At 38.9% G+C, this 72,089-nt stretch overlaps 1 protein-coding gene and 1 pseudogene across 1 annotated transcript; one reads left to right on the top strand and one right to left on the bottom strand.

Annotated features, from left to right (window-relative positions):
* Positions 1-21,070: 21,070 nt before the first annotated feature.
* LOC103606124 lies at positions 21,071-40,162 on the bottom strand (annotated as a pseudogene).
* Positions 40,163-40,275: 113 nt separating this feature from the next.
* LOC103606123 (histone-lysine N-methyltransferase SETMAR) lies at positions 40,276-52,395 on the top strand. The gene is given in 4 exon segments (XM_008590714.1): positions 40,276-40,469; positions 50,575-51,361; positions 51,399-51,437; positions 51,440-52,395. Coding segments are annotated over 4 exon segments (1,041 nt in total). The 5' UTR covers positions 40,276-40,352; the 3' UTR covers positions 51,538-52,395.
* Positions 52,396-72,089: the final 19,694 nt, after the last annotated feature.

The raw sequence follows: 72,089 nt of genomic DNA, 5'->3' as shown, positions 1-72,089 counted from the left end.
GATATGAGGGTACTTCAAAAAGTTCATGGAAGGATTTGTATTATCTTTCAATCTATTTTTCCACAAACTTTTTTTAAGTACCCCTCATATTTTATCAGTGTCAATAAAGCAAATAAAAAACATTAAGAAAGACCCATCAAACACTATCATAACACTTTGTGCATATTCATAAAGTACTACCGACTGTAGATAAAAATTATTAGGCATTTTTAGACATGAAATATTTACAAAGAACTTTTAAAAAAGAACATTGCTATGGGTATATCACTGAGATCTAGATTTAGATTTTTGTTTATTATAAAACATATCCATTGCAATGTTTTCAAAGTGTGGCCCCAGGACACCTGGGATTCCCGAAATCATTACAGGGGTCTGCAAGGACAAAATTTTCATGATATTACTCAGACATCATTAGCCTCTTGTAACTCATTCTCTCCCAAGTGTGTGTGTTTTCCAGAGGCTACATGATGCGTGATGTGACATCATCTCTATGACAGCTAATGGAATATGTGCTTGTGTATTCCAGAGTAAATGTTCTTGGTTTTAATTCCTAATATGTAAGATATTGGTAGATATAACCATACAACCAAAAGCTTTTTGGTGTCCTCAATAACTATTAAGAATACATAGAGATCCTAAAACCAAAAAGTTGAGAACCACTGTTCTAACAAAATGAGATAATAACCTTTTAGAAACCAAGGCAGTAAAACATCATTAGTAACAAAGCTTCAAATGTTCCAAATTACATTGCAATATAAAATATAAAACTTTTGAAGACTATTTAGTGGTTTTTGTTGATTTTGTGGAGCTGTGAGAAATAATATCTGAAAGAACGTATCAAAATTATTTAGTAAGTTCTTGAGAAAATAGTTTCAATGAATACTATTAATATAAAAATCTTACTGGATTTTTACAGACAGTGTAATGCTAGGGAAAAAGTCTAGAGATGTAGCCAAGATTCTAGAAAATTTTCAAGAAATTTTAATTTGATTACTAAATCACAGTTTTCAGTTATCTCTAGATGATCCAATAAAAGGTATTAATCAGTTCTCACAATAATTTTCCTTATATGCTTTCAATTTTTTACCATACTTCAATATGCATCATGCACAAAATTAAATAATATACCTCAAGACTGATGGGCCAGTTAGATCAGTTGGTTAAAGCACCACCTTGTAACACCAAGTTCATGGCTTTGGATCCCCACGCCAGCCAGCTGCCAAAAAAAAAAAAAAAACCCTCAAGAGCTCAGAATTACTTTGGCAATAATAAATGTGACTTGTAAAACTGAAAAAGAAAGCTGAAAAGAGAAGAAATAGAAATGAAAAAAATGTTACACCATTTGAAATAAAGTATCAACTTCAAGTGAAAAACTGTTAGATGTAAGAATGCATTTGTTTTTGATGATAAAAGTGAAAAACATTTTTCAATTTACTGAATGCTAAAACTTGGTTGAATGATATTTCTAAGCTTCATAGACTAAAAGTGGTTAAAAATAAAATTAAGCCAACTAATTAAATATGATAATCTAATAATTGATTTTCATGATTTACTTGAAACACAAATATTAAATATATGGAAATCTCAGATGGTATTTTAAGGATAAAAAAATGTAAATTCTGTTAGCTCAGCAGAAGATGGGAAAAGATTTAGAACCATGAACTAGATTATTGACATAAATAAAACCTTTTATTTATTTAGACTATAAATTGGTTCACCTCTTTCAAAACAACCTGGTGACAAGCTGCCATCTAGCCTCTCTCTGCCTCCCCAACACCTGTCTCCTGCTCTTACCTCTTTCAAAACAACCTGGTGACAAGCTGCCATCTAGCCTCTCTCTGCCTCCCCAACACCTATCTCCTCTCTTCCAGGTGAAGATAAGAGCAGGAGAAATGTAAAATGTACAACATCTTTTGGTTTACCAGTTCTACTTCTAGGATTCTGACCAACCAAATACTCTCATTTACACATAAAGATACATGTTATAAACATAAGGATATTCATTAAGATATTATTTGTAGTATGAAAAGCTACAACCAACCTAAATTATATAATTAGGTTCTACTTCTAGGATTCTGACCAACCAAATACTCTCATTTACACATAAAGATACATGTTATACACATAAGGATATTCATTAAGATATTATTTGTAGTATGAAAAGCTACAACCAACCTAAATTCTATAATTAGAGAAATGAGTTAAATAAATGACAGTAGACACATTGAATGGAATTCTATGCAACCACTAAAAAGAATGAGAGTTTACAGGTCTTATTGGCATGAAATGATTCCATTTGGGGTAGAAAATAAAGTATATTTGTGTATATAGATATTTAAACATGCAATGAAAAGCTCTTGAAATTAGCTTTGAGACATGGGATGGAAGTGAGAGGATTTTAGGTATTTTGTATTAACTGAATTTGTACAAGTTTGTATCACTTTTTATTTCATGAAAATAAAAATATATGTACATGTGCATCTACAGGTTGTCATGTTTTTGGTTCTCGGTGACCTTTAGTGTCTAGCTACTTTTTTCATGACATCCCTAAGGCAAGCAAAATACCTATGAGATCTATTAGGTCCAAGGAACTTAACCATTTATGTTCCAACCACTTAATAGCCATTTGGAAGGATAATTTACATAAACTGTAAAAAAAAGTATTTCACTCTTTTATACCACATTTACTTACTAATGGAATGTGTGTTCCTATTGGTCACTGCACAACTTCTCTAACCTAGGAATCAGGATGAATGCTGTCACCCTCATTTTCAGTTCCACATGGATTTTCACTGGTATTTGCTTTGTACCCAAGCAATCACCAAAAACCCAGTTTCTCAAAGAAATGACCTCACCAAGAGCAATGCAACACAATCTAATATTGAAACTGTGAACTGCCCAGAGCTACTAATTCACACAGATGTTGAGTATTGCTGTGTTTCCACTGAATATTTAAAATATCTTGCATATTTCACTCAATATATGTTGAATGAAATAAGCAGAACACAGAGGGAAAAATACCACATCCTCACTCATAAGTGGGAGCTAAGAGAGAAAGGAAAGAAAGAAAAACCACAATGGTGCTTTGGACTTGCAGAGGGAGAGACCATACCTAGGGTTGCATAGTGGGATGGGGAAAAGGGGGAGGGGGAGGGAGGTTGGGGATTAACTGAGTGGGGGACACACAGTACAATCACAATTTGTGGTAATGGGCATGCTGCCAGTATTGATCTAGCCATCATATCTTGGGCACAAGTGGTGACGGTCAGCTTTGTACCCCATGAACATTCATAACCAATATAAAAATGAAATAAAAGAAAACAAAACAAAATATCTTGCAATACCCCTGAGTTCCCTTCGGAGCTCCAAGGTGCCTCAGTGCAGTTTAGAACAATAGATTTCAAACAGAGTGCTTTTCCTTGTCACCTAGTTAGCGGCATGAAAAATTTAAAGATGATTCCAAGTAAAAGCAAAATAATGACTCCTGAGAGTTCAGGCACCTGCTATCTTCAATCCAGGTCTATGACCATTTAGACCTACCTCACCAGAACACACCCAGGGAAGGTGAGGAATAATATAAACCAAGTTCTTAATTGCTTCATCATTGATGCATAAATGAGTTCAGAGCAGTAAGCAAATGGTACCGACAAGTGGAAAAACTATGCATGGACAGAATTTCTCTCTTGGCGTAAAGAATTAAGAACCAGAAATTATTATTTTCGGTGTCTCTCCATTTTAAAAATAACTATTCTAAAGTTTGTGGGTAGACATAAAAGCATTCTAAAAGAATTACTGTGACTGGCCTCTGTGTCAAATATAGCCACTCCCATAAGGTTAGCATCTGATCAGTCCCTCAAATCTACCCTAGTATTGCAATATGATCACCCCACTCAAAAACTAGAAGTTATGGAGCCCTTTATTTCTAAATAAAATTTAATTTCCTCCTTCCAAGGAAGATAGTTTTGAAATTTTGCACAGTTCCCTTTACTCCCTTATTGTTTACTCTTTATCTGTGGGAATCAAGAACGACCTCAGGTCCACAGCCTTATAGTTCTTTCTACGAGCTCTATCTCATTACTCATAATTATGCAGCTTTTTCTGCTACAGTACGTAGCATAATTGGCTCGTGGTGGGCTAGAATGCCATCACGTTCAGAGTGAGGGGTATTTGAAAACTTACCCCAGCCAAACCAGAACTGAATTAGATTATTAACAACAGGGGGTTGAGGTGGAGACTGGGAGGAGGATAGTGACAGAAAAGAAGCTTGTGAAACTCAACGTGGAGGTGAAAGGGCAGCTGGAGGCCAGGACCCTCTCACATGGGGAGGGAGCAGGAATCCAAACATCTCCTCCCTCTCTTAGCACTTAAAAAGCTGTTTATAGTTCCCAAAATGCATCCTACATTTCCTGTCTAATTAAATCTTCAGTCCTATCCTATGAGACTGGCATTATTATCAACTCCATTTTTTTTAAAGTTGAGAAGAATATGTTAGGAGTATCAACCGCATTTTATGGGTGAGGGAACAGACTCTGTGAGAGCAAGGACACCCAGGGCCACTGTGGTGTAAACTGCTCACTCATAGACAGTCTGCTGAGGGCGGTTCTCACATTACTGCACCAACATTTAGAAACTTGAAGTGAGATTGGAAGGAAACTAAAGAGTCAGGGCTCACGTCCTTGACTTCAAGCAAGTATATGTCTTAATCACACCACTTCTGTTCTTGAAGATTCCTGGAAGGTATCCCCTTCACACTCACCCACCCTCCATCATCCATTCCAGAACTTTCTCCTCTATTATCTGGATTTACCATCGCTCAATTTAAACCCATTTTCTTTGTTGCTATCATCCATACGAGGCAAAATGTCCAGCTGTAAACTTTCTACCTAGAGCACTCTGTTAACTAAATGACCATTTAAAATAGCACCAGCACCATGGCCAACACACAGCAGGTGCTTAATAAACAAGTGGTGAATAATTCAATGAGCAAATGCTGAAAATAAGCCTTTCTTATTATAAATGTCTCTAGCATCAAATAAATTATCAGTAAAAAAAAAGTTTAAAAATCTACCATAATTTGTTAAGTTAAATCTTTCTAACTATTGGCAGATCTAGATATAATGAGCTCCAGTTATAAGGCACAGTAGGAAAATCACGCATGGCACAATGACTGGCACACTGCAAGTCATTCAAATCTGGTGAATGAATTTAAGTTATGTTGGGTGTGGTTTTTGAATCATAGTGAGACTTAAAGACATACCTGATTCTTAGCTTTCAGACAAATAAAACACATTCCCAAGATTAGTATCTCCAGATGGTATTTTATATCTTTTTCAAACGTATTCACTCAGTCATCTTAGAGTTTCATACCTACTCAAGTTACATCTTGAACATAAATTTCTCTTACATTGTACAAATGTGGGTGTAAACATATCACAGCAAAAGAAGCATTTCTCTGAAATTCCTCATTGCAATTGACACAAGCATTTTTTCCTCTTTCCTCATTTTCAACAGAGAAAAAACTTCTTGTGCAGCTGATGTAAAGTGTGTATTTCATTATTTGTATTTAAATAGAGAAAAGAATAGGGTTATCCCACCACCTTGTGGACTCCTTGGGTATTGCTGCTTCAGAGCCAATGCATTTTATAATAACATTGAACATTTGCTGCTTATGCTTCCCCCCCCCTCCAGCTCTTCTGCTCCCAGTTCCACATTTTCAAATCTTACCCATTGCTCAAAACACAGTTAAAATGTCCCCATCGTAGAGCCATCTTAACTGCAAATGAAAATTACAAGGAAACAGCTAAAATGAAACTCTCTCTCTGCTCTTAACTTCCATGCCACCTTCTCTGGTTCCTCTTATTTTCTAGTTCATATTATATAGTGTTATCTCCCCTGTTAGATTGTAAGTATTTTGAGGACATGTGGGCAATCACCTTCAGAGATGTGCCGAAGCCTGCTAATACCTGCTCTCACCAATAGTTTAATATTCAGAAATTTTGCAAGCCAGTTGTTAAACTGTTGGTAGCTTGAAACTGGCATAGTAAGTCCATTTACACAATGGAAATCAGAAAACACTACAAATAAGGACACTTTAAAAATCTGTTTATCAGCTGTAACTTCTCCACCTGTCATTTTCTCTACACATAATATGTAATAGGAAGAGGTACTGATACTATCTATTTCTCAGGACTGAATAAAATAACCACATAAAAGGATATGTCTAGTGTATAGCATATAGTTTGTACCCACCAAATATTATAATAATTATTTTCCATAAACCTGTTACAGTGCCTTGCAAGTAGTAGATTTTCAATAAATACTCAATTGTTAAATACAAATAAAATCAAGAATATCGATGGGAAATTTTAAAATATTTTAACTGATGGTAATCCCATGTTAACAATAGACCAAACCACTATAGGGGACATAGCTCTTATAAGTAATCCAGACATTTTCCTTTCCCCATCCTCCCATCTCATTCCTGCTCTAAATCAATCTATCTATATACGTGCTATCTCCACCTCTGTATCTGTCTCTTTCTGCATTTCTCTCCAATTCAATTCTCTCCTAAATGCCTTCCTTTCTCCTTCCTATTTTCACCACTTTACTTCATAATGCAAAATAAATAATTTATGCCTCACTTTGTCCCAGAAATGGTTTGCAGTAAATAATAGATAACTTCATTTGATGTTTAGTGAATAAGCATTTTATATTTCCACAAGGGAAGAGAATGAAGCAGCTTTTTACTACTTCTTTTGTTGATCCCATGATCCTGTTTGATTGGCCTTTGGCAGAAAATGCATTCTTTATACAGACCTTTGGGGAAAGACAAAATCAAATTTCCAAGTGCAAAGCTGAAAACTGAATTACCATGAATTCCAGACACTTTCAAAAACAGAAGCAAGAAAAGTCTTTGTCTTTTAAAATTTATGTAGGCCACATTTTCAAATGTATACTTTCTCCTTGCTTCTCTGATCTGGACTAGAATAATTTATTTCTTAAATAAACTTCTACCAAAGGTCTTTTGTACACTCTCCTCTATGGGCTTCTCTCCTATGGTCCCTCTGGCCTCTCTTCACCTACCTTTCCCCAGTCCCAACATGGTGTCTCTTTAGATACAGGGTTTCTTCCAATAGCATATCCTGTTTAAGGATCTGCCAGTAGCTTCATTTGCTTGTTAAAAAACAAAACCAAAAATTGAAACAACTAATTAGTTGCAAAAACAGGCTTGGAATATGATTTATTCCAGAAGCTTTGGAATAAAATTCCAATTGTTCAAATGTAAATGTATTCATCTAAAATAAAATTTTCCTTACTGACCTATAATTAATTAGCACAAAAATTTTTTAATGCAGGAAAAAGAATTTAAGTAATGGCTTTTCTATAAGATGAACTTTTTGCTCTTGCTATGGTTTCAATGTTTGTCCACTCCTAAACTCGTGTTGAAACTTAATCCCCAATGTGGCAGTATTGAGAGGTGAGACTTTTAGTCAATGACTAAGTTAATAGAGATGGGACTAATGGTTTTATAAGAAGAAGAGGAGAGCCCTGAGCAAGCACACTCAGCCCCCTTGCCATGTGATGCCCTGTTACTACCTTACGACTCTACAAAGAGTCCCCGTCATCAAAAAGGCCTTCACCAGATGTAGGTCCTCAACCTTGGGCTTTCCAGCCTCCAGAACTGTAAGAAATAAACTTCATTTCTTTATAAAATATCCAGTTTCAACCATTCTATTGTAAGCAACAGAAAACGGGCTAAGACAGCCCTAGAATATATAAATACTGTCCATGATCATTTCTAGTTTGAAAATCTCATAGGCTGAAACAATGGCACATCATGAGACATTGGATAAATGCAAAGCATTTTTTTAGTGGGATATCTACTTCAGTGCCCTAATCCAAGAACACATGGATAATGCAGAACATTGACAGGAAGGGGCTTCATCCCAGAAGTGGAAATGATGCGGGTGAGTCAGGAATTAAAATCCCAACTAACCTACAGGGATCTGTGATGAGGCAATATATTGTATTTGATTCACATCCTGGTCTGTTCAAAAGGACACTGTCAAACATGATGATTCTTTTTCCCACCAGCTGTCACCACCAAGCTGGCTATACTTTGTACTTTCCCTTTGTGTTGAAAGCCAAACCTAGAGCAGATGGCTGGAAATCTCATAGGCTGAAACAATGGCACATCATGAGACATTGGATAAATGCAAAGCATTTTTTTTAGTGGGATATCTACTTCAGTGCCCTAATCCAAGAACACATGGATAATGCAGAACATTCACAGGAAGGGGCTTCATCCCAGAAGTGGAAATGATGCGGGTGAGTCAGGAATTAAAATCCCAACTAACCTACAGGGATCTGGGATGAGGCAATATATTGTATTTGATTCACATCCTGGTCTGTTCAAAAGGACACTGTCAAACTTGATGATTCTTTTTCCCACCAGCTGTCACCACCAAGCTGGCTATACTTTGTACTTTCCCTTTGTGTTGAAAGCCAAACCTAGAGCAGATGGCTGGTCTCAGTCCCAGAGCAAAGGTAAAATTGGCTGTCTCATCTGATCAGGTGCTGCCAGATTCTACTAAGGCAAAAGCCCCAGCAACAAATACCCACAAAATCTAGGTTCTGGAATGTACAATCCAAACTAATTTAATATACCATGTAAAAACAAAACCTCTTCTAGTTTCCTAAGAGATGAAGAAAGACTCACATATTTCACCTTCAGTGAGAAGTAGTATCCTGTGTCATCAACCCTTTAATTTCCAGGCTCTGTAAAAAGCAAATTATATTCAATGTTCCTCTAAGCTGAGCTCATGGGTGAATTCCAGAACACAAAGTTTAATCTTTCAGAGCTGAAACTTTACTAAAACAAATATGTTTGATTGAAAGTATTTTACAAAAACAAAACAAAACAAAACTGCAAATTAAAATTACAAGAGAACACCTATATTAAAAGCGAGGAAAAAAAAAAAAAAGGGCTGGCCCAGTGGCGCACTGGAGAGTGCGCCGCTTAGGAGCGCAGCGGCGCTCCCGCCGAGGGTTCGGATCCCATGTGGAGACCGGTTCCCGCTCATTGGCTGAGCACGGTGCGGGCACAACACCGAGGGTTGCAATCCCGTTACCAGTCAGTAAAAAAAGACAAAAAGGAAAAAAAATAATAATAATAAATAAATAAATAAAAGCGAGACTTTCCAACAGTGGGGATTAAGCTAGAGGCAGGATTAGAGGAGAAGAGAATTCAGAGCTGCATGATATCATCAGTCATTCACTAAACACATAACACAATTATAATATATAGCTGGAAGTGGAAGACAAGATTAGAATGACACTGAAAAATCCCTACTACTATTACAAGAAAAGTTCAGTTTCCCATAAAATAACCTCTGGTCTTCCATTCTGAAGATGAAAGTTTCTGGAGTTCAAAGAGCCACCTACTGTGCCTCTCCTGAGTGGCACAGCATAGAGCAGTTTGTTGCCTCCATTTACTTATTCTTTAAACGGCCAAAAAGATAAAGAGAATAGAAGTAGAAATCACTTCTATGGCCATTTATAAATTGATGATTTTCTCAGCATTTTTATTACTACCAAGAGAGACATAATCATATATGCAATAGATTTCTATTATTCAGTCCCCTCTCTCAGGTAACTCGCAATTTGTAAAATTATAGTTATAACAATCAAATGTCACAGGCAGAACCCTCAATAGCCTAATAGACTGTTCTCAGTAGTCAGGCTTCAAGACTAAGATATTCAGCAGTAAGATCAAGGTTTGCTTTGAGGCAGGCTAATTAACCTGATTATACATTCATATAATTAGTCATAAATGACATCCCCTCATTACATCATGTGTACAAGCTGGGTGTTACCATAGTGAGAGGATGAAGCAAGGGACAGTTTGATCAGCCGAGGGGAGTCACACGAGACTGACCACAGAAAAAGCACCGTGAGAATCATGCACCATGTATCGTTTATCCTCAAAATTAATAAATAAAACTTTGCTTGGTTTGGAGACAAAGCAATAAAAACTAGTCCTTGTCCTCCAGTTGATGTTATATTAGAGAGGAAAGACAATACTAGACAATAAAATTAAATGGAAAACAGTATATCGGGAATTGTTAAGTTTTATACAGAAGCGTAAACAGGGAGGGGTAGGATGCGAGAAGGATGGGGGATGGGGCAATGTTGGCAGGAGTGGTCAGAGAAGGCTTCTCTGAGAAGGGGACACCTAAGCAGTGAAGACACCTGGAGAAAAGCTTTGCAGGATGAGAGGACAGAGCTGATGATAGCCCAGAAGTGAGCATGAACAGGGTGGGTGTAAGGACCAGCCAGAGGCCACAGAGGCAAGAACACAGTGAATGGTAGCTGGGTGAGGTAGGGAGGAGACCACCAGGGGTCAGATAGTTTAGAAAGCTGTCTCCATTATAAAGAGTTTAACTTCAATTGTAAAGGTCAGAAGCTGCCATGTGGGAAAAAGGGTAAATCAGAGAGACCAGATGAGAGATTGTGACAGTGACTTGAGGCTGAGGATGGTGACAGATGGACCATGGGGAGCAGTGGAGGTGGAGATGGAGACATGGGGTCAGGTCCAGACCTGCTCTGCAGGAAGAGACTGAGATTCGCTGACACCTGTGGGCGTGAGAGAACAGGGGAGTCAGGATGAGGACAGGGACTCCTCTGTGAACATCTGCTTGAGAAGTGGTGTTCTTCACTGGAACAAAGATAAATGGCAGAAAAGTGCATTTGATGGAAAATTGTCAGGAGTTTGTTGGAGGACTTAGGCTTCAGGGGCCCCTTAGACACTGGCATAGAAACACAAAGTGCTCCAGAGGATTTGAAGGTCTGGGGCTCACAGGAGTGATCTCAGCTGCAGCTGTAAATGTGAAGAGTCATGAGGGGTGGGGGTGAAATTACTACAGTAGGCAAGATGTCTATGGTCTGAGCAGATTCCACAGGATAAATTCAGAGCATACAATAGTGGCCAGAGCCTTCATTAGGTTTTGCAGTATCACCAATATCACAAAAACCTCAGTGGTTACCTACCCGAGTCTATTCCCACGTGTTGGGGCTTCAGTTGTGCAGAATCCCCATTCCTGGTTCTTTTCCCCAATATGGACAAAAACACCTTAGGTAGCCAGAGAGTCGGGAAGAGAGCTGAGGAACTTGGTCCGAACCATGGTACAGGAAGGAATTGCTACTTTTGCATTTGACCCAAAGACTCTGCCTGTGACTGGGTTTTTAACTTTGGGATCTGCCTCTATGTCTCTGTGTCCCTCACTACTGGGTTACCTTGGGATAGTTAGACATTCCAACAAGTCCTCATGCTCCTGAGGGTCATTCCCAGCCCTGACATTCTATGGGCCAATGAAGCCATTATCTCCCACTGCCCAAGGCTGGGATTCAGCATTCCTCAGCTAGAACTTCAGAGACCATGCAAACAGCTGGAATCCTCCAAATATGCCTGGAAATTAGTCAGAATCTGCTTTACTCAGATATGAGAAGATACTCAAAACAAGATATATAATATTATTCGAGCCTCATAGAAACCAATACAAGGCAGTATCTGCAGTGACCCCCTGTTAAAGATGTGGAAACCAAGATTCAGAAAAGTTAAGTGACTCATTCCGGATTCACCAGTCTTCAGTACAAGGATCAATATTCACAGAGCTCTTTGATGAAGACACTGGGTATGACTTTGAACTTGGTGTGTTCTGAGCCAGTAGACCAGAGAAACTTTGTCAGCTCTTCCAAAGGTAAAGTTGACCACCAAACGACTTGTGCTGGTGAGGGGTTGGGGATAACTGAAGATGGTATCTATAATGGGAATGGGTTCATGGTGACTTTTGTAGAGAGTGGAAACCAGCTGGTCTGTTTAAATTCCTCCAAGGTAGGTGCAGTGGCTTCCTCTTCCGTCCCCCTACGTAGAGCCTGGCAGGCTGCTTGAGGACTGTGCTGTATACAGAACAATGTATCGTATACTTATGTGTGCGTGCTAGTGCAACACAGTCTCCCTATGTACATGTGTATATCTATACATACACACACACATATATGCATATTACATACACACGTACACTTATGCATACTTATATGCTGTGTGCGTGCTAGTGCAACACAGTCTCCCTATGTACATGTGTATATCTATACATACACACATATATGCATATTACATACACACGTACACTTATGCATACTTATATGTGCACACATGTTATGCTTGTGTGTATGTGTGTGTATACATACATAAGCATACACACACACATATATATAAAATAGTTCTCTATGGATACATGTTCTCTAACCACTTTTTTAACTTCTCAATATACATTGTAGTTGATTTTCGTGACCCGTTACCTGTTCCTCTTCCCCCTTCCCTCTCTCCCCTCCACTAACCACTTTGAGGAAATTAATTGATGTTCATTTGATGTTTTCCTATGATCTCTTTTTTTTTTTCAGTTCCTTTGGTCCCTCACTTCAGTGTGTGTGTTTTCTTCTATGTCCCCCTGCTAGAGAATGTCCTCCAGTATCAAGTGGTCCAGCTGCCCACTCATGCTCCTGTGCTGGGTGGAATCAGCTGCATGGAGTTCCATGTGCCTGGGCAGGGCCTGTGTCCACAGTGCTTCTCTCTGGTTAATCAGGTGCGGACATGCATGGACCCAGAGGGTTTTGACTTGGGTAGCTCCAGATCCCCACTAAAGCATCCTGCAGTCTCCTGCCTGGCAGGAATGAGCCTGGCTGCCAGGGTCTTGGAAGCTGAGCAGGAAAAGGAAGAGGTGAGGCTCAGTGGACAAGCTTTATTAAGGCTCCTGTTTTCAGCAGGGTGGCTCATCCCCCTAACTCACCTATGCCCTCTGCACAGTCTTTATGATACAACCATTTTATTGTGTTTATAGTGTCTCATTTTAACCTGAGTGTTCCAATTTAATCCATTAAATGACTATGTGTTCACCCATTCTCCTATTTATGACTATTTAAGTTTTCTCCATGTTTTTGTTAATAAAAATGAAGCTGTTATAAATATTGGTTACACATCTTTTCATGGACCTATTTTTTCCCTTTGGTAAATAAATAGGAGCATAAATCGTATGGTTAAGTTTTTTTTTTTTAATTGAAGTTGCATGGTTAAATTGCCAAGATTTTCCCAAAGTGTTTGTAGCATCATAACCTCATATCAATCAATGTATAAGAGTTCTAATTGATCCCTATCATTGCCAACACTTGGGTTTTGGTTTTTGGGGGGTTTTTTTAGCCATTTTCATGGATCTTATTGTTATTCAGTATAAAACTCTGGACATGATAGGATTTCAATAAATATTTCTCAATTTTGTGTGGGTTTCATGAGTGTGTGAATAAAGTGATTTAGATTGATGATACTCTCCTACATTTATCTCAATGATTCTTAAATATTTGTGAATTAAATCTCTTTAAGGATCACAGATATTATGGATCCTTTCTCTAGTTACACACATATTACATGATAACAAGAGGCATCTTCAAAAAGTTCATGGAAGTTTCATATTATCTTTTAATTCCATTTTACCATGAACTTTTTGGACCTCCATGTTCTAATCAATGCTCTGGACAATAAGGACTAATAATGGAACTGATGATGAGCCAGCATTCACCATGCAGCTCCTGTCCTCTCCCCAGCCACTCTCCCTCATCAGGTTTATCTTACAAGGTGGACATTCTTCCAGACAGCTCCGTTTTTCTCCCAGTTCCTTCCTATTTGAGATATTTCATTAGAGCCAAAAGTGGAAATTGAAGCAAAGAGCTATAAAATGCAACTCCAAGAGAAAAGTCTTAGTGCTTTCACACACACCCTGCTTTCCGAAGGTGCCTGAAAATGGGACCTTCCCCACATCTGCAGTGTTTTTCTATGTCCTCTCTTTCTGTCATCTCTCTGTTCTCGGGAACAAAAAAAAAAAAGAAATCCTCTTGGAAAAAAAAAAATCTAATGTAGAGAATGGCACATTGAGAGTCTTAGTATTCTTTGAAATTTTACTGCCTAGCCACAATCCACCAGGATTGACACGCTTGTTTCTTTTAAGATTAAATTAAATTTTATTTTTCTTTTAAATTTCAATAGCAATATTAAGTGACATTTCCAAATGAGAATTTACTCACATATTAAGTGTTTATTTACCAAAGTTTTCTCTCATCCTTTTCATGTACATAGTATTTTAATGGTTAAATGGTAAAGTCATTATTTTTTGTCCCACGATTTTCAGTTTTATTCAATGTTGTTTTATCTTTGACCCAGCAGTACCCTGTCCACACTGAGTTCAGCTTGTACAGGTTGGAACCCAAACCCTCATTGGACAGATGGGAAACTGGGGCCAGGAGACAGTTAGGGACTGGCCCAAAACACACAGGTTGGCAGAGTCCAAAGGAGGAGAAAGGGTTCCAGTCTCCTGAGCCAGGGGACAACCCTCCCATAGGATGTGGTTTGGGAATGAGGTCCTGAGGGACTCCTGCCCACTCCCTCTCATGAGGGGACATTTTCTTTGGTCATTGTCACTAGTGCACAGGCACACACACACAGAGACACACTGAATTCATAAACAGAGAGGTCAGAGGAGAAGCAGAAACTGGGGAGATGACAAGGAAAAAAGAAGAAATAGGTTGGAGGCAGCTCTTCCATGGTGCAGAAGCAGCCAGTCTCCCAGCAGCACACACAAGGCCCATAGTATGCAGAGGGGGGAATGTGCCAGGCTAATGGTTGGAGGTGTTCCCCAAGATTCTTAGGAGTCTCCCTGGGCTGGAAACATAACCCAGGATGCCTCAAAAGGAAGGGCCTATGGGCCTGTGTTAACCCCTCTGGGCACCTGGAACTAGGATGTGGTCCTCCCACTCCACTTTCTCCCACTTTCTCGCCTCAGATTCTTCCTCTATAATTTGGGGTGCTTGGGCTGAGATACTGCACAGTCACACAGGCTCAGGGAAGTGTCTATTGCACTTGGTTCTCCATCAATGACCCAATGTTCTCCCTGGCCCTTGGAAAATGCTTTCTACTCCCTGGGCATCCTTTGGAGCAAAGAGTAGCCTAGGAGATTGAGGGATTGAGGCTCTGGAGTAGGGCTGAATGTGGCAGGGTATGGACCAGAAGTCCAAAATCCAGGGACAAGACCATCTTTGTTGGAGCCTCGGGTCCTCCTTTGAAAGTGGAATCTGAGTCATCACACTGGCTATGGTGAAAAGACAAGAGTGAACTGAACACTGTAAGACATTGGAATCAAACAGGAAGAGAAGGAAGGCTTTCGAGGTCCCCCACATCATCCTTAAGCCTGCAGGTCTCACTCCTTTGTCCCCTGACTCATGAGAGCCACTACTTTAAGGACGCCAAAATGAAGGTGCATGTTTTTGTTCTGATTTTCCTGCTTGGGGCTGCAGTGACAAGCCAGGAGACAGACTGTGACCACTGTGCTCTGCTGGAGGAACTGGAGCCAGGGAAGAGCCACCCAGAGGTCATTCTGGCTGCTCCCCTGCCTCTGACCCAACCTGCATCTCCTATTGCTATCATCCATCTCCACGTACGTGCTGCTCAAGAGAGTTTGTTTCCTTGGAGCAAGGAATGAGAGAAAGACAGAGAGAGGTATATGTTGGGGGGCTTGGGGGGAGGCGTGATAAAGAACATAAGAGAGAGGATGCTAGACAGAAGTCAGAGACTTTTAATAACTCAATCTTGGAAGTGACATCACACCACTTTTGCCAGATGCCATTGATTAGAAGCCAGTCACTGAGTCCAATCCACACTTGGAGGGTATGACACCAGGACATGTGTACCAGTAAGCAAGGATCACTGGGAACCATTGTGGGCTGTCCACCATATAAGTCAAGATGAGGTACCTGGGTGTTATTCTAAATAAAATGGGGAGCCACTGGAAGGTTCTGTGCCAGAGGATGATGATATCTGAATTTCATTGCATTTAAACGTTTTGATTGTGCAGACTAGGAAATGAGGCCAAGAGTTAAAGTGACTTTGTCTAGACCATGAACTAGAACCCAGGCCTCTTTTAAGTTGCATTTCATGCTATGTCCCACCCTTTTTTGTAATTCCTCTATTTCTAACTTTGTGCATTAGCTACATGTGATATCAGACAATGAGGTATTTATAGATATGTACACCTGATGACATTCTTAGGGAGTGGATGCTAGAATGATCCCATTGAGTAGACGGGGATTCTGGACAGGCCCTGAGAGGCACAAGTACTTGTCTAGGGTCACAGAACTGGTAAGAAGGAAGAGCCAGATATGAACTCAGTGCTGTCTTTCCTAGTCTGGGCCCTGGCAGCATCCAGCCCTTCCCTGGGGACTATAGGGTGGGCTTTGTGGTGTAACTGCATATAGTTATGGACATGGCATGGAGGTGGAGGGTGAGAAGTCTGTAGCCCAGAGGGACCTTTAAAGAAGGTCTTGTCTGAGAAGCAAGCCCAGGAAAGAGCATCCCAGGAACTGATCTCACTTCCTTGACCATAAACTCCAACAGAACGTGGAACCCTGGTAGCCAGGCACCCATATTCTACAGACAACCCCCTACCCAACTCACTTGGCCAGTGACACTCAAGGGAACTAGATGTTCTCCTTCTGTACCCTGATGTCCTGTGGCTCTGACCTCAGGAAAACCTGGAATGAGAACCTTTTCCAGTACTACAGATACTGGGTCAGCCCTCACCCTAACAATTCTGGCCATTTGCCTGGAGGGACCCAAAGGTAACAAAGCAGTTTAGAGCAGGCAAGTCCAGGCCAGGCCACCACTCTGATCCCATCTGGGTAGCCCCACATCCCCTCCCTATGTGAGTGTGTGAGGGGGGCGGGGAGGGAGCACTTCTAAGTAGAAACTCCACACCACTCACAAGGGCCAGGGCTGGCTTGGAGTGAGTGTGGGAGCACAGGGGTCTCCACATCCAGGGCCCAAAGATGGACAGGAAAGGCCTCCTGCCCAGATACTGTCCAGGTAACTCCTAGAACTCTATCACAGAGTTTTCCCTCTTATGTGACTCAGTTTCAAATTTCTTTAAGAAATTTCTTTTCAGGTCTTTTGCCTATTTTTAAATTGGATTATTTTTCTTGCTGTTGAGTGGTTTGAGTTCCTCATGTATTCTTGATATTGGTCCCTTGTCAGATGCATAGTTTGCAAATACTTGTGCACCCATTCTGTAGGTTGTCTCTTCACTTTGTTGATCATTTTCTTTGCTTTGCAGAAGCTTTTTAGTTTCATGTAATCCATTTTTTCTATGTTTGCTTTTGTTTCCTGTTCCTCTGAATCTTGTTCAAGAAAGCCTTGCTCAGCCCAATTTAATGAAGTGTTCTCCCTATATTTTCTTCTAGTAGTTTCATAGTTTTGGATCTTAAATTTAAGTCTTTAATCCATTTTGAGTTGATTTCTGTGTATGGTGAGAGATAGGGTCTAGTTACAATCTTCTGTATGTGGATATCCAATTTTCCTAGTAGCATTTATTGAAGACGATGTTCTTTCCTCAATGTATATTCCTGGTGCCATTATCAAAAATCAGTTGGCTGTAAATGCAAAAATTTATTTCTGAGCTCTCTGTTCTGTTCTATTGTTCTATATGCCTGTTTTAATGCCAGTATCATTCTGCTGTGGTTATTATAGGTTTCTAGAATATGCTTAAGTCAGGAAGTGTGATGCCTTCAGCTTTGTTCTTTTTGTTCAAGATTACTTTGTCTATTCAGGTTCTTTTGTGGTTCCGTACAAATTTTAAGATTTTTAAAAAATTTCTGTGAAGAATGTTATTTGTATTTTGATTCAGATTGCATTGAATCTGTTTGTTGCTTTGGGTAGTACAAACATTTTGATGATATTAATTCTTCCAACCCATTAACACAAAATATCTTCCCATTTATTTGCATCTTCTTTTTTTTTATCAATGTTTTATAGTTTTCATGGTAGATATTTTTTACTTCCTTGGCTAAATTTATTTATTCATTTATTTAGTTAGTTAGTTGGTTGCTGGCTGGTATGGGGATCCAAAACCTTGACCTTGGTTTTATAACATTGCAGGGTAACCAACTTAGCTAACCAGCCAACCCTCCTTGGCTAAATTTACTCCTAGGTATTTTTTGGGGGGTTAGCTTTTATAAGTGAGATTACTTTTTTGATTACTTTTTTTAGTTTATTATTGGCACACAGAAGTGCTATTGAATTTTGTATGTTGATTTTGTGTCCTGTGACTTATCTAAACTTAAGTTCTAGCAGTTTTTTGTAGTCTTTAGTGTTTTCTATTTATACAATCATGTCATCTGCAAAAAAAGAAACAACAATTTGACTTTCTCCTTTCCAGTTTGCATTTCCTTTACTTCTTTCTCATTCTTTGTTACTCATGTACTCAGAAGAATGGCAGGTTTATAAAATGTCTGACAGAGAATTCAGAATAATCCTCTTGAAGAAGTTCAGGAAGTTACAAGAAAACATAGACAGAAAATTAAATAATATTTGGGGAACTACCCAGGAATAGAATGAGAAACTAGACAATGAAATAGAACCAATTATTTTAAAAAGCAAATAGAAATTCTACAAATAAAAAACATGTTATCTGAATTGAAAAACTTGATAGAAAGCTTCAGCAGCAAACTTGACCAAACAGAGAAAAGAATCAGTGAGCTTGAAGGCACAGCATACAAAATTACTGAACCAAAGTGGCGAAAGAAGAAAAAAATAAGAAAAATGAAGTAGGCCTGCAGGAATTATGGGACACCATCAAGCAAAATAACCTGTGTGTAATAGTAGAGTCCCAAAGGAGAAAAGGAAAAAAGGGACCTAGAAAACACATTTTTAAAAATAATGGCTGAAAATTTTCTGAAATCTGGTGAAAGACTACAGCATCCATGTACATGGATATCACCAATCAAATTCAGTTCGAAGAGGGCTAGCCAGTTAGCTCAGTTGGTTAGAGCTAGGTGCTGATAATACCAATGTCCTGGGTTCAATCCTGTACTGGTTAGCTGCAAAAAACATTAACAGAGTTCCAATTCAGCTTTCAGCAGATTTCTTAGCAGAAACTAAAAAGGCCAGCAGGGAGTGAAATGATATCTTCAAACTGCTGAAGAAAAAAAGACTGTCAACTAGCAATACTGTATCTAGCAAAACTAACTTTCAAATGAAGAGGAAAAAGATTTTTCTAGACAAACGAAACCCAAGGGAATTCATCAACACTAGACCTGTCTTACAAAAAAATTCTAAAGGGAGTTCTTCAGTCTGAAAGAAGAAGATGATAAAATGCAATAAGAAAACATGTGAAGACATAAAACTCACAAGTGAAGTGAGCACACAGACAAATTCAGAATACTCTAATGCTGTAAGTGTGGTGAGTAAACCACTTTTATCTTTAGTATGAAGACTAAAAGACAAATCTATTAAAATAACAAATACAACAACAGTATATGAGGTAGGCAATATAAAAAGTTATAACCTGAAACAAGAAATAGTCAAAAGGTGAGGGGAAGTGACATTAAAGCATAGAGTCTGCTTTGGTGTCTTCTCTTTTTTTAGCAATTAAATTGTTGTTAGTTTAAAATAATCTGTTATAACTATAACATGTTTTTGTAAGCCTCATGGTAACCATAAAGCAAAAATCTGTAACAGAGATACTAAAAATAAATAGTGTGAAATCAAAGTATACTACTCGAGAAAATCACTTAATCACAAAGACAGTAAGAGAGGAAAAACAGAAAAAAAGAATCTAAAAAACTACCAAAAGACCCATCACATTTATAGTTGCAGCTTTGAGAGCTCCTCTGAGCCCCAAACCCTTACTTAATCTTCCTGAGCACTTGGTATTTCGACTATGATGTCTAAGGGCCCCCTGAAACCTAAGTTCTCCATAAAAACTCATAACAATTTCTCATCTAAATGCAGTCCTCTGTCATCCCTCCCTGTTTCAATGAAAAATGCCCACCCTGCCCCCACAACAGACTCACACAGGACTGCTTGTCCTCATCCTGCCTCCCCTCCTCTCTCGCACTCACAGGTGTCAGCGAGTCTCACAGCCTCTGCCTGCAGAGCAGGTCCTGAACCCAACCCCATCTCTCCATCTCCACCTCCACTGCTACCCCTGGTTCTGCCATCACTACCCTCAGCCTCGAATAACTGTCATTCTCCTACCAGGTCTTCCTGCTTTGACCAGTTCTCTACATGGCAACTTCTGACCTTCAAAATTGAAATTAAACTCTTTATCATGGTGATGGCTTTCTTCATCTCATCTGACCCCTGGTTGCCCATTTTCCACTCTCTCTGTCCTTCTTCGACTGAGTTCCAGCCACACTGGCCTTTGGCTGGTCTTCACAGCCACCATGCTTATACCCACTGGAGGGATATCATCAGCTCTGTCCCCTCATCCTGTAAAGATTTTTCCCAGGTATTCTCATTGTTCAGGTGTCCCCTCCTCAAGAGAGCCCTTCCCTGACTACTACTATCAAGATTGCCCCTCATTTCCCATGAATCACTCCCCACACTTTTCTGTTTATAATTCTCCATAAAACCTTTCACCTCCTGATGTGCTATGTCTTTTATTTTATTTTGTTTAGTATCTGCTTTTCCTTACTAAGATGTCAGCAAGATGAGAATAGGGACTTTCTGCCTTTTTTGCTCTGTCTCTAACTCAAGCACATTTTGTTATTTATCACTTTAGAGGAGAAGCTATTTACCTTCTTATGATGCTCTCTCTCTCATTGAGATCATGTGGCCACCCCAGTAACTCAAAGTGTGACTTTCTGGGTTTTTTCAACTATTGTAACAAAAAGTTGGTGCACATTGCCTAACGAAGGGAAATTATTTGTGACTGAAGATACTGATTGTGGAGACCCCAGCTTAATTACATGAGAGGAAAACTCCTTGAGACTTTTCTCAGCTTTTCACTGAGGAGTGTCATTATTTTGGTAACGTTGGTAGTAATGCCCCCATTTTATTTGTGGTTATAATTTTTTGTGTTTATTTCCTTTTTCTTTTCTTTTTTTTTTTTTTCCTTTTAGTAAATCTAGCTAGGTCTTTGTCAAATTTGTTGATCTGTTATTTTTTCTATTTTATGTTTTTTGCCTCTGTTCAAATATTATTTTTTTTTTCATTTATAAATTTGCTTTAAGTGAGCAAAGATCTTTGTCATTGGACAAATAATCCATTTCTTCATTAGAATAGCTCTACAAACTCACGTTTGCAACAAAACAAACCATTATCCATCAAGACACCAGAAAAAAAGAATGCAGAGACTTAAGAATACTTGCTTATCTTGAGCTCTAGTAGCAGAAGCAGGACTGTTCTTGTAATGCTCCTAACAATAATCATGCTGTTTTAAGCAATAGGATGCTGAGGAGTGTGGGAATCTGATGAACGGGATTTCAAAAACTCCTCAAGTTGTTTCATCTTCTCAGCTTGGGCACAATGTTCTCCGTGCCATGATGCCAGGCTCAGGAGCATGCTCTTCACCTGATTCTGTACCCGGGGCTGGCTGAAGACGGTGACTTCCACGAGGTTCCTGGAGCTCGTTATGTCCACCATCAGCAGGGCCTGACTCATCCATTCCATTTCTGGAATTAGGGCTCGGTCTGGGCAAAGATCGCATCTGCCAGCCACACCTCCAGGTAGAACACCAAAGGGTCGCTCAGTTCCTGCACCACGGCCGGATGCGAATCCGAGGTGGCGGGAGCGGTCACCTAAGCAGCCTCTCCAGTGAGTAGACCTGAGTCCCTTTGTCCTGCTCGGCCTCAGCAGCACCAGCGTCGTCGACCATACTGGGACCTGCACCCCGAAGAGGAAGAAAGCACTCTCAGTCGCTATGGCGAGAGTTCATCCGGTTATTATTTTCTTCTGTTAGCTCTGGGTTTAGGTAGCTCCTCTACTTAAATTTTCTAGGTATTTAAAGTGTAATATTATGTTATTGATTTGAGTTATTTCTTTTTTAATGTAGCCACTTAACCTATTAATTTCCGTCTGAGCACTTTTTGCCGTACTCCATAGGTTTAGCAAACATATTATGCTTTTGTTTTTACTTGTTTTCAAGTATTTGCCAACTTCCGTTGTGATTTATAATTATTTTATGCACTTGTGTTTTAAATTCTGTAGAAAACAAAAAGAGGTGTTGCTGAACAAAATTACAAGTATACTGGGTTTTAAGTATTGACCTATATAGTTATGCTTTCTGGAGATTTTTATTTTATCATATGGCTTTGAGTCATTGTCTAATGTTTTAACATTTTGGCATAAAGCATTCCCTTTAACATTTCTTAAAGGGAAAGTAAACTAGTGATAAACTTCAACTTTTGTTTATGTGCAAATGTCTTTATTTCTTACTCATATTTAAGGACCATTTTGGCACATATGGAATTATTGGTTGACGGGTTCATTTTTTTTTTTTTTTAAACACTTTAGAAATGTCATTCTACTCTTGTGGTCTCCTTAGTTTCTAATGAAAAATCTGTTGTAATCTCATTGAGGATCCCTTGTACATGTCAAATCACTTCTCCGTTTTTCTTTGATTTCAAAATTTCGTTAAAATGGGGTTCTTTGTGGATCTCTTTGAATTTGTTTGTTGAGTTTGTTGAGCTTCTTGAATGTGTAGATAAATATGTGTCTTTTAACAAATTAGGGGATCTTTCAGCTCTTATTTCTTCAAATATTTTATTCTACCCACTTCTCATCTCCCCTTTTTGTGATTCTCATTATACATATGTTAATACATGTGATGTTTTTCAATAGGTCTCTTAGGCTGTATTGAATTTTTTTAATTGTTTTTTTTTGTTTGTTTGTTTGTTTATTTGTGCCTCTCGGACTAAAAATTTTAATTGACCAATTTTACTGGCTTTTTTATTGTCCTATTATCAAATTTTTCTTTGAAACCCTCTAGTGTGTTTTTCATTTCACTTGTTCTACACTCTGCTACACAACTTTTTTTGGTGTCTTTTAATGTCTTTCTCTTTATTTATATACTACCTTTCTCCATACATCATTCCCTTGGTTTCCTCTAGCTCTTTGTGGTTTTTTTCTAATCTACTTCAGCATATTTAAGACAGTCTTATTCTACTAAATCCTATGTCTGGGTTTTCTCAGAGACAATTTCTGTTAAAACTTCTGTGAATAGAAATCCTTTCTTGTTTCTTCCACGTTTTATATTTTTTGTTTAAAATTGGACATTTTGACTATTATAAGGTGGTAAGACTGTGAATTACATTGTTCTCCCTACTCAAAGGAACTTAGGTTGATTCAATACATTGCTATTGTCAATAATACTGCAATGAACCTGGGAGTGCAGATATCTCTTCAACATATTGATTTTATTTCCTTTTGGCATATACCCAGATGTGGAACTGCTGGATCATATGGTGGTTCTATTTTTAATATTTTGAGGGACCCTATTATATTTCATTATGTCTATACTAATTTATATTTTCACCAACAGTACACGAGTTCACTTTTCTCCACACCCTTACTACACTTATTATCCTTCATACGTTTGATACTAGTCATTCTAACAGATATTACATTGTGGTTTGAATTTGTATTTCCTGATAATTAGTGATGTTGCACATTTTTTCATGAACTTTTGGCTATTTGTATGTTTTCTTTTGAGAAATATATATTCAGGTTCTTTGTCCATTTATAATCTGGTTATTTGTTTTCTTATAATTAAGTTACTTGAGTTCCTTATATATTTTGGATATTAGCCCTTTATCATATGTATGGTTTGCAAATATTTTATTTTGTAGGCATTATTCTTTTTACTTTAAAAGAACTTAAACTGTCTTTCTTTGAAGGTGACATGACATTATATATAGAAAAATTTGAAGACTTTAGCAAAAATTGTTAGAACTAACAAACAAATTTGGTAAAGTTGCAGGATACAAAATCAATTTACAAAGATCAGAAGTGTCTTAGTCTCTCTTCTTTTGCTGTAACAGACCACCGAAGAGTGGATAATTTATAGAGAAAAAAATTTTCTTAGTGCTCTGGAACCTGGGAAGTTCAAGAGCATGGTGCTAGCATCTGGTGAAGGCCTTCATGTTGTTTTGTAACATGGTGGAGGGCATCACATGGTGAGGGGTCAAGAGCATGCCAGCTCAGGTCTCTCTTCTCTCTTCCACTTGCATCATGGGGGCCCCATCTTGATGACCTAATCTAGTGCTAATTACCTCCTAAAAGTCCCATCTTTAAATACCATCAGTGTATAAATTCAGGGATTTAAGTTTCCAACACATAAATTTTGGGAGACACACTCAGACCATAGCAAGTAGCATTTCTATACACTAACAACCAACTATCAAAAAAATTAATCAAGAAAACAATTTCATTTGCAATAGCTTCAAAAAGATTAAAATACTTAAAACTAAATTTAACCAAGGAAGTAAAAAATGTGTACACTGAAAACTATAAAACATTGATGAAACAAACTGATAAAGACACAAATAAATGGAAAAATATAAGATGCTCATGGATTGGAGAAAGTAATATTGTAAACATTTCCATATTTCTCAAGGCATTCAATGCAATTCCTATAGAAGCTCCAATTATATTTTTCTCAAAATTAAAAAAGGAATCCTAAAATTTGTATGAAACCATGAAAGAGCCCAGATAGCCAAAGCAATCTTGAACAAAAATAACAAAGCTGGAGGCATTATACTACCTGGTTTCAAAATATATTATAAAACTACAATAATCAAACAGCATGGCACTAGATAAAAGATAGAAATATAGCAATGGAACTGAATAAAGAGTCCAAAAATAAATCCATTTATCTTATTTTGGTGAGCAACAGGCAAAATTTTTACCAGTAGGATCTAACTTTTATTATTTTATCAATACATTTTTATCTAAAGATAATTTTTAATCTAACTGAAGGCATTTTGTAGTAGGCCATATGGGGGCAGGTTAGATGACTGTGAATATGGAATTTTTGTGGATTTATAGTTCATGAGTAAGAACCAATGGGAAATACCATATATTTCTGCAATTGACTGCTCTGCAATTAGTCTAGTAGGAAACACAGGAGATAAAAAACAAACAAATAAATGTATAGTGAAAAATTAAATCAATGGCCTGAAGGAGAAGTAAAGTTCTATTCAAAACAACAAGGAGGAGTGGGAATGATTAGTTAGGTAGAAGTTTAAAGAAGGAATCTCTGAATTGACAATTTAAACCAAAACAGAAGCATAATGAGTATGGGGTGAAAATATATGTTTGGATATGGGTGGACATAAAGAGTAACAACAGTGTTCAGTGCTTGATTAACAGCAGTGCTTGATTTTGTTTATGTAGTTCTGAGAGTCTATGTTAAGGATTAATCCCTGGATATTTAGTGGAGCCATTACATAAGATTGGAGACTAGGAATATTTATTGGGTAGGTGGAAGTTAATAAATTCACTTTGAGATAATTTTATTTTAGGTGCCTATAACACACGCAGGCAGGACGCTGGGAAGAACACTAGGAAGAGTGAACAGATAGTTTAAAAGCAGTCAGGAGCCTGAGAGATGTCAAAAACGCTTAGGACAAGTAATAATCCCAAAAGGAGGTCATGGTCCAATTCTGCTTTTATTCCATGTGAAATAAAAATACAGAAACACTCATTAGATTTAATTATGGGGAGATACTGTGATCTACTCAAGTTTTATTAATATGGAGACCATTGGTGTTAACAGTAAATCTTAGGTGTAGAGGATGTGAGGAGATTTTAATTAAATGTGTGCTAATGTTTTCAGGTTCATTGTGGGGAGGGAAGAAAGGCTTGTGGCAGGAACTACAGGTAATTGGTTAAGGGGAGGTTTTTGTTTCAATAATGAGGAGATTTAATGAGTTAAAGTGGTTCCATGGGGAAGGATGAGGTGGTTGCCTTTAGGGGGATTAAATTTGTAATCAATAATAGCATACTCTCTAGAGAGCAGGAAGGAAATGACATAATTAGACTGAACCAAAGAAACCAAATAACTTTTCAATTTAAATAGGAGGTGAGTCACTAATGGTTAAGAATGCAGGGATGTTGCAGCCTTAGTGGCAATGAGCCAAAATATTTCTTCTGCTTACCTAAAGCAACAGTGTATTAGGAGTACATCAAATTTGTGGAAAGTGAGGAAGAATGTGAGAATTTATAAGATTCAAAAGGGGGAAGGCCTGAAATATGAAGCGTGAAAGAATGAATGAATGATCAAGGCACAGGAAGATACCAAATAATTTTGGAAGTCATTGGGAGACTTCTGACACTGCAATTACAACTGGTCAATGTCCCAATCATGTGCCGTGACAGATGCACAGTAGGAAGGGTAATATGTGAGTCATCTGAAATTAGGGTCTTGATCATCAGATGTGGTGAAAGGTTGGAGGAACATGATAATTTTGTTCCTGCTCTGTGTACATTTGAGTGAAACATCTGTAAAATTGAGGAGAGAAAGGGGCTAGTGTTTGAGAGATGAAGATTCTCCTGAGTAGGAGAACATGGGCATGAGGAGTGATAGGCCACACAACAATAATTTTCTTAGCTTTTTTTCTACTATTTACTGTTAAAGCTTCCTAAGCCTACAGATTTTTTCCCAGGGAGTCCAGAAGACTAAGGAGTGGCTGGAAAAGGCTAACATGTAGGTCCACATGCAGATTTGGAGCAAGTCACAGAGTTATTGCAGTGGAAATGTAATACACTTGTCCTCATGTAATTTAGTCATGCTTTCAAGAAACATTCTTTGTGTGACTACTAGGTAACAGGTATTGGAGATACAGCAGGTACACAATAGAAAAGAATATCTGCCCTAATACAGTTTACAATCCAGTGAGAAAAGAGAAGCAATACACAAACAATGGGTCTTTGCATGTCAAATGCTAATGAAGCTGTAAAGAGAAATGAGGCAGGAAGGTGGTTGGGGGTGGTGATGTGTGGAGGGGTCATCCCTGTTCTTAATGGGGTCATCCCTGTTCTACAAGGGATCTGGGAATACCTCTTTGACAAGGTGACATTTGAACAGAGGCCTGAAGGAAGGACGGAGTCCACCATGTGGTTGTCAGGGGCAGGCATTCAAGGCAGAAGAAACAGCAAATGTAAAGCCCTGAGGCAGGAGCATCTCAATACATAGGAGGAGCAGCTAGGAGGCCTATAAGGCTGGAGGGGAGTGAGCAAGTGCCCAGCAGCCGGTTAGATCAAAGAGGTCACCAGGGGTTATGTCATGGAGGACCTCATGGGGGATGTGCACATTGTGGCTTGGACTCTGAGTGCAAAGCTGTTGTGGTTTGAGCGAAGGAGTGACCTCACTGGTCACTCTGGTGCTGGATGGGGAACCGACTGCAGGGGTGAGGGCAGGAGAAGGTGATTGTTAGGAGGTACCACAGTCATCCTGCGAAGAGGTGATGATGGAGCTCACCAGGTAGAAAAGGTGGAGACAAGAAGTGGTCAGTTGTGGGCATATTCTGAAGCTAGGGATGGGGGCTTTGCTGAGGGGATGGAGATATAGAGAGAAGAGGGGAAGTCAAGAAATGCTACAAAGCTGTGGCATCTACACCTGTCAGGATGGAGTTGTTATTACAGAAAAAGGGGAGACCAAGAGCAGGTTTGGGGGAGAAGGTTTGGAGAAGTCTAGAGTTTGGTTTTGGCACATGAGACACCCACATGGAGATTGCATGGGCACAGCTGTGGTGGGAGTGAATCTGGATTATAAAGTTTGATGTGGATAAATAAAGGTAAATATCATGACAGTGTCAATGGTATTTAAAGCCAAGATACTGGACAAGGTCAGCAAGGGGGTGAGTTGCTAAAGAAAAAGTGGTTCAAGAACAAAGTCCTGGAGAAAAACACAGACCAGCCTCAGAGATAGAAAGGCTAATGAGGTCAGAGGTAAAAAAAAAAAAAAAAAAATACAGAAGAATATGGCAAACTGGAAGCTAAATGATAGAAGTATTTCATGAAGAAGAGGAACAGACTATGTCAAATTCAGCTAGTAAAGTTAGGTCTTTTGGGGGGAATGAGAATGTACTAAAATTGGGTAGTGGTGGTAGTGGCAAAATGCTGTACATTTCCAAAACAATCAAAGAATTGTCTATTTAAATGGACATGTATTTTAGGACATGTAAATTATACCTCAATAAAACTGTTTTAAAAAACTTAGTATATTACTACCCGGCATTTCTACTCTCAGATACTCACTCAAGGAAAATAAAAATATATGTTTATAAAAAAGATATGTGCATGAATGTTCATAGTATCTTCATCCCTAAATCCCCCACAATTAAAACAACCTAAATATCCATTAAGAAGAAAACTAATATTTTGTGACTTTATTCATACAAATTAGCCATAAAAAGAGTAAACTGCTTAGCCACACACACAAAAAATGGACAGATAAATAAAATATTATTTTGAGCAAAAAGGCAGTCATCAAAGTATACATCATGATTGATTTTATTTTCATGTATTTGAAAAACTGGCCAAACTGATGTATGTTAATTCAAATGAAAGGTAGGTTGTATATGGTGGGGTGGGTGGGCACTGATTGAAAAGTTACAAGCGGGTGTACTTCCTGTATTAATGGCCATAATTCATATACTGACAAGCCTATTGGATGCTGTAGGGGATATAAAATTCTAAATATGTGTTAAGTCATAAACTTAAGATTGACACATTTCACTATCTTTTAATTTTGTATTTATATAAGAAGGATAAGAGGTAAAGAACTAGACAGTAATGGAGACAAGCATATTTTTATTTACAAATATCCTGCCACCACAAACCCTATAACTGACCAATCCAGGATGCCAGATGCTGGTTGGGTTCCAGGTGGAATGTTGGCATGTTGTCCAGGGTTTGTTGTGGCTGTTGGATCCAGGGTTACTGAACAGAGTCCTATGGTGGCTGCAGTGTCATAAAGAAGCTGCCATCCTCTGTGGAGCCTGGCTTTAGGCTTATCGTTGGGAAGGCGAGTGAGGTGGGGGTGGAGCTGCTGCCCAGTGACCTGAGTCCACAACTACATTTCCACAGCCTCCGAAGGAAAACTGGTGCTTCCACCTGTCTTCAGCTCATTGGTAGGTCTCTTATTTTTGTTAAGTTGTTCAATCTGTTAGAAGTCGACTTTACGTAAGATTTAAAAAGCTCTCAGAAACTCTGACTGCACAGATTGAGGAGAATTGCCAATGTATTAAAAAGCTTAGCGCTGCTAAAGTGGAGTGTGCAGAGACTGAGTAATCTTTAGGGGATCCCAGGCAAGAGAAAGAGTCTTTAAATATACCCATCCTTACAGATGCTTACAGAAAGGTAAAGAGCACCCACTCAATACTGATGAATTAATTAACTTCCGTGGTTCAAGAACTAAAGCAAGAGAGATCTCAAGTCTTTAAACAAGAAAGGGTAACGGCAGAGATGCTAAAAATGCTGGAGTCTCTAGAAGAGGTTATGAGAATCGCCACATCACAAGGAGCTTTTCCAGACCTGCCAGAAGGCCAAGAGCCAAGCCCTGATGGTCCTTCCCCAGGAGTGGGCCTGGGTCCTAAGACAGAGTTGTCCCCTCCCCTCCACTCAGGCTTCCTGATCTGCCAGGCTGTGTTTACCCATCTCAAGTACATCTGAAGGTCATTGAGGCCAGTGGATCCAGGGGAGCCCCTCTCCGGGCTGGACACCACAGCAGTCAGTTCCTTTATGGTCAATTCCTGTCAATCTAAAAGATATTGGACTTCTGGAACACGCCAAGAAATGCGGAACTTTTTTTCTCCTCACAAAAAGTTTGAATTCTCTCTCATTAGTAGTAAAAGAAATGCTTGTCTTAAGAGAATTTTATTCAAATTTAATCTTTATTAAATTACACTTCCCAAGACAATGTCTTGTAAATATAATTTATGTATTTTATGTTAACTATATTTTATATAAACATTGTATTATAATTTGAAAATATGTGCAGTTTAGCAACAAAGATTTTTTTTTTTTGACGGCTCACCAGTATGGGGAACTAAACCATCAATGAAGAATTTTAATAGCCAATAGTAATTTTTGTCTAGTTATATTTTCAACAGTCATAAGTTATAAGTCATAGCAACTTTTTTCTTTAGTATGTACTCATTTGAAAATAAGAAGATAATGTATTTTTCTGTATGGACTTTGACAAAGAAAGTAGTATTGGTTTGGTTCACCTGAAATGGAGCTGACAGGCTATCTCAGCTTGAACTTCATGTATGTCTTAACTGAGAACACCCTGAAACAAGCTGGGCTTAAAGCTGCCTCCATACATTTTAAGTTTGGCCTATAGGTTTCTCTGTATATAATGAAATGTAATCCAACTTGAAACGTAAACAGATCGTACCCTAACATGGAAGTACAATCTTATAACAAGTGGAAGAGTCTCAGCCAATCAGAGGCTGAAAACTGCCAAAACATGACCACTCAAGGCAAATTCCAACTGCAACCAATCAGGTTGTTTCTGTATGTGACTTTTCTCTGGCTATAAATATGATCTGCACATGTGGTGGGGTGGAGCACAAGTTAAATAGCGTGGTTACAGAGATAATTATAATATTTAATATTTACATTCTATTATATTAACAGCTAAATATTTTTTTAAAACAAAATTAATTGCCTAGAGATTGGTTTTCTTCACTGCAAGAAGGGTGCGGTGAGTTTTCTGACCAGGAAGAAATCCCCAAGGGACAATTTGGAGAACCTCCGCATCGCTGCCCTTCATCCCCTCTCTCACTCACCAGCTAACACTCCTCACTGGAAAGCTTCAAGGAGTTTCTTAATCAGGGGTCAAATCCCAAGGGCACAGCCCTTAGGAAAAATGTCTTTCAAGTTACATAATGCCCTTTGCTGCATAAATTACAGTACTTTCAAATAAGAAAAACTGTATATATTTTTTAAATTCATGACTTCCTCCACAGCAGCCAGAGAAAGGCAGTTTCTGAATATGGCTAAGGCTTAGCAACATAAACAGTAAGAAATGTTACCTTCAGAGGCAGAGTTTCAGACCTGGGCCCAAATCCCACTCTAACACTCATACATGTGGGATACATAAAAGTATTACTTTATCTGAACTTCAGTTCCCAGATCTTGTGCAATGGAGGTAATGATATCACCTATTTCATGTAATTCTTGTGAGGATTAAACTGAAAATATATGTGGTGTTTTGTGTCTAGAAATGTGCTAATACAGTAGCCACTAGTTATATGTGGCCATTTGAATCAAATTTAAATTAAAATTAATAAAATTTTAAATTCAGTTCAGTCATACTGGCCATATTCCAGCTATTCAGTAATCGCCATGTGGCTGTAGTTACTGAATTAGACAGCACAGATACAGGATATTTTTATCATCACAGAAATTTTTGGACAGCACTTGAGAATGAAGTAAGTGCTCAATAAATGTTAATTTGGTGTATCTGGCAGTTTTTCTTCCTCCTCACCAATTCCTCTAAGTTCTCAGGCTGCCCAAGATATCTCCTTGTCAGGGGGGAAAGCAGTATTATAAAGTATATCTGTGCTTATCATTTTTTCTCACTCAAGAATATTAGAGTTCTAAAAGAACATTATATGGAGAAAGCAGTGCTTCCACAAAAGCTGTGATGGTGGGGATTTCAGCCACTGTAGTCAGACACTGAACTTAATTATACCAATTAAGTGTTAGAGTGTTGACTCTAACACATTAACACTTACTGAGATAATGAAAAAGAAAAAGGCCTTTTCCTCTGTAGAATTCTTTTCACACCAAGTTTTTCCTGGTTGACATATCTAAAAATAAGTATAAATCATCAACAGTTTTTCCAGACATACTTTAGCCAAGTTAGTATTGGCCACTTGAATAAAATTCTTTGCATTTGGTTTTTTGTTTCTTTGGTTTCATTTACCATTCTTTTTCCAAATGCCACAACTGGAGCTGGGAAACTACCAGAGTGAAAATACTGCTAGGGGTCTAGAAAGTTGCAGGAGTTTTGAATTATAAAAAGCTGAAAATAAGTTCCCTAAGAAGAATTCCAATTTCAGATGATACTTGGGGGTATCTGGTGAAATTATCCTATAGGCACTTGTAGATCTGGGCTTAGATGTTTTGGGTAGATTTCTCTGTAACAGGACATTTGCGGTACTAAATTTCAAAGGATACATGTCTTTGCTTTCAAAACTAAAGTAAAAGAGGCTGGCCGTGTGGTTTAGAAGAAAGATCTAGTACTTTTTAAAAAAACAGTTCTGTTTATAGGTGATATCCATCTAGGTAGTAAGCTTCGCATACGTAAAATGAAAATGTGTGAACATAACTCTAGGCTGTGCTTTTCAAAGTCAAACTGCAAACACAGCAAGTCTGTCCCCATAGCCTTGGTAATATTTGAGTATAAATGATAATAATTTGATATGTTTCTCATGAGTTAAGTCAATTCCTTGCTGGTGACATTTCAGGTTAAATAAATACATAATTCTCTTTGATTTGATTGCATAACATTATGAGATATTGTTTTATAATCATCAGTCCTGGATTACTTCACAGCTAAAGTACTAACAATATTCTTGTTGTGATTTTATCTTTGTTTTCTGTTGTCATATCAACAAGAGAAATTATGGATTTCATTAAACCATAATGCAATGAAAAAACACGGGCCAAAATGCAAGTTTTTTATTCTGCTGATACCGTATTTACTAGCAGTCTAAACACAAAAACTACTGTCTTTTGGAAAGCGTAAATAACACAGGATCATAATTTTGTAAGACAATTCTCAAATTATTTTAGTCACTTTGCCATATTTTTTCTTACTGCAAAATGATCCATATGCCATACACTTTGACATAAAATTTCTACTAAAAAGAAATTTTTCAATTTACTTTACACTTTTGCTATTTTTTAAACAATAGTGAGCACAAATTATGAGCTACAGAGTATTAGCTATTACTGTATTATCCCTTCCACTACATAGAAATTTCATATATTTTACTAATTTTTGATGTAAATTTCCATTCATATTATTTGGGGGATGTGTTCTATAGTGAAGACACATCAGAAAGGCAGAGTGGGCCGGCCTGGTGGCGCACTGCTACAGTGCGCCGCTTGGGAGCGCCGCGGCGCTCCCGCCGAGGGTTCGGATCCCACATACAGACCAGCCGCTCACTGGCTGAGCAAGGTGCGGGCGCAACACCGAGGGTTGCGATCCCGTTGCCGGTCCCAGTCCAGTACGGGCGCGACACTGAGGGTTGCGATCCGTTGCCGGTCACGAAAAAAGACAAAAAGGAAAAAAAAAAAAAAAAAAGAAAGGCAGAGTGGTAAAACATAGCTTACCAATTTTTAAAATGAACAAAAATTCATAGATATCATCTGACTTCTGTACAGAAAATAGCAGCCAATTATCCAGCCCACACTTCCTAATAATGATAATAATGTCACCATAAATGAGCACAGCACCTTAACTGGTACTGGTCAAAATTGTTAAAGTGATAGAAACCACACTGACTTAACCTAAACCCAAAGGAAGAATTTGTTATAAGCGTACAGGTATGTCATATGAATCTGGACTGGAACCAGAAATAGACAGCTGTCAGGAACTAAGAAGTTATCTCTCCTTGTCACTCATCTGTTTTATTTTTCTCTTGGAAGACTGACTTTCCTCTGCTTCTCCATCCATATACTGAATAAAGCTACCTCTAAGCTCCAAAATTATAAATACAGTTTTAGCAACTACAACTCCTTGAAGTTGATATGACAAGCAAACAGAAAGGACATTGTTGGATGGGAAGGGGGGGAGAGGGAGGAGGGAGGGGGGTTTCAGTAATGGGCCACAATAATCAACCTCATTGTATATTGATAAAATAAAATTAAGGAAAAAAAATGAATAAAAAATAAAAATAAAATAAATACAGTTTTAGCTGTCATTTGGTCTCAGCTCTTCATCAAGAGAATCCAACTGGCCTAGCTTGAATCAGGTGTGCACCTAGAGGCCAAAAGCTTGGGCCAGGGCTTAGGGGTTAACCGTTACACAACATTAACATGACTGCCAGTGAGCCCACTCCCATGAAATGGGTTGGAGGGGCGTTGGCATACTCTCACAAGGGAAATAGGCACTGACTTGGACAGAAACCCCCAAAAGGATCAACTGCTATGCTTTGCTCTCTTCAAAATGGTTTCATTTACACAATCTTATTTGATGAGAGGATCCAGTGCCTATACTATACCTATTTAATACGTAGTAGTGATAGTTCTTATTGTAAGGCTAAGATGTTCCAAACTATTCTATTTATGATGTCATCATTGCTAACAAATATATGCCTTCTGCTAATTTTAGTCTTTTTATCACTGGTGATAAATTCCGTCCCAGAAGTTTAAGTTCCGATAATGCTAGTGAGACTTTGATGAAAGAATGGCTTCTGAATACAAAGCTATACAGGACTTCATAAAAACCCTGGCCAAAAAAGAATGAGCAAAACACCCTAATTAAAGCCTATTTTTGTTTAAAAAAAAAAAAAAAAAAAAGGAAAGGTCAGATAGTCATACCTCATAATTTAGCCAAAGATAACTGAACCTATAGAATGTTAGAGTTTTACTATTTTACATGATTTTCTTTAATTTTTTCTTTATTACTGATCAGATTAGTTTCTCGTGCCACTGAAAAAGCTAAAAAGAAATTTGAATAATCAGTGTAATATTCACGTCCAAGGCATATTTATAGCAGTCTATTTGGGCAACTCATTAATATACAGGGATACGTTCTTTTCACCATCTAGCTATAATGGGTTTCAGAACAAATTCTGAAGATCAAGTCTCCTGGTCAGTGAAGAGAAGGTGTCTAGAGAAAATAAGGTTCATTTTTAGACCTGGAAAAAATGAAAGTCTGACAGCTTGGCATTCTGAAGATTGTTTACATCAGCCCGCAAACATCCTCTCATTATTTTAATCTCACACTCTATAAAATACTTTTGGATCCTTTGCCAGCAACATAAAAACAAATTAAAGGGCTGACATAAACTAAATATTCTGAAAGCCCCATCACTGACAGCTTCAGAAACAAAAAACAGATCCTTTGAAACATTTTTCCAAAGGGCAGACAGTACTACCAAGAAAGAGTAAAAAAACAAAAATAGCATAATAGTCTACGAATATAAGAGTGTGGTTCTTCTCACAGCTCCCACACTTCTTCATAACATTCTTATAGTTATTTTCTGTATGTGCATATTTATTAGATTGCAAGCTCTCCTAGGGCACCATGTCTTCTTCATGAGTACACTCCCCAAATTAGTAAACACAGCATGTAATCAGTGTTCCAAAACTTTCTTAAAAGAGCAGCATGTTCTCTGAATATCTGCAAAATTCCTTATTGTTCATAATTCCTGAAAAATGAAATGAACCTTATCTACAGCCAACCTGAAGTTACTCTTTCCTATACACACCTTTCTCTTTATTCCTTTACTCCTGCTGCTCCTCCTGCCTGGAATGCCCTTTCCTAATCTTCCTAAATCTTATCCACCCTTCAGGCCTGTGGCAAATCACCTCTTCTCCTTGAAGCTTTCCCTAATCTCCCCAGCTAGGAGTATTCTTTCTCACTTTTGAAGTTCCATAGCTCTTTACCTAAACCTTCTGATGTCTCTATGTCTATGTCTCTAGCAAACTGTATTACATAAGTGACTATCTCCCCTTCTAAGGAAGAGCAAGTACACAACTATATCTGATAAAATATTTACTAGCAGACTACCGTAAAGTCTATGGTTCCTCATTTTCTTCTGCTGGTAGCACTACCCTGATTTGCCTTTGAGAAACCATCCCTCCCCACTGCTGGGCCATGTGGTTTGGGTGTGATAGAGTCTAAATGACAGCTCCAGAGGTGGGCACATGGCCCAGGACTATTCAATCAGTACACTGCATTGCATCAGTCTCAGGAATTTGTGCAAGGATGAACACGTGACCAGAGACAGTCCAGTGAAATTCATCCTGGGCCCTTTATGGAACTACTGAGAGAGAGAGAAGCCCCTTTTTCATTGGGGTTGCTGAAAAAAGAGGATGTAAGCTCAGTGCTGATGGTTATCTTTCCGCCTGTAGAAGGAGCCTATGTGAATGAAGCCAACACAAAGAAATGTAGGAACCACAAATGGAGAGAGAAAGAGTCATCACGAAGAGGATGTAAGCTCAGTGCTGATGGTTATCTTTCCGCCTGTAGAAGGAGCCTATGTGAATAAAGCCAACACAAAGAAATGTAGGAACCACAAATGGAGAGAGAAAGAGTCATCACAACAGTGTCTAAGATCCTGCCAGGCCTAAAGACAGCCCTAATTTAAAATGAAATTAATTAATTACTTAATTTTTCTGTTTTGCCAAAAAAAAAAACCCTAAAAACTAAAGTCTATGGCTGCTATGGGATAAAACTTCTAATTCAGAATGATCCCAACCCTATTAATGAGGATCTCCTGGTTAGTGAGCACAAAATTACAACTAGATAGGAAAAATAAGTTTTGCTGGTGCATAGTAGTGCTAGGCATCTATAATCAACAATAATTTATTCTATGTTCTCAAATGGGTAGAAGAGAGATCAAATGTTCTCATCACAAAGAAATGACAAAATTTTGTGATAATGAATATACTAATTACCCTGATTTGATTATCACACAGTGTATACATGTATTGAAATATAACTCCGTACCCCATAAATATGTGCAGTCAGTGAGTTTCAAATAAAAAATAAGTTCCTCTAAAAAAACAATGAGTTGGGCCGAGCCCGTGGCACACTAAGGAGAGTGCGGCGCTGGGAGCACAGCAGCGGTCCCGCGGCGGGTTCGGATCCTATATAGGGATGACCGGTGCGCTCACAGCGCTCACTGGCTGAGCGTGGTGTGGCTGGTCTCAAAAAGGACAAAAAAATAAATAAATAAATAAATAAATAAATAAATAAATAAATAAATAAATAAATAAATAAATAAATAAATAAATAAATAAATAAATAAATAAATAAATAAATAAATAAATAAATAAATAAATAAATAAATAAATAAATAAATAAATAAATAAATAAATAAATAAATAAATAAATAAATAAATAAATAAATAAATAAATAAATAAATAAATAAATAAATAAATAAATAAATAAATAAATAAATAAATAAATAAATAAATAAATAAATAAATAAATAAATAAATAAATAAATAAATAAATAAATAAATAAATAAATAAATAAATAAATAAATAAATAAATAAATAAATAAATAAATAAATAAATAAATAAATAAATAAATAAATAAATAAATAAATAAATAAATAAATAAATAAATAAATAAATAAATAAATAAATAAATAAATAAATAAATAAATAAACAATGAGGATCTCTCCCCTTGCATTTGAGCCACCCTTTGAGAGAACAAAGAAGAAAACTCCCAGGCAGACCTGCTGTGTGAACTCCAAGTACTATTCCCACACAAGAGGAACAGCTGAAGCTTCTCTGTTGGCAAGCTGTGCTCCTGTCCTATAACCTTCTGAGTGAATCTAATGCCAAGTGTGGCCAATGACAATACTGTGAGTCAGAACATTTAGTTGAAACTAAAACATGGATGGAATACTCTGGTTTCTCTTCAGAGTGTATAAATCTTTTGCCTTTTACTAAAACGTAGGTGGGTTTTTCAAGTACCCTTTATGGAAATTAAATGAATTAGTATATGTAAAGTGCTTAAACAGTGTCTGGCACATACTAACTCAATAAATGTTAGCTACCGTTGCCCACAGTCAGAAACTGGCAAAGTAGGAATATGAATTTAGGCATGTCTGATTCCAGATCCTGTGCCCCTAACCATTTCATTTTGGTTCTTTTCTGTATTGGATCAACTCCCTATCTTCCCCTCTAAACTTTCTCTCAAAAAACAGTTTTCATATCAGATGTGTACTTCAGTGCAAAATTAAGTGACTTCATTATCTGCTCATAGATGCCCACATTTATAAGCCTGATCTTAGTGTCTGTTCCTTAATCTATTAATTCCAGGTATAACTGTTGTTATAACTATGTGAGGATATGATGATGAACTATGAGTGCAAAGAGTTTCTCTGCTCTAGGAAAACAAAGTAGAACATTCTGAAAAGAAAAAAAAGTCATAAAAAATGTTTTGCCATCGAAGTGGGTATAGGTGAGGAAAGCATAAAAGACTAGGGGGGAAAACAGATTATCTCAGATTGCTTCACTGTCTTTTAGTTTCTGTCCCACTCTAAAGACACCAAAACTAGAACTCAGAATAAGCTTGACATGGAACTCTATTCAACACACACACACACACACACACACACACACACACACACCCCAACTCTTGGCCCTATATGAAAAGACTAGCAAATAAATATGCCATAATCATTTAAAACAAAATGTTTCTCTCTCTCTCCCTCTTCCTGCCCACCCTCCCCTCAATATATATATATATAATTTTTTTTTTTTTTTTTTTTTTTTGTCTTTTTTCATGACCGGCAACGGATCACAACCCTCAGTGTCGCGCCCATACCGGACCGGGACCGGCAACGGGATCGCAACCCTCGGTGTTGCCCCCGCTCCTTGCTCAGCCAGTGAGCGGCCGGTCTGTATGTGGGATCCGAACCCTCACGGGAGCGCCGCCACGCTTCCCAAGCGGCGCACTGTAGCAGTGCACCACCAGGCCGGCCCTATATATATAATTTTTATGAGTTCAATAAGAGGGTTTTGCCTGTGCATATATTAAAGAGTTGCAGAGACTATGAGAAATGGCTTCTAAAGTGAGAGAAACAATGTAGAGATGCAAATGTAAAAATGCAAAGTAACCAATGACATAGGAAACAAGGTCAGGAAAGATCAGAGAAGAGGACATATGAGTGAGTAGAGAAACAGTATGTAGTAATGGCAATGGAGATATAATAATGTGAGGCCCAAGAGGCCCAGAGGCTCAAGTAGCATGGCTTGTTGAAAAAATGTCAATAGAACAAGGAGTTTAAAACAGAGTAGAGCAGCAACAGAGACCAAAGAAATATTAGGTAGGGTCTGGATCCTCAAGGGCCTTTATAAGTCAGAATAGAGAAGGCAGACTTTAACTGAGAGAAAATGGAGCAAACAGTTTTAAGTAGCAGAATGTACTAAACACAAGTCTTCAAATGATCATTTTAGCAGCAGCAGGAAGGGTGATTCGGGGTATGAAGAATGATACACTTGAAGAAAATGACTTCAGTAGTCCAAGTAAGACGAGAACCTCAGACTAAGTAAGAAGGAAGGAAAATGAAAATGTCATGAATGTAGAATCCATAAAAGTTGGCCGGGAAGTACTCAGCTATGGGAGTCTAAAGAGGAGAAGTAATATAGGGAAACCCTTTTGTTTGTTGCTTTGGTGGCACTGTCGATCACCAACATTCTTCCAGTTTATTTTAAAGATCTGTCAATTCAGGTCACTTTGAGCTTAGGGGCCTACAGGGAAGAGAAAGTAGAAACACCCAATAATTAGCTGGATACACATAATTGGAATCATGGAAAAACGTCCGGCTTGGAGACGGGCGATCTAATCCCTTACGGTTGAAGCCACCTGAGTGGGTGTTATTACCAAGGAAGCCCAGAGAAGGTGAGAAAAGAAAAGGGCCAAGAGCAGAACGCTGAGTGACACCCACATTTCAGAGAGTCAGGCAGAACAACAAAAGGAGACCAGGAAGGAAAGATCCGCAAGACAGAACAGCATTCAGGACAGTGGGGCCACAGAAGCTGCACGGGGAGAAGGTTTCCAAAACAAGCAGCCGTACAATCAGCCAGAGAGCTTCGGAGAGGTTGAAATATTCCTCTGGATTCAGGCTGGAAGAATCTTCTGCCAGGGCGGATTGTTTTGTTTGAGGGGGGCGGGAGGGTAAAGGAGATGGGGGGGAGAGAAAACCGATAGGGACCAACCATCTCCATCGGGTAGTGGGACTGCCACCACAAATTCTTTGCCGTGCCCCAGAAACCCTACCACATGTCATCCAACTGCCACGCAAGTTCCAGATCTTTACAAACCGTGGTGTGCATCTCCCCCCGCAGCCCAGAAAGCGCCCCTCCTTCCACTCCAGCAAACGTCTACTAAGCCCTCTAAAGCTCCCTCCCTGATGCTACCACGACAAATTAAACATTTCATTTCATGTTCCCAAAGTTTTGTCCGTACCTTACATGGTTTTGTAAGTATCCGTTGTGCATCTGGCTCCAATCAAATTAAAGAGGGAGCCAGACCAAAAAAAGTCAAGGAAAGCTGAGGGACCAGACGTCCCCACAGGCTACTTGTGAGGAGGCGAGAGGAAAAAAAACAAAACAAAACTACAACTCCCATGAGGCGCTGCGGCCGCGGGACGCACAACTCCCAGCACCCTCTGCGAGGCTCGAGACCTTCAGGCCCGCAGGCGCGGCGCGAGGCGAGTAGTGGTTCGCGGAAGCGCTGGAGAAGGGTTGGGTTGGCCTTCCGTAATGGCAGCGTCTGAGGAGGAGCCTGAGGCCCCGACCGAGCAGCTGGACGTCGCGCGCGGCCTGGAGAACTTGCCTGTGAGCGCGTGGCCCCCGGGGGCGAGGCCGGCGCCCTTCCAGGTAGGGGAGGGGCGGGGCGCCGGGAGAGGTGGGCGCGGCCCCCACGTGGCCGTACTTCTCCAGGCGACTCTCCGGTGGCAGGCGATCTCCCAGCCAGCCTCTCGCCCTTTTTTCTTACCCTATCGCACAGCTGTTGGCACGCGGGAATAGCTCCGAGATGCATAGGCTTCGGTCTTTCTCTGTTAACCCGCCGTGATGACCTGAGCAAGGGTCTTACCCTCTTCTAGACTGGCATTCCCTGAAGTACAGAACTAGAGGCTTCGTGAGGTCCCTTGGAAAGACTCCTGACAACCTAGCTTTTTGTCCAAATTCTGTCCTCAGAACTCAATGAGGCATGGGACACGTCACTTACCTCTGGTCTCAGATGTCTGATATGTAAGATAAGGCGTTGGGCATATTAATGGATCTCAACGTAGTGTCATGGTTAAAAACTTAGCCCCTAGAGTCAGACTTAGCTGAGGTCTGACCCCTCATGCTGTGAGCTCTTGGGTAAATATAAATTAGCTTCGATTGAGAGTCCTCCAGTGTACAGTTTAAATAATAGTACCTCTCTTTCAGTTTGCCTTGAGAATTACAAGTAAAATACAATTCCTGGTTCGCTATAAGAACTATATAAATGTTCACTTGCTGTTATTATCTCAAAGCCCTTTCTGCTGTAACTTTCTCTCGCCCCTGACCTGGGCCTGGAAGTTGCCTAAGGAAGAAGGAATGACAGTAGAACAAAACAAAAGCAAGGACATTAAAGTGGAAAAAGCACTGGACTTTGAGGTTGGAGAGCTAGGGTCGGGATTAGCCATTTTATCTACTTCTCAGAGCCTGAGTTTTTTCATCTGCAAAATGAAAATAATGATTTAAACATTTATAGCCCTTTTTACTTTCATTATCAATATTGAACCCTGTTTGCCCTTTTTCCTTCCTAGGGTCGTTGTGAGTCTTAAATAAGATAGATTCAATAGCCATTTTCAAAGAATAGAGCACGATATTAATGTTAGAAATGGTTATTATTCCCTCAAACTACCTTTGGCAGTCTATGATTAATAATACACTTGGCTGGCACCATATGAAACACCGGTCCCTCTTACTGAAGACCTGAATGCCTGATCAAAAACACTGGGGCCGGCCCCGTGGCTTACTCGGGAGAGTGCGGCGCTGGTAGCGCTGAGGCCGCGGGTTCGGATCCTATATGGGGATGGCCGGTGCGCTCACTGGCTGAGCATGGCGCAGACAACACCGTGCCAAGGGTTGCGATCCCCTTACCGGTCAAAAGAAGAAAAACAAAAAAAACACTGGTATGTATTTTGTCAATTCAACAAATAATAATGTGCCAAGCAACGTGTTAGGCTAGCCTAGAAGATAAAATGGTAAAGTATATGATTCTTGCCCTTGAGCTTACAAGAGAATATAGAAAGCACTTGGTTGTCATCTTTTTTTTCTGACCTAGAGGTATCTAACATGAACAAAAAATACCGCTGTTATAGTCCATTCTTTAATTAAAGTATTTATTGAAAACTAAATGTATGCAAGGTGGTGGGTTGGGCTGCAGAGAATACAAGGAGCAGAAAAACATACTCCCTGCCCTCAAAGCGTTTTCAACTGAGTCATCTTGTGAGTGGTTTTAACAAAGTATTTGTGGTGTTAGACAAAACAATTTTTTTGTGTGTGTGGATTCTGTAAATCTATTTCCAGTCTTGAGTCATATTTTTCTTTGCCATATTCAGGAACAATCTGTAAAACTATTTTCCTAATATATTTATTTAAATTGATTCAATTTAAGTATTAACCTTTTTAAAGAACAAACTAAGTTGTATAAGTATCTCCTCTAGAACCATCTTAATCATTAATACTCATAAAATCATAAGGCTTGATGTACTGGTTATATTTTTCAAAGTGCACATTAAAATAAGTACCCATCTTAAAGAAAAAGGGGAAGGAAGGAGACAGGAGTAAGCCTTGTGATCGATCCTTAGACCTACTGATGATGTGCCTAAATTAAAATCAGGAGACTAAAACTGGATCCCTAGCTACTTGTGTATAGGCACAACTCCGAATAGAGTTAGAGTTACAAAAAGATGACAGGATCCCTTCCTCAAAGAGCTCATAGGCTTACCAAGAAGATAAGACATGCTTGAAACATTTAAATGACAAGTCTAAAACGGCCTTCAAATAATATTCTTCTGTATATTCATAGAGCACAAAACCACTCTTACAAAAGGTCAAAATATCCTGCTTGCTCCAAACCCTACCTTCACAGGCATATGCACACATAAGAATTAAGGCATGGCAAACTCAAGGTAAAAATAACTTTGTGTCTGGTTTGGGGGTACTGCATGAAAAGGCAAAAAGAACATTGGTTCAGGTTGGAAACAAGCACATCAAAATGTCACCAGTGTTGAAAGCCAAGTAAGAAATAAACCAGCTGATTTTCTTGAGCTCAGAGTAGGATCAAACCATTTTTTAGGTTTCTGAAACCTGCTTCAAACATTTTTAAGATCTCAACTGGACCTGGCTGAGAATTATCTAGCTTAGTCTCCTTAATAGCTGCTTGGGGCAAAAACAGACTTAAGAAGCTAGAGGTCAAGTACAAAGAGCCTTTAGCTGGGGTTTCAACACAACCAAAAAAGGAATGAAGATCTTCACAACACTTCCTTAAAATTCAGGATCGAGGCCCAGGTTTTAAGCCCAGAATATTATATGGTGTCATACTTAGGTTTCTGGGGCTTCAGTATAGAATGTGACTCAGTGAAGGCAAACTTCCAGTTAAAGATTATCAGAAGCTGCAGTCAAGCAATCAAAAAATACTTCTTGATATCTGCACCCAGCCTGGCAATGACAGAGCCACTGTTGGAAGTCCCCTGGCCTCCCCTGTGGGAATGAGGGGGGTGCCACAGGCCTCAATTCTACCCCTCCTCCTCCTCCTTCCATCCCATTTCCTTCCCCTTTCCTCTCTCCCTCTCCCTCCCAACTGCTCTGCAACAACATCCTAAAATGTAAAAATAATATTAATAAAATTACATTAAAATAAATGAATAAGATACTTCATGAGCACCTGCTCTGTGCCTAGTACTATGGAGAGGAACCCCACCTCCATCACCTCACCCCAAACTTCATGACCATGCCTCTCCTTGAGACATATATTTGTTAGAAAGACAGGACCTACACATTTCACAGAGTTAGAGAGCCCTACAATCTATGCCATTTAGATCCCAAAGTTCATGCTGTTAGGTCTAGTTCAGAGAAGGGAGAGATTATTGTGGACAAGAATAGCCAAGGAAGTATATTTGCTCTTCAGCATGCTGTCTCCTGTTTCCTTTTTGGCTTCTTGGGTAATCATGGTTTACAAAAAAATTTCTCTTAAGTTTTCTGTTAAAAAACTTGAAATATCCACCCAGTGTTTAAAGGATCTAGTGTCTAGTGCATCATTTTGCACTGATAGTTTTATATTTATTCCCAGCTCTTGCTTGAGCAATTCTGTGCTTTGAAACTTACCAAGAAAAAGTAAAGCTTATGTTGCAACAATGCAAAAAATGATAAAAATTCCATTCTCCATGTCCTCCTTTATATTTTTCCGGTCAATTGTTCCTAATCCCAGCATGAGCATGTAACAGGCAATAAGGCAATATTTGTTTTTTGTTTTTTGTTTTAAAGATGACTGGTAAGGGGATCTCAACCCTTGGCTTGGTGTTGTCAGCACCACGCTCAGCCAGTGAGCAAACCGGCCATCCCTATATAGGATCCGAACCCGTGGCCTTGGTGTTATCAGCACTGCACTCTCCCGAGTGAGCCACAGGCCGGCCTAATATTTGTTGATGAATGAAAAAAATCTGGGCTGGGTCACCTTTTGGCTTTTCCCCACTAAAGATAGGTAAGCAGTGGAGGATAGGAAAATAATTATGTGGTTTGGTTTGAATATGTTTGAACCTCGGAAGTTTAACTTCACAACCTGTTTTCTTCATCACCCTACTGTGCTGCCTGCTGTGTTTGTATGTTAGCTGCTGGCACTGAAGTGTTCAGTATTCTTATTCTTATTGAACACTTATGTGCCCAGCCACTAAAGTAAGATAAGATTTTGATGTGGATTCTCTCATTTTTTCCTTCACAGTAACCTATGAGATAAGGAAATGTTTACAGAGACTAAATGAAATGGCACTGTATTCAGTGCCAGGTACTTAATACTTTTAAAATACTAGCTTCCCTTGCTTGTTCTAGATATTATTTTTAGACATTATAGTTAAAACATCATATATTTCTGGCAAATTACTTAAAGTTCATGATAACCACCGCCAAGTGTGGGTATTATCTCTCTCTTATAGTTGCTGACCAAAAGCTTAGCAAGTCACTTGCTCAAAGTGACATTGCTAATAAGAGCCTGACTGTGTATGTGTCTTCTTTAGAGATGTTCTGCACTAAGAAGCACTAAGAAGGTCTCCCCTGCTTGGCCAGTGTCCCAGGCCACAGTCAGAGTTTTTCTGTCTAGCCTCCTGCACACTTTGCTCCAGTCTCACCTCCCAATTGGAAACCCCATTGCTCACTGGCCATTTACATCTTTGACTAAATTTTCCAGTCAGTTTTTGGAACGATTCTCAGCTTTCACCGTGGATGTATCAGTCAGAACTCAGAAACATAAGCATAACACAAACTGGCTCCAGCAAAAAGGGAGGGAATTGCCTCATGTAACAGAAAAGTTCAAAAGTGGTTACTATAGGCAAGTCTGGATCCAAGAACTAACAATGTCATTAGATATTTCTTTCTACCACTTTCCCCTTCGCACCCCTGATTCCCCTTCTGTGGCTGGCTGCACACTAGGTAAGTCTTACCTATGTGATAGAAGTGGGGAATGCCAAGCAAACTCTATACTTTAGCAACTCTAGCAGAGAGAGAATGCCTCTTCTCATTGTTTCAGCAGAAGTCCCAGAATTAAATTTCATTGGTCTGACTTAAGTCATAAGCCCATCCATGAACCAAAACCCTGTTGAAAATAGCAAGTGATGTTCTGTTTAGCCAGGTGTAGGTCTGCGCCCAACTGAGACCCAATGCAAATCACTGAGACAAGAGAGAGAAGGGTTCCCCTGGGAAAAGTTGGGGTGCTGTTATCAGAAGAACAGGAGTGGATGCTGGGAAGGTAAAAACATATGTCCACTATGGCTGCATCCTCAAGCTTTGATCTCTCCTTAGCTTAGAGTAGGTAAAAACAACCCTCAGGGTAAAAACTTTTTGTATCAGCTTGGCCCAGGGCTTTGTACCAGGAAGTAGGGTACAGACTATGGAAAGAGTGATACAAATTGGAAGCACTGAAATTTAAACTCAGGTCAGTTTACTCCCAATTTGTAACACACTTTTCCATAGTTTTCAAGTACGCAAGGTTCAACAGTTTGCCTGGCATATGAATATTTGAACAGAATGACCTCAGATTATTTCTGAAAATAATAAATAACTTTTCAATGTGTAGTTTAATATCTGAAAAGATAGAAAATTATATAATCATATGTTAAATTAGACTAAGGTTTTCAAAGGATTATTCTTGAGTATAGTCATTTCTCTAAATCAGGTAAAATATCTTTCTGGAATGGTATTTTACTGAACTTTTATGGAGGAGGAAATGGAGACACATGAAAATAAAATGATTTGCAATGATTATTGGTAACAGAGTCAGTAATTACATCCATAAAGGAAAAACAATTCTCTTTAAACAGGAAAGTTACCCAGTCTCTAGTATCCTTTGGAAATTATCTTCAGCTCATTTGGAATTAGCTACGATTTGTAATCTAATTCCCTAAAGGATCTTAGATTGAGCATCAGGTTTAATTTCAGAATTAAAAATATATATATCACTAGATTCCCCAAAATGTTTTTTGTTTTTTTTTTAATTTGAGTAAAACTAAGTAAAGCTGTTTTTCAATGAGACATAAAATGCTCTCCTGGCTAGAAAACTGCAGTAAGCCAGAGTTGATCTTAAAAGGAGTTATCTGTATAGAAAAAATCACCTTAGAATTTCGTGATTTATGTAGTACATTAAAAATATATGCACCTGTAAGAACAAATCAATTTAAAAGATTTATGAAAATTTTAACAAAGAGATAGTAAAATCTTCATTTTACAAGTACTTCTTAAAATGTATCTAACTACATTCAATGCTGAATCTTTAAAAAGCTGGGAGTAGACTGTATAAGACAGCACTCATTGAATTTGACTGGTGGGGTAGCTTTTTCTAAGCAATCCTTTATCCTTTTAGGACATCCCTGCTAAGCTAAACAAAAAAACACAAACAAGCAATTTCCATTCCCCACCCCCAATCACTTTTTAAGCAGAAGGTTGGTCTTCCCCCACAGGTACTCCCACTTATCCTCCTCATCTTTCACAAGAGGATTTCAATCCTTCCCTCCAGTTGAGCATTTTTTAATGTATAGGATTTTGCAGTTACCTGCATAGCTCCATGGAGGCCCCCACAGGGAGTATAACTACATGCTATTCAATTCCTTTCTAAAACTTGGCCGGGAGACATAATATTAATGGAGGATTGACTGAAAGATATGCTGCGTGAACATTCCTCTAGGTACTCTAAAATCCCCAAACGAAAGGCCCTGCAACTGGTGCCTTGCAGAGCTGCTTTTACCCACCTGTGCTGTGGTGACATGCCAGCAGCCTTTACTGAGGGTCAGAATAAAAAACAGCCCACGAAACTGCTTCCTGGAAAAAAAAATGGTTTAGAAGCACACATTGGTAAAATTTCTATCTAGTTTTAATACTGGAAAAAGTCAATGCTTCTTCTGAACAGTGAGATTGTTCCTTACAGACAGTGCAAGTCATGCATGTAATCATATATCCTTTGAAGTGGCTGCTCTCATGCCGAGCCAGCTGTCCAGTCTACTAATTAATGCATCTGAATTTACTGAACTGGCTTGCTCTTATTTTACCCTTCACCGTCCTCTTCTTACCTACTGTTTGCTAATCTTACCTATTTGTAAGTCTCATTAAGTCCTTTTTGGAACAAGGCAGGTATAAGTAAAAGGATTAGATATCATGTGAGCAAGAATTATTCTATACATATAGAAATATGCTGGGTTCACAAGAGAAACTTTTACCTTCAGGGTTTGAAAAATATATTTCATGATGCAAGTGAGGGTATAACCAGAGATCAGGTTTCAGGTAGATTAACCACATAGAGATTTTCTTTTTCTTTTTTTTTCAGTGGCTGGCTGGTATGGGAATCCAAACCCTTCACCTTGGTAGTAAGCACCATACTCTCCCAAGTGAGCCACCAACCAGCCCCACATAGAGATTTTCGTTTTAGGACTGCCTTCTTCTTCCATAACATTTGATAAATGTGATGTTTTGAAAATACAGGCACATTTAAAAGACTGAAAAAAGTTTTTATAGTATTCCTTCTCATTTAATAAGAACAGCATTTCTTTACATGGATATAATACATCTATGATAAATTTAATTATCTATTAATATCTAACAAATACCATTTTTGGAATTCTGTCTGCAGTGATTTATTTATCATTTTTTACTTTTTCATTCCTAAAAATTATCTGAAGTAACTCACAATAAAAATACACATGTGCATGTGTATTATCAGACAAAGGTAAAAGAGATCAAAAGCTAAGGATAAAACACTTAACTGCATTCAGCCACTAAATTCAACACTGATTTTTCTGTCATCCAAATCTAAGAGGGAAACAAGTTACAAATCTTTTAATTTCTGATATGAGGAAAACATCTGTTTCTTATTGTTATCCTTATACCTACAATAAAACCATAAAATTTTAAATCTAAATATTGATTTTTTAAATTGGAAGATTTTTTTTTTATTTAAAAAAATTTTATTGTAACATAATTGATTGTACATGTCTGTGAGGTACAGTGTTGACTGTCAATACCTGTGTGCAATATGTGATGCTCAAATCAGGATAATTACTATATTTATCATTAACAATGTAATCATTTTTTGTGGCCCTTTACCGATTTCTCACATATCCCCTCTCCCCTTTCCCTCTGTCTTTCCCTCCTCTGGTGGCCTCTGTTCCATTCTCTCCTTTTGAAATTTCAACGAATTATTGATTATTATATCTTTCTTTTCTTTCTTTATTTCATTCGGTATTTCTCTCTCTGTGCCTGGCTTTTCATTCTTTTTTATGTCAGTAATATTCCATTGTGTATATATATCATATTTTCCTTATCTAGTTGTCCGATGATGAACAATTAGGTTGGTTCTAACTCTTGGCTATTGTAAATAGAGCTGTGATAAACATGGGAATGCATGTATCCCTTCGACATGATGATTTACATTCCTTTGGGTATATACCCAGTAGTGGGATTGCTGGATCGTGTGGTTCCATCTGTAGTTGTTTGGGAAACCTCCGTACAGTTTTCCATAATGTCTACACTAATTTAAAGTCCCACCAACAGTGTAGGAAGCCTCCACTTTCTCAGCGTCCTCACCAGTACTTGTTAATTTCTGTCTTTTGATAATGGCCAGTCTAACTGGCATGAGATGATATCTCGATGTGGTTTTGATTTGCATTTCCCTGGTGCTTAGTGATGTTGAGCATTTTTTCATGTGTATGTTGGCCATTTGCATATCTTCCTTTGAGAAATTACCTTTTAGCTCCTTTGCCCATTTTTAATCAGGTTACTTGGGGGTTTTGTTTGTTTGTTTGTTTGTTTGTTTGTCTTTTTCGTGACCGGCAAGGGGATCGCAACCCTTGGTGTGGTGTCGCCCACACCGCGCTCAGCCAGTGAGCACACCGGCCATTCCTATATAGGATCTGAACCTGCGGTGGGAGCATCGCTGCGCTCCCAGCGCTGCACTCTCCTGAGTGCGCCATGGGGTCGGCCCAGGTTACTTGTTTTTTTACTGTTGTTTGAGTTCCTTGTATATTCTGGATATTAATCCCTTGTTGGGTGCATGGTTTGCACATATTTTCTTCCATTCTGTAGGTTGTCTTTTCACTCTGTTAATTGTTTCTTTTGCTGTGCAGAAGCTTTTTAGTTTGATATAATCCCATTTGTTTATTTTTTCTTTTGTTGCCTATGCTTTTGGGGTCTTATTCATAAACTGTTCACTCAGGCCTACTTCCTGAAGTGTTTCCTCTGTGTTTTCTTTCAGTAGTTTTATACTTCAATCCATTTTGAGTTGATTTTGGTATGTAACGAGAGGTACAGGTCTAGTTTCATTTTTCTACATATGGAAGTCCAGTTTTCCCAGCACCATTTATTGAAGAGGCAGTCTTTCCCCCAATGTGTGTGTTCATGTTGCTTTTGTCAAAGATCAATTGGCTATAAGTTTGTGGGTTGATTTCTGAGTTCTCTGTTCTGTTCCATTGGTCCGAGTGTCTTTTTATGCCAGTACCATGCTGTTTTGGTTACTATAGCTTTGTAATATAATTTAAAGTCAGGTAGCATTATGCCTCTGGCTTTTTTTTTTTTTTTTTTTTTCTCAGGATTGCTTTGCCTATTTAGGTCTTTTGTTGTTCCATATGGATGTTAGGATTGTTTTTTTCTGTTTCTGTGAAGAATGTCATTGGTATTTTGATGGGGATTGCATTGAATCTGTAGATTGCTTTAGGTAGTATGGACATTTTTCACAATGTTAATTCCTCTAATCCAAGAGCATGGAATATCTTTTTTGTGTCCTCTTTCTTTCAGCAGTGATTTATAGTTCTTACTGTAGAGATCTTTTACCTCCTTGGTTAAACTGATTCTTAGGTATTTAATTTTTTTGGTGACTATTGTAAATGGGCTTACTTTCTTGATTTCTTTTTCTGCTAGCTCATTATTGGAGTAAACAAACACTACTGATTTTTGCATGTTGATTTTATTGATCCACAAAAGAATTTCAGGAAAATTGATACTTCAGCTTTCCTGAAATTTTTATCAGCTCAGAGTTTTTTGGTAGTTTTTAGATTTTTCTATATATAGGATCACGTCATCTGTAAACTAGAGAGACCTTTTCAAACAATATTTTAGCATATTGTGTTTTGTCAGTTCTATTTTGTCCTGTTTTTATGTATGTAGGAATTAGGAAGTGTCTCAGCCAAACGCTGCTTGAAATATATGTGAAATATATGACATGGCATGCTAACAGTATTTATATTTTTTACAGTATACTCCTGATCATGTAGTTGGACCCGGAGCAGGCATTGATCCCACTCAGATATCCTTTCCTGGATGCATTTGTGTCAAAACTCCCTGCCTCCCTGACACTTGCTCCTGTCTCCGCCATGAAGAGAACTATGATGACAATTCATGCCTTAGAGATATAGGAGCAGAAGCAAAGTATGCTGAGCCTGTTTTTGAATGTAATGTGCTGTGCCAGTGCAGTGACCACTGCAGAAACAGAGTGGTTCAGAGGGGTCTGCAATTCAACCTCCAGGTGTTCAAGACAGATAAAAAAGGCTGGGGACTTCGTACCCTGGAATTTATACCAAAAGGAAGGTTTGTCTGTGAATATGCTGGTGAAGTTTTAGGATTCTCTGAAGTACAAAGAAGAATTCACTTACAAACAATTTATGACTCGAATTACATTATAGCCATCAGAGAACATATTTATAATGGGCAAGTAATGGAAACATTTGTTGACCCTACCTATATAGGAAATATTGGAAGATTTCTTAATCATTCTTGTGAGCCAAACCTGTTGATGATTCCTGTCCGGATTGACTCAATGGTACCTAAGTTGGCACTGTTTGCAGCCAAAGACATTTTGCCAGAAGAAGAACTCTCATATGATTATTCAGGAAGATTTCTTAATCTAATGGATGATGAAGACAAAGGAAGGTTAGATAATGGGAAACTAAGAAAACCTTGTTACTGTGGTGCCAAGTTGTGTACTACTTTTCTGCCTTATGACAGTTCACTGTACTGCCCCTTATAAAAGCCAAATATCAATTAGGAAGGAAATTCCCACCCACTGGCTTCTCTCAGTGAGTGGGAATGAGAGGAAACCAAGCATGTGTGGCTCCCTTCCTACAAGCCACTTACCCTCAAGGTAAGTCTGCTCTGTAGTAAGCAGCTTGACCCTCCCTACAGGGAAGGCCAATGGTTGTCTGGCTTTGCCCTTGCTTAGTTGTATAAGTTTAACTCAGGAATGTGGCATAGACTGCGAGCTGTCCATCAATATCCTTTCTCCCCTTCTGTAATAGAATTCTCAATTTTACCTGGGTATATGACTATCCCGAATACCCACTTTCCTAGTTAGATGTGGCTAAGTGACTATGGTTTAACTAATGGGATATAAGCAAAAATGGCCTGTCCTTAAATAGAGATATCCTGCCCTTCTCCTCATCTTTCTTCCTATTGGCTGGAATGTATACAGGATGATGGGAACTGGAGCAGCCATCTCGGATCCCAAGATGGCCTGGAAAAGGAAGCCATGCCTAGCAAATCAACAAAATAGAAAGGAGTCTGGGTGTCTGATACTGTAGAACATTCAACCAATCCTAACCTAACACCTCTTGACTTTCAAGTGAAAAAATAGTCTCTCCTTGGTTTAAGCCACTGTTACTAGGAGTTTTCTAGCACTCACACCAAACCTCATCATGATGATCCGAGAAAATTCTTGTGTCTGCATATCTGAGCCATGCTTTCCAGCCAATTTTATCAGTAATAAAGCTGATATTTTGATTTCTGTCAGTCTGACTCCTGCATCTTATTTTTCAAATAAGATCTTGCTTGTTATAAAGTATGGATCAAGGAAAAAGCATGATAATTATCACCTGCAAAAACACTAATAATAACAATGGTGAAAAATTTAACCATGAGAATGACTTCCATGTCATAACCAAAAGTCTTCAAAGGAAACACATTGTAAAATTTTCACTATTTACTTGGCTGTACTTTAAAGCTTGTGAAGTTATGCTTCAAAACTTCAAACAGCCTCATTTCTTCATGTATTAATAACACAAAAATAAACTTGTCAACACCACAAAAGGAGATGTGAATTCTGTAATCCCATTTAAACTTATAGAGTGGCAAATATCTCTACCTTAAAGCAAGGATTTTGCAAAAAATATAGTTATTATAGAGGTTTACTCTTCATTTTGAAAGCTAAAATAATTATTTGGGCGTCCGTAGTATTATTTAATAAATAATTTAATTTCTTCTCTGGTACATTTAAACCCTACCACTAGGAGGCCCTGCACTTTAGAAGTTATAGGGATCCATATTATATATAATATTCTATTCCTATATGATATAAGTGTGTTAGTGGTACACTTTAAATGAGTGAAATGGATGGTATGTGAATCATATCTCAATAAAGCTGTTTTTTTTAAAAAGTATGTTAAGGTTTACATATTCATGTAATATTATCAGGATCGGTTCCTTATAAGTGAAAGATACTAGAGTGCACATAAAATGCCCCAAACTACAAATGTGTGATGTCAAAATTTTCCTCCAAACTAATCATTTCTCCCTGCCAACTTTCCTCTGTTATTTTGATTTCTTTGAAGCAGCACTGTTTTTTGTGCAACAGCTTGTATCCCTCACTCCAAAGTGGCCTTTCTCCTCCTCACAAGCTCTTCTAATAACTGACCCACTTCAGAAGCAATAAGGAAATGGTCAGAAGGAAAATGATTAGCTCACTGTTTGATTCTGCAGATAATCTTTCCTACTTCTTTTCACCCTTTGTCTATTGAATATCAGATATATTCACAGAGGACAATCTTCCATTAGAGACATGACACCACCAGCAGTCTCCATCTTGGTGCCTCTGCCAGAGACAGAACTGACTAAATACAGACCCTTGGAATTTTTTGTCCTCATGCACTAGTTTATTCTCAAGTAGCACATACTCCTGAAAATCAGATTCCTAAGATAAGTCAAAGAATCTTTATTCCAAGTCTTTTCTGAGCACTAAGTTAACTGCATTTGCTTTTTTGCTGTATGCTTAAGAATGTTGACACTTCTACTTTTGAGATACTTTTGAGCGAAAACATTAAAAAATATATTTGTGCTTGACTATCATATAGGTGGAAAGGGTGTGATACCTTTCCTCACCCCTCACAGGGGTCATTGCTGACACTCCTGTAATGAAAGACAGGTTAACAAAAGAAAAGCATAGCAAATGTATTTTAATTGAAGTTTTAGGTGACATGGGAGCCTTCAGAATGAAGACCCAAAGATACAGGGAAAACTACCCATTTTTATGCCTAGGTTTGATGAAGCATGGACATCCATGTAGAAATATGATTGGACAAAAACGGTATGATCTAATGCTAATAGACTGCGTGGAGACACCCAGCAGGCCTGTCTATTCAGATTCTTCTTGGGCTCTCTGTTGTAGCACTTTTTCTTCCCGGGTATGGGTCAGGACCCTCTGGAATGAGGGTCTTATGACCTACTGTCAGACAAGAGTAGGTCAGAGAATTTCTTTATGGCCAGCTCCTACACAGAAAAAGGGATGGGGTTAGAGTAATAATTATAGTTTTTATGGCTGGCTTTGGGGAAAAGGGATTCTAGTTTCTATGATCCATCTTGGGGAAGAGGAATGCTGGTTTCTATGACTCTGTTCAAGAGAGAATGAGGGGTTAGAAATTTTGCTTCTGAGGCCTTCCAGTATCCTTTCATTCAAAATACTCAGCACGCCAAAGTGCCATACTTTGGAGTATCATTTTCTGAGCCTCAACTCTATTATCCTATGATAAAATAATATTAAAAACTTTATAATTATCAATTATAAGATTAAAATTTTAAAAGATGGCATGTATCTTCATGGAATTGAAACATACATAAAATTGACTTTGAAATAAATTCTACAGACTTTATTAAAAATGTGGAAATACGTACCTTGGAAAACATTTTGGCCCAAGAATAATAAAGATAACACTTGGAGAACAAAGCTTTTTGTTGCTTTGCGTTGCTTTACCCCCCACGGATTTGTCACCCCATTTCCCCTGGGTGACGGAGATGCAAAGGATTACTCAAAGCCCATCTCTACTGAGCAGTGAGAGGCCCTAAAGTGGTTAATCTCCCACCGGAACCCTCAAGCAAGAGGCATCCCTTCCTTGGGAAATTAATGCCAAATTGGGGTTCTCTTCCTGCATTTATTTTCCAGACCAGGAAGTTACAGGAAGAGACATAGGTGGGGTTATAGTTTAACAGTATAGGCTGGTAACTCTCAGTTGAAACAAGCCAGATGACATTCCAGTAGACAATTGAGTGGTCTTATCAACACAAGCTTGATCTTAGCAAACATTCCTTCTTAACAGAAGTTCTGAGTATCTTTACATAACAATCAGTAACTAGTCTGTCTGAGCCAGCAACCTGCTGTGCCACAATTCTTATCTTGCAACAAAGACTTATAGCCTGAGGAAAATTTCCTGTCCTTGCAAGGTCAATATTTCAAACTGCAAGGCTTTGGAAAACCAGGCCTTGTGAAGTACATATGCTTTATAGCATATTCCACAGCTTTTCTTTTTAAAAAAATTTTTAATTTTTTCAAATTACTAATAATAAAATATCAGTGGCTGGTAGATGTTTTTCTCGGCTGAATGGAAATTTCTGTCTTAATTTAAATGAATATTCAATGATTATCTCTCTCTCCCTCTTATCCTCAATATTATGGCCAAATACTGGTTTGCTCTGAAGCACAGGGCAGGAATGGGTTCAGGAAATGCAGAGGAGACCAACCCGCATAGAACAGGATTTTATCTTAAACTCAGGAAGTTCTCATTAAAAAAAAAAAATCTCCAAAAGTGTTTCATTCCCTTGAGTGTTCAAATAGTGAGTTTTCTTTGTGTAGCCTATTCCTAATTATAGCTCAGCCAACTGTCCAGTGTGTTACCACTGAGCAAGTCACTAAAGCTCTTTGAGTCTCAGTTTTCTTTGTTGAGAGATCAAATGAGTAAACACATTTAAAGGGTTTAGAACGATGTCTGAGCATGCAGTAAGTACTCAACGAATATTACCTGTTATTAGTCTCCAGAACTATCTCTAGGATGTGGCCTAACTTCTCTTCTCATTTCTATCAGGTGTAATTAGGACATAATATCTTTCAATGGCAGATTTAAAAGGGGAAAAATAGAGTCACAAGAGGCAACCTCATGGATTAGAGCTGAGCAAGAGAGGTCCCTGCCCTGAGTCCCGCATTTTAGAGTGCTGAGGGTTACACACACACACACACACACACACACACACACACACACACACAGAAGATGTGGATACCAAAACCAGGCAAAGACATTACAAGAAAAGAAAATGAATTCCAATATCCCTTTTGAATATAGATGCAAAAAATCTTCACAAAATGCTAGCAAATCAAATCCAGCAACATATAGAAAGGGTTATGGACTATGATCAAGTGGGATTTATCCCAGGAAAGCAAGGTTGGTTTAACATACAAAACTCAATAAGTGCAATATATCATGTCAATAGAAGAAAGCACAAAAATGACACAATCATCTCAACAGACACAGAAAAAGCATTTACTGTGTCCAAAATTCATTACTCTTTCATGATTAAAACACTGAACAAACTAGAAGTAGGTGAGAACAGGTTGAAGACAACCTGAGAAAGGATATCTATGAAAACTCACAGCTAACATACTTAATGGTGACAGACTGAAAGCTCATTTCCGAAGATCTGGAATAAGACAAGGATGTCTATGTTCACCTCTTCTATTCAACATTGTAGTATGGATTCTAGCCAGGACAATTAGCCAGTTAAGAATTTTAAACTCAAAAATAAGAAAAACAACTCAATTATGATCTGACCAGGCACCTCACCAAGGATACACAGATGGGAAATAAACATGAAAAGGTGCTCAACATCATTTTTCTTTAGGGAATTGAAATTTAAAACAAGTTACCACTTTGCACCCACTAAGATGGTGAAAATCCAAAACACTGCAAATACCAAAAGCTGGCAAGGATGTGGAGGAAAAGGGACTCCCCTTCATTGTTCACAGGAGTGCAAAATGGTACAGCCTTTTTAAAAAAGATTGGCACTTTCTTAAAAGGCTAAACATAGTCTTATCATTGATCTAGCAATCATGCTCCTAGGTATTTATCTAACTGATTTGAAAAATTATGCTTTCAAAACCAGAAACAAATGTTTATAGCAGCTTTATTCATAATTGTCTTTAAAAAAATAAAAAATACTTGAAGCAACCAGCATTTCTTCAATAAGTGAGTGGGTACACAAACTGGTACATCCATACAATGGAATATTATTCACTGATATAATGAAATGAGCTGTCCAGCCATAAAAAGACATGGATGAATCTTAAATGCATACCACTAAGTGAAAGAAGCAAGTCTGAAAAAGCTATATACTGTGTGATTCCAACTACATAACAATGGAAAAGGCAAAGCTATAGACAGTAAAAAGATCAGTGGTGGCTGCCAGGGCTTTGGTGGGTGGGGTAGGGATGAGTAGGTGAAGCACAGGAGATTTTTAGGTCAATGAACAATTCTGTATGATATTGCAATGGTGGATACATGACATTATACATTTGCCAAAATCCATAGAACTTTACTGAACAGAGGTTCAAAATTTATGTAGGTAAATTTTTTTTAAAAAATTGTTTAGGAGGTCGGGATCACAGAAAGGAATGCAGACAGTGACAAAATTACTGCAAATGTGTGAAACAAACTCTCTGAAGGAAGTTGGGGGGAAAGATGCTGACCTAACTAACTTTGGAAATGAGTGAAGTCAGTGAGATAAAGGCAAAATGAACTGCACGTAAGCAATGTACTTTGGTTGATACAAGTTGTTTCCCATGGAGATACAAGTTAATTCTGATATTGTTATACATGTATTCTGGAATTAAATACATAAATAGATGGTAAATGGTAGGTTTCTCACTGTTGGATTGGGAATTTACTGATAAGTTAGGGAAGGTGGCTAGGATAATCCATGTGGTAATGGAAAGTTCAGTATGAAGTCAGGTTTACTTTAATATAGATACAAAGGTTTACATATAAAGATATTTATAGGTTTGTGTATATATACCAGTTAGTATACATTATATTTCCTTCTTATCAGCTCAGAGGGCCTGGAAGCAAAGACACCCAGTAGCAATGAGCGCACTTAGCACCGAGATCTTGGTTTTTAATACCATTCTCCAATAAAGAAACCAAGGCTCCTTGGAGAGATGAGTAACTCTGGAACTGGGGCAGGAAATTAACAGAGACTGGAGTATCTTGCAGTGCCAGGAGGTTAAGGAAAGGCTAAAAACAACCACCACCACCATACCACCTACATTGATGGGGGTTTGCCAGAGGTATATAAGAACCAACTGTAGGAGCTTCCCAATAGCCAAATCTGGAATAATTTGAGCAACAAAATAAAGTAGTATTGAATTATAATCCAAAGTATAAAATAAATGTTATGAGTCCATACCATTATAAATAAATGATTGATACATAAATAAATAGGGGAGAAGAGGCAAATCCGCCTTGCAGATGAATTCCAAATGACTTATGTAGATATTCCTCCCTCAAGGAGAGGGCACATAAATACCCATTTCTTAAATATGGGCTGTACATGATGACTTATTTCCAAAGAGTACAGTATGGAATGGTTGGGGTAAGAAGGGGTGAAAGTGCAGTGGAGTAGAGTAACTCTACAGTGGGGAAACCTGACAAATTACTTCAGCCAGGTGGTGATCAAGGTCCACATGAACAGTAATAAATCATGTTGGTAGTATATATCCTTGATATGATGTGATAAAAATGGCACTGTGCCTCTGTGGTCTTCCTCCCCAAAATCTATAACCCCAGTCCAATCATGAGGGAAAAAAATCAGATAAATTCAAATAGAGGGGCATCCTACCAAATACTTGACCATTAAAATACTTGATCCTTAAAGTCCCCCTACCCCCTTCTCATTCTATGATCTAGTCCATCTGGGTAGCTCTCCTGTTCATAACCAGGCCTTAGGATAAGTTTTGCTCATGTTGCTTTCCTCTCTTGGGACACCTCCCATCTCCAATCCTTCACTGCTTGTTAACTTCTATCCCATCCCTCTTGAGAGCATCAACTTGAAAGAAAGTGAGCCGAGATGCCAGGTACTATTCAAGCTTTATTAAAGAAAGAAATCTGCTGGGCCGTGCTCAAAATGAAGGAAAGCCCGAGGCTGCCCTGAAAATGGTGGACAGCCCCAACAATGGGTTTGCGAGAGTTTATATTAGCCTTTGGGCATGAAATGTACAGAGGGATGGACCATTAGGTTGATGTAACTGGGTGGAGAACTGCGCTGATGCAAAAGACGGAAAGCTGTTTCTAAGTCAGGAGGCTTCTCCTAAAGGGAAGCGGGGAGGGGCTTGGTGCTGGAGTGGAAGACGAGGCCTGCAGCTATTTCGTGCTGGTGCTTACTGTGTGCACAATGGCTCCGGCCACGTCCAAAATCCATCACAACTCAAATCCCATTTCCTCTGTAAAGTACTGTGATTGGGATCCCTAGACTCTGAGAGGAAGACTGGAGCACAGGAAGATTATTAGGGGGTGCTGCTAGGATTAACACCTGTGGAATGGAAGGAAAGGAAGCAAACTGGGCAAAGGAGAAGATGGGCTGTGATGAAATCTCAACAAAGACCCCAGTCAACCCACAAGGAGCCCTGAAGCTGAGGTGGCCCTTCAGGGTTGCTCCACGTTGTAGCCGGAGATGGGGTCTTTATACTCCTGCATCAACCAGTCATTGGATGTAGACTGCCCCTGGAAAGAGGACACAGTCTTGGGTTGGAGGGCTGATCGCACTCTACACAATTAGAGGAATAAATCTTCCAGTCCTTCAGGGGGATCTGGGCAGGGCACACCACATCCACACCACCAATGTTATCAAATTTTAGCACCCATTCAAATCACCCAGAAAGCTTGTTAAAACACAGATTGCTTGACCCCAACCCCAGAGTTTCTGATTTAGTAGATCTGGGGTGGGGCCTGAGAATGTGCATTTCTAACAAGTTTCCAGGTGACACAGCTACTGCTGAGCCAGGGACCACTTAGAGAACCACTACACTACACATTATAACCACATAAAACCTCAACCCACTTAATTTCTGACTATTCACATTGCGCTACCACTTGCTGTCTTGTGCTGTGTTATTTGAAGTTATCGTCTTTTTCTGAGTCACATCCTTTTGAGAATGCAGATCTCCCCAACCATGTTGTGGTTAATGTGCTTCATGAAAGTAAATGGAAAGCCAGTGATGGAATCTGAGCAGAGTAGGGGACATGGTCATATTCATAAATTTCAAAAAGATTACTCTGGCAGTAGTAAGGAAAACTGACTTGTGTTGGCGAGCAGAGGGCAGTTGCCAGATAGGATTCAGGTGGATCAGTTAAGAGACTGTTTATAGTAGTCCGGGGGAGAGTTAATAAATAGCAGCCTTGACTAGTGAAGATGGAGAAAAACAGAGATTCAAGGGGTACTTAGGAGGTTGTCATGACAGGACCCAGAAATGGACTAGATGTGGGAGATGAGAGATGATGCGAGGTCAAGAACAATGCTGCACTTTCTGTGTATGCGAATGGATGTATTGAGGAGATGCCATTTCCTGACTGAAAGAGAAACAGCTTATAGGACATGAGGCTCTCAGATACAGAGCTTTTACAGATGGTTTGAGTTTTTTATTCCCCAAAATATCAAGTTGCAAATGCCTTTAACAAAATAACTTAATTGCTTCCATTTTCTTCCTTTTATCTTCTTCCCCTCAAACACTGATTTTTTGGTTTTTTGTTTTTTTTTTTTCAAAATATTCGTAATGTAAGGAGATGTATGTGCTGTAGCTTTTGCCTTCAGGGAACGCTTCTTTAAATATTTGACCATCAAAACATAATTTAAAATCTCATTAGAGAACATCTTATTCTAAACTGACTGTACCCCTCAACCCCCAAAATGACAACATCATGCAGGCTTGCATTATTGCCAGAAAATACACCAGCATCTTGCCAAATTTGTTCTCCCCAGACATGAGCTCTGGCCATTATGATGATAACATTAAAAAGGATAAAAATAGGAGAGATGACAAAGTAGAATATGATCAAATGGTGTAGACATTGTGATTCAATTCAAGCATGCCTCCTACTGTGAAGCAGTGGTACTTAGAATAATGATATCCCTGGAAGATTTAGGGCATTTTTGTTTCTTAAAAGAAATTTAGAATGCTAGGCTTCATCTTGTAAGATTTGGGATTCTTTCTCTAGTTCGGCTGTGAGTAAATATTATAGCTTTTCTTTATTTTTTAATCTGCCAAATGGACATAGAGTGTTTTGTTTTCAGAATACAATGAGATAACAATAGGTTTTTTTAAATTTCAGAATCTTAGGAGACTTATAAGGCTACAAGCAAAGGAGACTTTTTGGCACCTGTCATTTCGTTTAATGTATGATGAGCATTAATTAGTCATTTGCTAATGGACAAAGATCAAATGGATTCATTCACCATTTTAAAAAATTTTAGTTTTTTTCTATTTAAAGAATTGTTTCTTTACCAGTACACCTATACTTTTGTGGCTGGTTATATTCCTTGCATCCCTCCCCTGGACACTGTCACAAAACATCAAAGTTGGTAACAAATGCCATTTGTACTAAAAAGAAATTCATTTGGAATACTCCAATTCCAATTTCAGCTTATTTATTAATAGTGCCACTCTAAGGACAATACACAGCAATAAGTAATAGTGTATTACTCATCACAAAGCCAGTTTGATTATAAGAGTCTTACAGAAATTATGGGACATAAAAGTTCCAAAGCTCCAAGTTCATATTGAAAAACCCACAGGTTCTAACAAAGAAAGCACGTGCCAAGCGTAAACTAAAGGCCACCCAGCAGGCTGACTTTAGGTCCTCGGTTCCAACAAATGTCAAAAGCTCAGATCATTTAGCCAACATTTATTAAGTACTCACTACATACCAGCCATTGTTGAGGTGCTTCAAAGCTATAATAAAGCTTTTGTTACCGACAGGTCAGGCTCCGCTTGCCCTCTCGCCTTAAACAAATGACCTGAAAGTCCAAAAGTTGATGCAAGGATTGGAAAGTTTATTCAGATTACCGGTACTCAACTAAATGTCTAACCAAGCAAACAAAGAGAAAAGAGGAGCAGTGGGGTCCAGTTTATACTAGTCCTAAACAGCGGGGCCAACCTATTCCATTAACAGTAATTGATAAAAGCAGTTCTCCCCACTGTTTTCAGCATAAAGAAGAAAAGTATCGACTAGATTTAAATCAGAAAAACAAAGCATAGCCAGGAGCCCTCCAGGGTGCACCTATACAGACGTGGATACACTCCAACAAAACAGAAGAGGGCTCAGAAAATCAGAAAAAGGTAAAGAGAATAAAGCATTGCCTTGTCAGAAGTTAGTCCAGAGACTCCAGGAGAGACTTAGCAGCAGCAGAGACATGGGAGCTAAAGAGTCCCAGTGGCCACTTGCCTCTTGCAGCTAGAATCCTTTTTGGTTCCCAAAGCTTTCCAATTTTTTTGCCAATGATTAAATTAGGCTCTCGGATTTCAAAGTTATAGAAATAAACAATGTACCCCAATACCAAAGCAAGCAACACTTTATTAAAAGAGGAGATAGACTTATGCATAAGGGGGGTAGCGACAGTAAAGCTAGTCCCCTGAGGGGAGCTGTTCAGGGTCTTTTATAGGGAAAGGAGTTAAGGGGTACAGGCCAGCATCACTGGAGGTGGTCTGTTCTGTTCTTCCTGGTTGCGTCATGGGCACATGCTCAGTAGGCAGTGGTGTTCATCATTGTCACCCCAGGAGGGTCATTGTAGCAGTCACCTTGATGCATTGTGCACAAGTGGGAATTCCTAAAGGGGTCTTAAGGTTAATCTGTAATTTTTACAATTATAGTAAACAAGCCTTGGGGAGGGGTTTTGTAACATAGTAAATATCTGTTTCCTCTCTTATCTCAGTCTATTTTGTCAGGGAAGCCCATGGGTAATTATTTGCCCTGAGGGGTCTCATAACTGAGGAGTGGAAAAGTAACAAAGTGTCCTCTGCAGGGAAAATGGAGTCAGTTTGGTTCACAGACCTAGCCTTACTCTGTTTCCCTTTCAGTTGTTGTTGCTTTGCCCCCCACGGATTTGTCACCCCACTTCCCCTGGGTAACGGAGATGCAAAGGATTACTCAAAGCCCATCTCTTCTGAGCAGTGAGAGACCCCGAAGTGGTTAATCTCCCACTGGAACCCTCAAGCAAGAGGTATCCCTTCCTTGGGAAATTAACCCCAAATTGGGGTTCTCTTCCTGAATTTATTTTCCAGACCAGGAAGTTACAGGAAGAGGACATAGGTGGGATTATAGTTTAACAATATAGGCTGGTAACTTTCAGTGAAACAAGTCAGATGACATTCCATTAGACCATTAAGTGATCTTACAGCAATTTCTCAGTATCTTTACATAACAATCAGTAACTAGTCTATCTTTGAGCCAGCAACCTTGCTGTGTTAGAATTCTTTATCTTACACCAGAGACTTATAGCCTGAGGAAAATTTCCTTTCCTGGGCAAGGTCAATATTTGAAACTGCAAGGCTTTGGAAAACCAGGCCCTGTGAAGTACATTTACTTTAAGAATCCTCTACATCTCCCCCCATTCTATTTATTTAAAAGAAAAAGCAAAGGCTATAGATCAGGTTGGCAAAATTAAAACAAAAAGCATTTTGTTAAAGCAAAGTTAGTATCATTTAGCATGGCAAGTCCTTTTAATTTACTTCAGATGAGGACTGATGATGTCATCGTCTCAGGGTGGCTGCAGAAGCATCATTGCAGGTGCTGTGAATTGGGTGTAATTACCAATTGTTGAAACTCTGGAAAGGGATTCTGCTCCACATAATAGTTGATTCTGAGTCCAGAGAGTTTGTTATTATTAGTTCACCTGTCAAGGACATTACTGCTTGAAGAGATGGGCTTTGAGTAATCCTTTGCATCTCCGTCACCCAAGGGAAGTGGGGTGACAAATCCGTGGGGGCAAAGCAACAAGTTGTTGCTGTTGTTAAAGTTTCCATAAAGTAAAAGCCACTGCTTAGTTTTATGTGGATGTTTCACCATTGGGCTTACTTCAGACCCTGACCCCAGTCACAGACTTCCAGGGTGGAAGAATCCTTAAAGAATGTGAAGAGGGGGCTACAACAGGTCTATGCCAAGGGAGGTGCCCACATTTTTTTAGGCTTGCCTTGCTCCCAACTGGTTTTCTGTTATTCCAGAAGCAAATCAAGAAATAGAGCCTAACACAGAAGCACACCCCACCCATGTTCCACTGCAGGGCCACCCTGTGGACACACTAGTGACTCCCAGGAGCAAATCTCCTAAAGTCTCCAGGCAGAATTTTCCTGACACCCCTCCTCTGCTTCTTTGACCTCCAGGAGAGCTCAATATAATTGAAGCCCTCATTTTACAGATAATGCAACTAAAGCTCCCAAGGGATAAGAGAGTTCCCACAGCTCAGGGGTATGAATGTGTACTTAAAAGATATATAATCCCGGGCCTCATTTTAGTCCTATTAATTCAGTCTTCTGGAGAGAGGGCTCAGGAATGTGCTTTTTCTCCCCCTTTGGTGGCTAGCTGGTACAGAGATTGAACCCCAGATTTTGGTGTTATCAGCACCATGCTCTAATCAGCTGAGCTAACCAGCCAGCCCAGGAAAGTGCATTTTGAACAATCTCCCCCAAGTACTTCTAACACAACCAGCCATGCCTGGTCCAGGAACCAGCTCTGAGGACCACCAGATAGAGTCAGGAGATGGGGCTGATGAGACTAGAAAACACCGTAAGGTCCCTGACCTTCAGACTATGATTTTTTAACTTTCAGAAGTATCCCCAACCAAGCCATATGTAGGAAAGGTCAGAATTATTAACTCAGTGTGGAGCTCCAGATCACCAAACCACAGGGAGAAAAATAACATGGTAATTACAGGCAGTTAAAAGGTCGCTGTAGATTGTGGGCAGGGAGGGGAGTGGAAACAATTTACACCTAAAGACTGATTTCATTAGCACTGAATCATTGATGCAGACTGGAGTCATAAGCAACCAATTGGACCAATTAGCACACCCAGGGTTGTATGAGTATTTCAGCCACAGAAAGAAGGGAGTGCTCTAGCTCTAAGGCTAGATAAAGACCTCAGTTTGATTTCATTTGTCTCCCTTGACAACTATACCTGAACCCTACAGAAGAATTTCCCCTATGCTGAGCTACCTTAGCTGTTCTCAGATTCATTTTAGGATAAGGAACCATTGAAATGCTGCAGATTCACTGTGTGTGGGAATGTAAATTGGTTTGGTCTTTTTGGAGGGCTGTCAATCTCCATCACAATTTTAAATAATCATATGCTTTGATACAGCAGTTAGACTCCTGGGAATTCATTCTACAGAAATATCTGCACAAACTGGCAAAGATATGAATAGGTACAAATAGGTTTATTGGTGCATTTTTTACAGTGAAAACTGTAAATAACCCAAATATTCATCAATAGGAAAATGCTTAAATAAATTCAGCTATTTTAAAAAGCTAGAACTAGATAATACTTTCATGAGGGGCACAAAATATATTAAATAAACAGTATGTATAGTATGACTCTATTTTGTTTTATAAAAACCATATATAACAACAATAACAAAAAACCACATATAAGTTGAATATATATGATTTCTGTGTGTCTATATCGGTATATGTTTTTATATTATCTGTATTCGATATGTATCAATACACACGTTTTATATATCTTTGTAAAAGCATAGAAAAAGATAGATTAACTACTAATAGTAGTTACTTACTGGCATAGATTTGGGAGATTCACAGAATGAGGGGCTTCTTTTTTTTTGAGTTTCTAGTTTTACCCTATGTATTTTATTGCTGTGATAACAATAATAAGGATTTCCCTAAACCAGGTGGATAGTTAGAAATAAGATAATTCTTAATAAAGGCAGTAGAAGCTGAGAAAGTAATCAGAGTAAAAGGATGAGAAATCTTCCAGCGCTCTCTTCCTCTCTGCAGTTCAGAACGGTTGTTTTACTTATGGAATACATGTTTGTGCCTCCTCCCTTTTCACCCTCTCCTCTAGCCCTCCCAAATCCACAGTACCCCTAAATAAAAGGTTCTCCAACTGTAGAGCTCATTTGTACAAAAAAAGCTACAAAAAGAAAAACCCCAAAAGCAGTCACCAAAACACAAGCAACCCAATCTGGCCACTAGAGGGGGAACATTCCATATAAACTACTTGAAGCTGCCACTTCACAGAAACACATTCCCACAAGGTTGGCTCCAGAAGAGACCGTTCAAAGCGAAAAGCCCACAAACGATAATCAATGATTCAGTCTTTGGCTTGCCTAACACATCCTGAAGCAAAGCATTGTGAATGTGGTTCCCATATTAGTGAGGTTCCCCCTCACCACCACCAAACTGAATATTTACAAATGTTCTGGAACAGAAGCAAATGTTGAGTTGGAAACTGCTCTGAAACTGCGTCTTAAGAAACAATGCCCAGTTTTGAGCCCAGCAGCAGAATTAGAAGTAGCGACTGAGAAACTGTAGCCTCATTCCACAAAGACCGGGGGATTTAATCTTATTGGGAAGGCCTCCCATACACTTTCTCAGGCCGCTGTTGAATGAGCACGATGCAGCCCACTTTTCCTTCCGCTCTCCAAACACTGATCCTCTTCGTATTTATCAGCTGCATTCTTTTCAAGTGCCTAAGCCTGGTACAAATGGGCTGATAATGAACCTTTTGATCTTCATTATTTCCAGCAGATGAGTGTTTCCTATATACCCAGCCTTCTCCCACCCCACCCCTAAAAGCTCCACTTATTTAGTGTAACAATCCTTTTGTGAAAAGAAGTGGCACATTCTGAGAAACAAAAAAAGATGTGACAAAAACAGACCTTTAGAAAATGTGCAGTCTTAACCTTGGAAGTCCATTACATATTGAGCATAATTACTGCAATGTGACTAGCACAGACCTTCCAAGTTTGAAGTGGACTTAAAGCAGGTCAAAGGTTTGCACGCAGATACTCTATACTATTTTAACCTTTCTGCCTCGATTCCACCTTTTTTTTTAGAAGTACTTCCACTTAATTTGAAGAACAAATAAGGTTAGTAATTTGCCCAAAGTCACAAATCTAGTAAAGTGGTAGCACAAGAATTTAAGCCTAGACAGTCTGGCTCCAGAGCCCATGTTCTTAACCACTAATCCCTTCCACCTTCTCGGTCTTTGCCTTTTTTCTCTTTGAGGCTCTCTCTTGCCCCAGTGACCTCCCCGCTTCAACCAACCCCTCCGTACCCCAAACACAATAAAACTGTGGGTTCAATAATACAGTGAGGAGAATAGAAATCATAGAAATGGTGTGAGTCCTGGTTCTGCCTCATTCAGCCTTGTCATCTGGGACACCACTGCGGCAAACACTCAGAATCCTAGTTTCCTGACCAAAAATAACCAGTTCTTCCCAAGACTGCTCAGCAGATTAAATTAAATCACATATGTAAAGCATCCAGCACAGTGCCTGGCACCTAAGAGGTACCTGAAACTGTTGGCTGGAGGGCAAGCCAGTCAAGAGAAGAGGTATAGCAATCATATGTACAGCACAATGAAGACAGTCCACCAGGAGAACGTGAGCCATTTCAGAAAGTAACACTGACCTTTCTTGCCGGCTTTATAATACAGCCACCATTTGAGGGGAAGAGGGTTGCTGATATTCAGGATTCCACTGCAATGTCACCATGTCGTTGTGAGTGGAGGCTACAATAATTGGGGAATCTTACATGACATGTACCTAATACTTGTAAAGCTCTTTTTGGGAGTCCTTCCATATCAAAGTGATTGTTTAGGGCAATCCATGCACAGGATCATCTTTTAGAAGATTTGGGTCCATGTTCACTGTCTCTGTAAAAAACCTGACAACCTACAGCAAAGGCGTCTCTTTGTGCTGCTCTCCAGTTCCTCTTTCTGACCCTTCGGGGGTGATCGGCTTCACCTAAATTTTTAGTAGGTCTTCTTAGGACCAGAGAAATTTTTGGTAGGTCTTCTTAGGACCACCTCTGCATTTAATAGGTCTCCCAAAATGAACAGGAAGGAAGTACTTCTTAACAGTGAGTTTAACTTGCTCTTATGGTCCTTTAAACCTAATTCTTCTTGACCGTCATCAGAAGAGACGGAGAAGGGCTGGTCATTTTCTCCCAAGACAGATCAGTCACTCTGAGACTGTACTTTTCTCCTAGATCAGCAGCTCTCAAAGTTTTTGGTCTCAGGATCCCTTTACACTCCTAGAAATGACTGAGGACCCCAAAGAGCCTTTGTAATGTTGATTATATCTAGAGACATTTCACATAATAAAAATAAAGACTGGAAAATTTTTAAAACATAAAAATATACAGGCTTACAGTCTATGAGCCATCAGACTACATATCATGTGGTCTCTGGAAAATTTCACTGTACACTCAGGAGATAGTAAGAATAAAAAAGGCAAGTAACATTTTAATATTATTATGAAAATAGTGTTGACTCACAGACCCCCTGAAAGGGGGCTAGAGATCCCCTAGGATTTCTAGACCACACTTCAAGAACTGCTGAGCTAGATAAAAACTACGATGCCAACCCCTTTGTGTCCTGACTGCCAAACCCTATTCTCCTTTGGACATCATCTAGATTTTTAAGTCTAGTAATTTATGAAGTTAAAATCTAGATCCTGGACCAATAATCTCAGAGAAAGATTAAATGAGGAGGAAGAATTTAAATAACTAGGCGGAACAACCTAAACAACTATTCTCGGAAAGCAAAATGCAAATTAGCACTGAAAACACTACAGAAAACATTTAACAGGCTGATTAGCATTTTATGGGCCAAGAAACTGCCCTCCCTTTTTTTTTGTTTTTTTAACTTATTGTTATGCCCACAAATGACCTTTTCATTGGTATTAAACCTTTCAGAGGTTCTCTGTGAAGTGGATTCAAGAGGAAAAATGCAGAATTACACAATATACATAGCAATAACCAGATCTAATTATCCCTTTAATAAGAACTTTGAGGGACAGATGGACCATGTAGTAAAGGGTATTTCCAAATTCAAAGTACTAACAGAGGTTTGGGGGTCAATCATTCTAGTTCTTGTTTGTCTTGTTTGACATGGGGTCAAGTTTATACTTTTATATGCAGTCTCTCTTCTTTCTTACTCTTAGTCCATTTTGTTCTCTGCCCTCAGCTGTAACCCCATGGCTGTCCAGGACCACCTCGTAGTAGCTTCCTGCTCCTCTGCTTTTAATAATCATATTCATAGTAGAAACAAGTACCTCGTAAGCAATTACCAAGTACTCTGTACTGTACATTTTTTGCATTATCTCCTATCTCCTCACAACCTCAAGAGATATTATTATCAACCCCATTTTCCCTTAGAGGACTTTACCTGCCTCAAAGTGACACAGTTAAGTAGGTGGTGGTGCAGGGATATGATCCCAAACAATCTTCTTCCAAGCTCTCTTCACATGATGCTAAACTGCTTTTTAAAGACAACTGAAGAGATGAAAGGGGCATCCTTCCTATGTCATTCAAAGGAAAATAAATAAATCTTTGTCAAGTTTGTCCCGAGCAGAGAAAAATTGTGGACTTTGGAAAAGCAACCAACAAGGGCCCTTTCCCACAGGAACCAGAATAAATGTAGGTGAACCTTTCATCTGGCCACCTGACAGGGAAAATCTTATCTCTCTTCCCCCGATAGTCTGTTCGCTGGTTTCACTTTTCCCCTAAGGGTTGATTCAGAGCTTCTAAGTTACCCCATTGAAGTGCCAAACTGACATATTGGGAAAGAGTTGCTCTAATCAGTCTTCCATTTCCTTCAGCAAAGAAAACAAGTTTGTCAAACATGGCCCAGACCCAGGGGCAGGAGAGCAATCCTATCTGACCTTCAATTATTCTGAAATGGAATCGCCTTCTTGCCTGACAACTGTGACTGATTCCAAAGGCCCAGCCAGCCTTCTCATAATGATGCCTTTGGAGTCAATTACCATTTGGGGGCAGATTCGAATCTGATCTGAAGCTGAAAAATTCCACCCCTTGAACTTGCTAATCCCTTGAACTTTCCAATCCTAAATAGGGCAAGTTTCAGAAGAGAACATTTCTCATTTTAGCCTACCTGAATATTGTCTGTAATGATTTTGCTCAATCAAAAAATTAATTAAACTCCTGCTCTAATGGTCTAACAAGCGTCAGAGGAAGTAAGAGTTCTGGCCAGCTGCCAAGTCTCCATCTGAGTCTCTTGGAGTTAATAATTTCTCTGGTGTTGTAAGCATTTGAAACAACAAATGCCAGCTTTCAGTAACAGCGCAATTGATTCTGGCAAACCTATAAAAACAAGGCTTGTTCTGGGGTAGTTTGTATTACACAGAATTCAGTTTTAATAAATAAAATGAAAACAGAGGTCAAGAACCTGACATTCCTGCTATTAATATTAATCTGTAGACTTAGTAATAAGTGCTAACATTAATAAGAATGGGCTGTCAATGGCTCTGCTGAGATTACCTGTGGCCATTACGTGATTGTAGGTGAGATTGGGTGGGGATAGAGGACAGAAGTCTCATAAGGCATTTCTAGGTAAGATGAGGTCCCTGGGCAAGCCACTGCCCTTGCTCACGCTTGTACATTTCTTACCTGTACATTACTTACTGGATTAGTCATTCTCCAGATATAAATACATGAGATTTTGTGCTCCACAAAATGAATCAACGCTTCATAATCTAGGTTGTAAACTGGCACCCAACAGGCTGAAGCTGGCTGCAGAAACGATTTATTGAGTCTTCACAATGTTTCTTTTTTTAACATCTGAATTAGTTATCAACATTAAAAACTCAGAAGACTTCACACACAATGCAAATATCCAGCTGCTCCTGGAAGCTGGACGATCGAACAACTTTGGGCTGGCATTTCCACATGGCAGCCAGCAGTGAGAGTGCAAGAGTGGCAGCCCCTCTGGAATGGGCATTACTCATCCCAGCACGCTTCACCTACTGCCACTTCTTGCCTGGCTCTGCCCCTGCTTGTTTCCTCCTGATAGTCAGACTGCAGGAAAACTCCTTTAGGAGAAATATTGCTAATGGTAAGGGTAATATTTGTTGAAAGGAAGGAGAGAGAGAGAAAAACACATGCAAAACATCATTTAAAAAAGAAAAATGAAATCCCACACTAGTCCCTTGTATAAAATTCCAAAAGTTTCAGAATAGAAAGCACCATGTACGGTGTTTTTTTCGAAATATTACTTGTGCTAACTATGGATTTCACTACACACAAAAAATCTATTTGCAGCTTGAAAAGTGTGGATAAAAACATGGTCTATTAATATTTAGTTTTTTGTGTAATGAAAAAAGCATGATCTATTTTGAAAAGGTGATTAGCTAGAGGACTAGAATTCTGGGATTCTCATGGATGAAAGGCCATTACCTTATTTTTTTGTCAACACAGAATTCTTAGTAAAGACAGTCCCTGGAAAAGAGAATTTACCATTACACTGTTTTGTAGAAACCACCCCACCACAGCCCTGCCCAATCAACACTTACTAAAATAAACGGTACCTTCCATTTCTTTCTTTCCTGAACGGTCGTATGGACAATAGAGATGCTTTGTTCAAAAAAAGGGGGGGGAGGGGATGTCTACATTGACTCAAATTTGTATTCCATTTTAAGCTGTATGCTGAACCATGCAGTTTGAGGCATCTCTGCAATTTGATATTTTCTAAGAAGTAAATATCACTCTTGTTTACCACGATCATCACCCCACCTCATGCCCCCCTTCTAATCATGTTTACAAGCTTTAAGAAAAAGGGTACACCTTGCTTCCCACTCCACTATCAAATGCACACCCCAAAATAAAGTAAAATAGTACAGGATTCAGGACCAAAACAGATTTGAGAACAAACCTCAAATTCCCTCCACACTTCAGTGGGGCAAGAAATGAATTAGAAACCAACGCTTGACCAAGTATATGAGTTCCTGGTGGAAAAATAAAAGGTTTTTGAGAGGAGCAAGATGGCGACGGGTCTGGTGATTCTGGCAAACCTATAAAAACAAGGCTTGTTCTGGGGTAGTTTGTATTACACAGAATTCAGTTTTAATAAATAAAATGAAAACAGAGGTCAAGAACCTGACATTCCTGCTATTAATATTAATCTGTAGACTTAGTAATAAGTGCTAACATTAATAAGAATGGGCTGTCAATGGCTCTGCTGAGATTACCTGTGGCCATTACGTGATTGTAGGTGAGATTGGGTGGGGATAGAGGACAGAAGTCTCATAAGGCATTTCTAGGTAAGATGAGGTCCCTGGGCAAGCCACTGCCCTTGCTCACGCTTGTACATTTCTTACCTGTACATTACTTACTGGATTAGTCATTCTCCAGATATAAATACATGAGATTTTGTGCTCCACAAAATGAATCAACGCTTCATAATCTAGGTTGTAAACTGGCACCCAACAGGCTGAAGCTGGCTGCAGAAACGATTTATTGAGTCTTCACAATGTTTCTTTTTTTAACATCTGAATTAGTTATCAACATTAAAAACTCAGAAGACTTCACACACAATGCAAATATCCAGCTGCTCCTGGAAGCTGGACGATCGAACAACTTTGGGCTGGCATTTCCACATGGCAGCCAGCAGTGAGAGTGCAAGAGTGGCAGCCCCTCTGGAATGGGCATTACTCATCCC

Source organism: Galeopterus variegatus, unplaced genomic scaffold (assembly GCF_000696425.1).
Source record: "Galeopterus variegatus unplaced genomic scaffold, G_variegatus-3.0.2 Scaffold6324, whole genome shotgun sequence".
In the NCBI taxonomy this organism is placed as follows: domain Eukaryota; kingdom Metazoa; phylum Chordata; class Mammalia; order Dermoptera; family Cynocephalidae; genus Galeopterus; species Galeopterus variegatus.
This window is presented reverse-complemented; position numbering and strand designations above follow the sequence as displayed.